General features: G+C 37.5%; 2 protein-coding genes and 1 long non-coding RNA gene across 3 annotated transcripts; all 3 read right to left on the bottom strand.

The window, feature by feature from the left end:
• Positions 1 to 26,546: 26,546 nt before the first annotated feature.
• Positions 26,547 to 42,283, bottom strand: LOC131534596 (asialoglycoprotein receptor 1-like). Its single transcript, XM_058767573.1, has 6 exons — positions 42,270 to 42,283; positions 40,316 to 40,482; positions 35,689 to 36,105; positions 27,728 to 27,855; positions 27,506 to 27,612; positions 26,547 to 27,394 (listed from the first exon to the last, which is right to left on the bottom strand). Exons 1-6 carry the CDS (start codon positions 42,281 to 42,283, stop codon positions 27,223 to 27,225), a joined length of 1,005 nt encoding a protein of 334 aa, XP_058623556.1. The 3' UTR covers positions 26,547 to 27,222.
• Positions 42,284 to 44,339: 2,056 nt separating this feature from the next.
• LOC131537270 (uncharacterized) lies at positions 44,340 to 46,019 on the bottom strand. Its single transcript, XR_009270231.1, has 4 exons — positions 45,723 to 46,019; positions 45,374 to 45,634; positions 44,558 to 44,811; positions 44,340 to 44,364 (listed from the first exon to the last, which is right to left on the bottom strand). It is a non-coding gene; the product is annotated as an uncharacterized LOC131537270 (long non-coding RNA).
• A 6,260-nt stretch (positions 46,020 to 52,279) lies between these two features.
• LOC131537229 (CD209 antigen-like protein D) lies at positions 52,280 to 55,621 on the bottom strand. Its single transcript, XM_058770541.1, has 5 exons — positions 54,955 to 55,621; positions 54,562 to 54,855; positions 54,303 to 54,430; positions 54,004 to 54,116; positions 52,280 to 53,550 (listed from the first exon to the last, which is right to left on the bottom strand). The coding sequence occupies exons 1-5, from the start codon at positions 55,076 to 55,078 to the stop codon at positions 53,415 to 53,417; spliced, it is 795 nt and encodes a 264-aa protein (XP_058626524.1). The 5' UTR covers positions 55,079 to 55,621; the 3' UTR covers positions 52,280 to 53,414.
• Between the last annotated feature and the right edge of the window lie 2,399 nt (positions 55,622 to 58,020).

Genomic DNA, 58,020 nt, shown 5'->3' with positions numbered 1-58,020 from the left:
TTACATTCATGAACAAGAAACGTTAACTGCTACTAACTTTTAACTGCTGTAAAAAAGCACTTTATTTGTTTAAAGTTTTGACAAACCAAATGTTATTGCACTTTTGTTCATACAGCAGTACTTTGAAAGAATAAAATTATGCAATACACTACTTTTGATTTCATTATTGAATTTTGCGCATGCTGCGCTTAATTGCGATTAATCGCAGAAAATCATGCGATTAATCGCGATTAAAATATTTAATCGTTGCCCAGCACTAATATATATATAGCTAAAACGTCACCCGGATCCGCAGCTTCAAATAAATTATCCACCCGCCAACCGCCTGCACCTATATTTTTGTCTGATTTAGATAACCGCACCCAATCCGCACCCGATCGTCACATTCAGGGTTCATACGATCATGAAAAATTTTAAAACAGCAATTTCCAGGCCTGTAAAGTTTTGGAAAAATAAATAAACCCAGAAAGTTTTGGAAAAGTCATGTTTCACAATTCTATGTACAGTAGAATTATGCTTAATCAGGTCCTGTGCATGCAGGATTGTGCATATATTCCTGCAGCCTTCGACTTTATAATGAGGAAAATTCCTGCAAAACATTTATTCAATATAGAGTGTAGGTTAGATGAGCAAATAAATTCACACAACCAGTCATTTGAAAACAGCGTGAGTGATTCAGCTGTACCGCGTCTTCTCTCTTTGACCTTCTCTTCACATCGGAGCTGAACGCTGCGATACAAGACTTTAGCTCACGTTTCGGTACAGTTGACACAATTGTCAATTGCCTAATCGGTCATTGTTGCATCGTCACAGAAATGTATTGCACATCTTTTTAAGTCTTTTCGGTACTCGTGCGCTCCAGAGGCGCTTTTCTGTGCGCTGCAGTCACATCCAAAGCACGCGCTGCAAACAAACAAACAAAGCTTGTTGCGCTTAAGTGGCCAAATACACACAAAACAACGGCAAAATGGTTGTCCTGGCGAGTATCCTTATAAGCATTGTCGGTTTATGTTGCGAAAGAAAACGCATATGTATAAGTATTGGATCCATGAGACAGGTCTTGTGACAGCAGCCTAATAAAGCTGTGCCGTCTGTCATTAATGTTAATCAAACAACAAAAGACAGAAGAAATCCCTCACTGCTCTTGACTAAATAATGTTTTGTTGAATAACTTTAATATGTTGATTTACAGTTTATTCAATTTCTGTATCCTATTTAAAACAGGTTCATATTACAACTTCCTCGGCGCGTCGCAACAAGTGGCCTCACAAAATGGCGATTTTTTTTCCCATCAGCCCGCTAGAGCAGTGACGTCACGCCCCCATCCCCTATAGCCTCTGCCAACAACCAAAAAAACAGTACTTTTACTTCGCTACTGTGGGCGACACTCCTCTCGTTACTTTTTCTTAATGCACTAATACAAGTTAAAAATGCTTCAATTTATTCCAAACGCGCCGTCTACTTTTCTCTGGGCAATGAGCGATGCCCATTCGTGAATGATTCATTCTTTTGAGTCAATTCTGTTCAAAGGCTTGATCAAACCAGTTGGCAAACCAGTGAATTGGTTCATGAATCAGTTTGAATGCACGCACTGAGTCGTCTGAAGCGGTTCTCACTCAGAGTTGTAACAGAAAGTTTAAGAACATCAAGGAGCGTTGAAGACGTGGCTTTGTATCTACAGTCAATTGAAAGCAAATCTTCAAAGGCTATTGTTTGCTAGCTATGAAGATCTTTATTAGATGAACACCGCGTGTGCTGTCGGTTCCACAGGTATAGATTTGATTACAGTACACGATACCACTATGACATTACCAGTTTGTTGTACATGTACCTTATACATTAAATACAACGTATAATTTATACATTAAATAAGCTGTCAGAGTATGAAACACCCACCAAACCCGCGTTAGCTCTGCACATGCAGTGGCGCGTGACCTGTTCCAGGAGGAATGCCTTTGTCTAGACACAATTAATATTGATATTTTCATAATATTTACGCTTGCAGAAATATATAGGCTACATTTGTTTACATTTTGCAGAACAGACGGAAGAAGATCCATCAATGTGCACTTTTATTTTCATTATGTTCACAAGTTTGGTTGCGGTCATGTGAGGAGTTTTCACTCTTCTTCGTGTCAGAGGTTATAAAAAATTACATAATTAATACACTTTAAAATATAATTTAATTCAGTGTGTTACGGGAAGCAGACTCAAACAGAGGATTAGTTCAATAACAGATGTTTGTTTACAATACAGTGGAGCAAAGCTGACTGGATACGGTGAGTAGATACTTTGAAGGACCAGTTTGGAGTGCGATGAGGGAGTGATTCGATATGCTTGTCTTGACCGGTATACTTGGAACTATGAGCAGGACACCCACCTCACACAGGCGGATTCCGGAGCAGAACACTGGAGCAGACAGACTGGGGAACACTGGAGAACACACGCTGGAGAGAACACGGGAGGTACGTACACAAGGAGGTAAGTAGCAGGAAATTCGCTGAGATATAGTAAGCAGTCCACTTCGTATCAACGCTTCAAATAAACATAAACAAACGAGATCGGACAAAGAAATATGAATTAATTAATAAATTCTGCTGTTCACTGTAAGAAAAAAAAACTGTTAAGTTTACAGAAGTTTTCTTTAACACTAAAAGCCTTCCTGTAGCTCAAACAGTAGAGCAAAGTCATGGGTTTGATTCCCAGGGAAAGCAAGAAATCAAAAAGTGGCCTTCAATGCATTGTGAGTAGCTGTGGGATGGATGGATGGATGGATATAAAATCATCAAACCATTCACTCAAACAATTTATTCAATAACACATTGGCTGTTTTTGAAATCGCCACTGCACTCTCATTCACCATTCCCTACTTTACTTCACTAATATACCACTTGAAATAATGAATGGAAGTGATGAGTGTATAAATTCGGACACTAGTGTGGCAGAAGGACTGCGAATTTCATCTTCTAGCAAGAAGTGGGAATTCATTTGGTGCGACTCTCATGGGTTTCTCTAGCTGTTGAGTGTACATTGATTATACAGTTGCTATTGCTGTGCATTATGGGATTGAATGAGCAAACTTGATAATGTCCAGTAATGTTTTGGACACCACTACACTGAATCATTTAGTCAATCAATTCGTTTAAAAACTCTCATTTGCTCAGGAATGAAACACTCTGAGAAGCGGAACTGTTTATTCTGCTTTGGCTTCGTTTGGAACTATTTTCATTGGTGGAGCAGAAATAGATAAAATAATTCAGTTATTTTACAATATACAGTTCCTCAAAATTAACTTCTTGTTTATTGAACTGTTGTGTCTGCATCTGATGTTGTCCTTGAACATTAGCAATATAGCACAAGTAGGATCTTTTGATAATAGTGTAATTTCTACCTAAATTGCAATTACATGAGAATGTGTCTGGCAGTTCTGTATCTCGTGGTCTCGTGGTTTACGGCCAGTAATAATAGTGAGAGGCACACTGAACAGCATGTCTGATGTGTTCAGGAAGTGACTTCAGGAAGCTGCAGAGCAGCTACAGTGTGTTTGCAGCTACTGTATGTTCTTTTAAACATTTAGCAAATCAGAAGAACTTGGTTATTCATGTTGGTGGTGACCTGTAGATGAATGCTTATGAATATCCTGCAAATTCTGTTTCTATTGATTCTATATACGCATTTTGATATTATAATACATTACATTTACACCCACAAGCACACCCACCCAATCCACCCACACAAACACAATATAGGTTTTCATTATAATTATACACTTTAAAGTTCAAATATCTGTATTGTTTTATAGTCTTAATAATATAATAATTTATAATCATTTTTATAAAAGTTTTTAGATTTACTTTTCAGATGGTTCTAAACTTAGTCACAATGATGACAATATTATTATTATTTTTTTTAAATGAGTATTGCTGCATTTATTATAAATGATTTATCATTTAAATTTAAATCACATCCAGCCATCCAATCAATTTCTGATGAACAAAATCAAGTCCCATCATACTTTTTTTTTTTCTTGTTTGAGAAGAACTTCTTTGAGAAAAAGGAACTTTAAGGAACTGATATCACAGGATATCACATCTACACAGGAACAAAGAACTAAATCGTTTAATGTTTGACGATTAATGAGCAGAAATGTGTGATATTTATGATGATGTGATCATGACTGAGTCTGAGAGAATAAAGACAAACAGAGCAGAGATGACGGTGGTTAACTATAATAATGCAGACTGTGTGAGAGATCAAGATTTCAGGACAGAGACAAACAAACAACAACCACTTCAGCGTACAGGTAATCACATACATTTCTTTGATTAAATGTCACAGTTTGCACATGTTCAGTCATTTAACATCATGTCTGTGGTGTTCAGGAAGTGACTGTGTGAAGATCAGAAGCCCCAGTGTGTTTGGTGCTGCTATCTTCTTCTGATGCTATTATAGGATCTTAAGTTAAAATTAAGATCGCCGAATAAAAGTTTGGATTTGGATTTGGGTCTGTTCCTTGCATTTGTATGGATTGAGAAGATTTGGATTACAGCGCACAAATTCAACGGTTTCATTTCGTAATAATGTTTTGTTTTTGGTGTATTTTATAGTTCTATTGTCAGTCACAGCATTTTGTAGAAAACGCCATTTGTGGCCCATGGTAGACAATGTAAACATTACATGACAAATAAAGGTTAAACGATTGCAGAAATGTGATTTATTTTAAGGGTTTAAAGTGAAGTCTTGTTTAACATTATGTAGGCTATTCTTGGAAACAAGCTCGCAGCAGAAATCACACAGAACAAGACGAAATGTTATCATTTCATATTAAGTAAAAAAAAACTAAAACTAAAAACAACAATAATAATAAAATTAATGCAGCGATTTCAATATTCATAAGAATTCGTTTTTAGGTGTCATCAATACGTCAGTTTTGTACGTTTAAATGCTGAAAATATGTCAGTATTGTACGTTTTAGTGCCTGTAAAAACGTAAGTAAATGTACATTTTATAGAACTACATTTTACGTAAAATACATACAAATTATCATGAGATCACGTTTGGTTTTCTCTGATCGTATAGCTGTCCGATCGTGTTTTCTCATGTTTCTATCCATCCATTATTAATTTCTCAAACATTAATAATATTCATAGAAAAATGAGAAGATATTAAAACAATTATGCAACCTCTTGTGTGTAATATTTCTCAATTTGTTCTTATATAATAAACAGAGAACAAGTGATTCACCATAACAACTCATTCATATACACTCACCAAGGCATTTTATTAGGTAACTTGTTAGTACCGGCCTGGGTTGCTGCATATCCATGATACAAATCTCCTGTTCCAGCACATTCCAAAGGTGCTCTGTTGGATTGAGATCTGGTGTTTGTGAAGGCCATTTGAGTAGTTAACTCGTTGTATATAACAATACTTAGGTAGACTGTGGCATTTAAACAATGCTCAAAGGGGCCCAAAATGTGCCAAGAAAATATCCCCCACGCCATTACACCACCAGCAGCAGCCTGAACCTTTGATACAAGGAGGGAAGGTAAGCCTGTGTGAACTGTAGCATCAGTTTCCTGTACTTATCTGACTCAGCTGACAAGTGGAGTGTTACCAACGGTGAAACGGCTGTTGGACTCTAATATCAACACTTTTATCAGTCAATCATATTCAAGGGCCAGAAAAAACTGTTGTATATATTACACACGTTGATTTGGGTAAGAAGTGACTTGGGTCGGGTACAGATGTATATATATAGGGTACTAAAACGGGGCTAAAGGCCCACCTTAAAAAATTTTTTGCTATTCACTGCACCTAAAATGTATAATTGCAGAAAAAATATAGACGTTGTATTGAACATTAATGGAGCAAAAGGTTTTGTGTCAAAATAAATCATTCAAGTTGTTTATTTTGTTTCAAAATCTTATAAATGTATGAGGTGGCCTTTTACCCCATGTGGGATTACAAATTTATTTAAATGTTTAATTTAGATCTGCTCAGCAAAGTTGCAATTCCTGTTCACTCCATTGTAAGTTAAATGAGTCAGATCACTGAGACTCGAATCTTTTGTTCTGCAAATGGATTTCGGAGCCCCTGGCCCAGACGTTGAATCGTTTATCAATGCAATCGAGTGTTATGCTGATTGGGTCTGTTTTTCTCTTTTGAGCAAGCCAGATAACCTGCCAAACCGGTTTTCGCTTGATAGAATCAAATCCTCCCTCATTTGCATGCTTTGTTTGAATTTGTCTTAACCTCCAAAAGTCCCTCCTCCAAAAATGCCTTTAAGATACCATGTAAAATTACTTGAGATTGAGATTTTCGATGACTACAGCTACCAACAGCTTGTGTTCTCAATAAAAGAATCCTGCTGAAGATACAACCCGAAGTCTCCATGGTCTTCACTTCTGAGTTGCCTAAACTTTAGAAGATAAAAGTTCACAACACCCACATACGGTATTGATACAAATACTTCAGCTAAAATAATGTTTTTTTGAATAATGTCTAAGTTAATACTTGTTCAAAACAATCACTTTAGCAAAGCTTGTACTATTTTCTGCTTATTTTGAAAAATAAAATACTTTTGTTCAATAAATATACTGTCATTGAAATATGTTAATATATATATATATATATATATATATATTTATTTTAAAATACAGAAACAAAATAACCAGTTCGAAGGAGCATCATTTACTTTTTGGGTTAAAAGAATTTCTTAATATGAAATTCAAATGGCATGACAATTAGATTAGACTGTACAGTAATTGAAATCTACAAGCTAATACACACTATACCCATAGTCACGCAATGCTGATGTTGTTAACATTAATAATTTGAGAATAAAGTATAACAATACAATAATAATAATTTGCACGGTTTGATGTGATATGAGCTAACCGATCATTAGATTTATTCACCATTGGTAGCACGATTTATTGTAATGCTTTTTTCCTTAGTTGGACAGAACAAATGTGGCAGATGTTATTTACTTGTTCAGATGACAATATACGGTGAAAATTCTTATTTGGGTCATATTTTCCAATACGTAGGCTTGAAACTGTGATTCTGAAGTACACTGAATATCCTCACCGGTGCGGTGACTGACTGCCACACATTCACCTCAAAACATTAGATTAATTCGCGCTAGAGCCGTACCGAAGCACATCCCGCGCAAGCAAGATAATTCCGCACAGAGCTGCAATTCCAGGTTTTCAAACAGAGATGGCGACAAAGAGCCAAAACTTAGACTGCAGCTTTAATCATATAATGGCCACGACACATAAACATAATTATACACGTTAATTGGTATGAAACCAATAGGATGTCATATGCTCTTGTACTTTGACATACTTTGGCCCACATTGGCCTTCCCTACTGAGATCTCAGAAAGCAGAGAGCCAAAGTAGAAACACACAAAGACAGCTTCCACCATTTACATAGCTGAGCGAACAAAAACATCTCAACCTGTGTATGGCAATACAGACACTGATGGAACACTGGATAAGGACAGACAAGAGAAAACAAACTCAACACACAGGTACAAATACAACTACACTTTCAATATTGTATGTAGAAATTAAAAAACTTTTCTTCATGTCTGTCATCATCAGGAAGTGATTCAGAGAGGATCAGAAGCTCCAGATCAGCTGTAGTGTGTTTTGTTCTGCTGTGTGTTCTTCTGCTGACTGCAGCAGAATCGTACACCGATTTTAATCGGAATATACAGGCATGTAAACACCTTAATCGCAGTATTGCCGCTCTGAACAAAGTGCGCATGCGCTTGTGACATATATGAATAACGTGACACGCACCTGTAATAATACGGAGATTAGAAACGATGGAGGGGAAGAAAGTATCGCATTCTGAGGAAAACACAAGCTGCCAGCAGTCTCTGTTCCTTACCCTCATCCAGAAACGGCGAGTAGAACGCGACGGCAGCGTAGGCAAACAAATTCCATCACATTTCTATGGCGCCGAAAAAGCGTGGAATACAGCCATACAAAATCATTATGCATTAGACGTAAATAAACTTAAAACAGCGACCAGTAACACTGCTCTTTCTGAGTCCATCATTTGTGCTGTCCAGTGGGGTATGTGAATAATGGCAGTAAAAAAAATTAACCACAATTCTTAGCGAATAATAAGAATAATGGAAATTGCATGTAAACGGGAGTAAGAGCTTTGCTCTTGACATGTAAACATCAAAATGCGATTAAGTCCTTACTCTGATTATTGGAAATAATCGCAATATTCGTGCGCATGTAAACGCAGTCATTGTGTGATGAGGGTACAGCGAACCAGTGTTGCCAGGGTCACGGTTTTCCCGCACAATTGGGCTATTTTGAAGTCACGATAAAAATTAAAGAGCCGTGGGTTGCGGTTTTTTGGGCTACTTTTATAATGTACCGCGGCCGCCCAAAGTGTATATAGACAAATAAAAATTTAAATAGATCCTTTTACTAATGTGTATTATACTTGGAATGTATACCTGGCAACCTAAGAACGGAGAGGCGGTTGTAACATCACAAACAACGTGAGTTTCAGTCAGAGCATACATGTTAAGGCTTTTACACAGCAGAAATAAACATGACAACAGCCACTATAGATTATATAAGATAATAAACACATAGGATATAGTTTGTATCTGATTTTCTTGAGAATATTTTCAAAAGAATAATAAAGATTATGTCTCATACCTGGCGGAAGTGTGAAAGATTCTGTTTACTTAAACTAGTTTGTCATGCATTTCTTTATTTCAACACATTTACAGGTAAATTCTAGTATTTTAAATTTGCAATTAATAGTGATTAACACGATTACATTTTTTAATCGATTGACAGCACTAATATATATATGAAGAGTTCCAATGCAAAATAACGATACTGAGTGAATGCTCTCCACACATAGTACATGTTCATAAGGTACTTTCACTTCAAATGCGCTAAATCACAGCCTCAACACATTCAGAAGTACCAGTACTTACATAGAAATTTATATAGTAGCCAGAAAGAAATGCTAATTTCAAAGAAAAATGTCAGATGTACTTAGAGGCTTTTGCATCTGAACTCTTCATACATATATATGAAGAGCTCTTTTCCAAAACGCGATGAACACCAAATTTAAAAAAAAAATGAGTTTGTCATGCCATTTTGCTGTGTACTGAACCTATTCACTGCTCCATCAATGTTTCATGCCAAATCACTATATTTCCTTGTTTAAAATGTACTGCAAGATACAGTTCCTTTCCAAACCGCTATAAGCGTCGAACCTGTTTTTAGCCTAAATGCGATATGTCCTCTCGACCAATCAGAATTAGTTTGATGCAATCCAACATGGCGACGCTTTGAAGCGTTTGTTTGTGCTCAGTCTTCAAAATGAGTGCTTTAAACTCTAATAACACTTTTGATGGCCTGGATGAGCCAGTGAGACTACACCTGGGGGTAGAAAACGCCGACTGGACAAAGAAAATCACAAAAAACAACAAAAAAAGAAGGTTCGTCACTCAGGTGGCGCGTTAATACCGTTAATACCCACTGTGGGATGTCAACACAAGGCTGGTGCGCCCGGTTTCTGTCAGGCCGAGAAGCTGTCATCGGACGACCTTTTTTAAAAAGACATAAACCAACATTTTTATGAAAAAAAGGATGGATTTGTAGCATTTTGAAAAAAAAAAAACAACTTTAAATTTATAATCGACAATATTGTTGTTTCATTTAACAATCATTGTTTAACATGTTCAGACTGAGCCAACAGACCATTTTAACAGGATAAATTGAATATTAACAAAATGTATGGGTCTAGGTAAAAAAATGTCATTTTCATGAAAACTATTAAAATGGATTTATAGCGTTTTGGAAAAGAGCTCTTCATAAATATGTGTGTGTGCGTATGTGTGTGAGTCTGTATGAGTACAGTATATAGTGTGTGTAAGCATGTGGAAAGACACTGCCACCTATAATGGCTATTCCTGACAACAAACCTAATTTTAAATCGACCCCTGCCTTGAAATAACTGACAACAACAGATACTTGGGATGATGTGTAAAGGTCATTGCACACTGAGTCCGAAATTTTTGCACGTTAAAAAATAAATATGACCTCACGTTGTGTCAATCATGTTTACACACTGCCTCCGAAACTTTTGTCCATCAAAAAAAAATTCGGATCAAGTTCGCCTACCCCTTGCCACTGGTGCCAGCAGCCTTGGAAGAGCTTCGTGGGGCCCGAATCTTTACTAAGCTGGATCTCCGCAGCGCCTATAACTTGATTAGAATACGCAAAGGAGACGAGTGGAAGACAGCCTTCATTACACCTACCGGGCACTACGAATATCAGGTTATGCCGTATGGCCTTTCCAACTCACCATCTGTATTCCAAAACTTTATGAACGAGATCTTCCGGGACATGCTCAACCGATTTACACTCATTTATATCGATGATATCCTGATCTACTCAGCCACCCTTGAAGAACACCACGCTCATGTCCGTCAAGTCCTACAACGCCTTCGCCAGCACCAACTATACCTTAAACTTGAAAAATGCGAGTTTCATCAGACCCAGGTTCACTTCCTAGGGTACATTATCGACGCGAATGGGGTGCAAATGGACCCGGCCAAGGTGGAAGCCGTAAGGAACTGGCCTCAACCGTCCACTATCAAGGAGCTCCAACGGTTCCTTGGCTTCGCCAACTTTTATCGGCGTTTCATTGCCCAGTTCAGCCATTTATCAGCCCCCTTAACCTCTCTCCTTCAAGGGAAACCGAAATCCCTCACCTGGATGTCTCAAGCGGAACTCGCCTTCGAAAAGTTAAAATCCTCCTTCTGTACCGCTCCAATACTCACCCATCCGGATCCCGATCACAGCTTCGTGGTAGAGGTGGATGCTTCAACAATGGGGGTGGGGGCAGTGTTGTCCCAAAGGAAAGGCGAACCCCCAGTACTTCACCCTTGCGCCTACTTCTCTAAGAAGATGTCACCGGCCGAGCAAAACTACGACATCGGGAACCGCGAACTACTGGCCATCAAGCTGGCGCTGCAGGAGTGGCGGCACTGGCTGGAGGGCGCCCAACATCCATTCGAGGTGATTACGGATCATAAAAACCTCCAATACCTTCGGGAAGCCAAACGCCTAAATCCCCGACAAGCCCGCTGGGCCCTTTTCTTCACGAGATTCAAATTTACCATCACTTATCGTCCAGGCCATAAGAACCTCAAAGCCGACACTTTGTCTCGTCTGCACCAACCAGACCCCTCACCTGAAAACCCAGAGCCAATCCTGCCACCTAACATCTTTGCTTGTCCCATCATCTGGAAGATGGATGACCAGATCCGTGCCGCCACTCAAGAGGAACCTGCTCCTCCGGAAACTCCCGAGGGAAAGCTGTATGTCCCGACCACTCTTCGAATCCCCATTCTAGATTCAACCCACACGTCTCCAGGTTCAGGTCACCCAGGCCGCACACGCACTCTCATGCTCCTCCGGAACAAGTACTGGTGGCCCAACATGAAGCAGGATGTGGCCCGTTATGTTCGAGGCTGTTCTGTCTGTGCCATCACTTCAACCCCCCGTCACTTACCTGAGGGCAAACTGCTACCACTACCCATTCCTCGCCGACCCTGGTCCCATATCGGGGTTGATTTTGCCACAGACTTACCCCCCTCAAATGGATCAACTACTATTCTGGTTGTCGTCGATCGATTCTCAAAGGCTTGTAAATTAATCCCATTACGAGGCTTACCCACGGCCCTCGAAACGGCGGAAGCCCTCTTCCAGCACGTCTTTAGGAACTTTGGCTTACCCGAAGATATTGTCTCCGACCGAGGGCCCCAATTTACCTCCAGGGTTTGGCGCAGTTTCTTCCGTCTGTTGGGAGTCTCAGTAAACCTGTCCTCCGGTTATCACCCGCAAACCAATGGCCAAACAGAACGGAAGATCCAGGAGATTGGACGTTACCTCCGCACCTATTGCCATCGACACCAAGACCGATGGAGCCAATACCTTCCCTGGGCCGAATACGCCCAAAATTCAATGCGGCAGGAAACCACCGGTCTAACCCCATTTCAATGCTTCCTCGGATTTCAACCACCTCTCTTCCCCTGGACCGGAGAACCCTCCGAAGTTCCCTCTGTGGACTTCTGGTTTCGAGAGAGCGAAAGGGTATGGAACTCTGCCCATGTCCACCTCCAACAAGCAATACGGAGACACAAATTGCATGCGGATTCTCGGCGCGCCGCTACCCCGCTATACCAACCTGGCGACCAAGTTTGGCTCTCCACGCGGGATATACGCCTCCGTCTACCCTGCAAAAAACTAAGCCCTCGCTACGTCGGCCCTTTCCCCATACGAAGACAAATCAACGAAGTCAACTACAAGCTCCAACTCCCCCCAACTTACCGTATATCACCTACCTTTCATGTGTCATTATTGAAACCATTCACTAACCCCGTTCTCCCTCCTTCCACAGAGCCCGAAGTGCCTCCTCCTCCCGAAGCCGAACCCAGTGAAACCATCTACCGAGTTAAAGAGATCCTAAACTCCCGGCGGCGGGGCGGCCGACTCCAATATCTAGTGGATTCGGCCCTGAGGAGAGATCATGGGTGAACCGAGAGGATGTACTGGACCCCTTGCTCCTTTCCGACTTTCACCAGTTACACCCCAACTGCCCAGCCCCAAGAGGACGCGGTCGCCCTCGCCGCCGGTCCCGGGCGCCGGGAGACGCCCATGGGGGAGGGGGTACTGTCACGGATCCGCCCACAACCACACCTACACCAACCATCGACACCCGTTCACAATCACCCGAGTACTGATTACCACCTGACTCCAATCACCAAACACCCTACATAAAGTCACTCACCACAATCCTTCGTTGGTTGGTCTCAAGGTCGTAAGCTCATCATCTTCCCTCACTTACCTCTTGGATTCCTGGACTCCTCCGTGCCTCCAACCCTGACAGTGCCGTTGTCAGGGGAGTCAAAAGATAATTACGTCATCATTGCCAATTAACTTCAGAAATGCAAAATAAGGGAAAATTGTGATTGTTTTACTTCTTTAAGAAAATAGTGTTTACCCTAGTGAAAAAAAAGTATACTAAGTATACTTGCAGCCAGACTAATTGTCAGTATACTTCAAGTGTGTTGATTATTAGTTAACTTGAAGTGTGCTATTTTGGAACAACTATTTTTGAACTAAGTGTATTTTAGTTGTTATTAAATTATAGTAAAGTATAACTTTAAATGTATTTGTAGTTTTTGATGCTAAATTGGAACAACTTCAAGTACACTTTAAGTACATGCCTATTTACAAGCTTGATTAGTGATATTAAAATTTACTTTTTTGTTTTACGAGTACATTACAAATTAATTATGAGTGTCTTTGAAACACACAAGCAATATACTATAAATTTATTATTTTTGAGTGAAAATATACAAATTTTTCCCCAATGCTGAATCCACTTTTCAAGGTCATTACAATAAATACATAACTTCAATGACACACCGAGACACATTATTAACAATTCAAACAGTGTTTATTTAAATCTCAAACGGTTTTAGCATTGCAAAACATAAAATGCACCAACCATGTTTTTAAATAAAAAGAACGCTGAAAGAAACAAACATAAAAATAAAAACATTTTGTAACAGCAGCAACACACAAACTTCACTTTTTTGCTAACTTTATTTCAAACATGTAAAATAAATACAATAAAACAAAACAAAACAATTGTAGCATCAGAACGAGTCAGACAAAACTAAGATTCGATCAGGACATCGAAACATGAGGAGCCGAAATTCCAGGAGAACATGACAACGTCGTAAAGATGCCTATCTCCGACCTCTGGAGCAAGCCTAACCAACAAGCCTCTTCCAGAACAGTTTGCAACATTAAGACAAAAGAACACTTATTGATAAGTGTTCAACGCAGGAAGGAGATCGTCAAATTTGGGGTAAATAATCAAGATTAATGGTCAAAGAGATGGCCATCACATGTGTTCCACAAGAGAAATCACAAGCTTCTTTAGATTGACTCTTCCCCACACATAGAAGACAAAGAACCAGTCGAAATCCTTCTGTCCAAAGAACATGTCTTTTGGTCTCCACAGATCTACACAGAGACTTTCTTTTCATATGCATATAAAATCATCCTAAAAGGAACTTTTCTAGGCATAACACTATATTATGTATGTAACCACACATTAGACTATCATGTTTTAAGCACATATTATGTATGTCTTTCTAATAACTATTGAATGACTTTAAGGTTAGTCGTGTTTGGTATGTATGAGCTTGACATTTCTAGCTTGAAACGTTTCTTCCAACTGATTCTTTGTCAAATGTATCATATTCTGGTTATAGAAATCACATCCAAAATTATACTTTGCAAGAGTGTGTAAAATTCAGACCATGTGACTGATAACATGCTGATTTATGATGGAAGGAACAACCCTAGCTAAGATAATAGCCTATCTAATTGGTCAAGACACCAGATGGGATGTGTCCAAAAAGCCGAGTTTAAAACCTCAGGACACCATCAAATCTGCCCTTCTTCCCTTCTCCCCTTCTTCCCTTCTCCTCTTCTTCTTCTCGCCACCGCGTTTTGACGCTGTTTTAGCGCTCTTTGAGCGTGCTCTGGCCTACATGCCAGTTGCTACTTAACACCATGATGAGAAGAAAAACCACCTAGTCTCGTTACTCATTTTATTCTTTTACTTTAGTTTCTTTTCTTTCCGTTGAGTCTCGTGTTCAAAAGTTAAGTTTGCCGCAAAGTCCAACTCCGACTGCACCCGCTTCAAACTTCAACCAGCAACTGACTTCAAAACCATCCTCAGCCAACGCCCAACCATTGGCTTCCCAAGACATCCCTTCAAAGACTACTGAACTTCCAGCCAATCACCAATTCGGGAAAACCCCTTTCCTGCAATGACGACGACAGAAGGAAATTCCTGTAACCAAAGGCAACGCAAGTAAAACAACTCCAGATTCTAACTGAACTGGTGCATTTAATATAAAATTTAGCCTCATTGCGAAACTCAATGCGATGGTTAATTAAGTGATTGATGGTTGTTCAGGTCTATGCAATAGCACATATTGCTATAAACTTGGGATTTCACATTTTCATTCTCTAAACTCATCCTTTCTCTCTTTTTGCAACGTGTGAATGTGTGAATGCGTGTGTTCATGTTAGATTAGTTTATGTCTTAGGTTTATATAAATAAAGTTGTATTTATATTTAAAAGAGAAGTATCTTGTGTTTTGTGCTTACAAGTTAATGTCTTAATCTGCCGATCTTGTTACTGTGCTTATTAATAGTGTGTTCACTATATTTTGGATTTTAATATCCAGTGCAGAGTTGATGTTATACGGCTCGTTCAGTGAATCGCTGCCGACTCAGTGATCAGCCGCAGAACAGTGATTCTGTTCAAATTACCTATAAAATCATAAATGATTCCCTTTGAGCTAAATTAAAATTATATTTATGTATCAAACCCTACACAATTTTAAATTATACATGTCCAAAAAATATTGCGATTCTATAAAGAATTGCTCTTTGTTATATTTGCGCATGATGGCCACTCACATCAGATGCACTTGTGTGTGGAAACTCCGCAAGAACAGCATTTGTTAAAGTAAAAGAGGTAAGGTCAGAGGGCATGTTCATACAGCTTTTTCTTTTTACTACATCAGACTGTAAATATCCGGTATTAAACCCATACTACTTAATAGAATGAACATCATGATTGGCAGTGAGGAATCACATCAGTATATCATGTCAATATTGCTTCCAGTTTATTAGTCAAACATAAAGTATACAACATAAGTAAGTACACCCATGTAGCATCACTATAAATCACGATACAACACTATTCAAGTTGAAAAGTATAGTATTTATAGTACAGATCAGGCTAAATTGTAATGTAGACACGTGCATTTTCTGAAAAGCTGCTTTGAGAAGTCAGTCTTCTCTAAATAAGGGCGTAAAGTGCAAAAACAGCAGCAGCGCACTGACCCTACACTTGGTTGACATCACCACTTCGTCTTCAAAGACAATCAAAACATCAGTGGGTTCCCTCGTGACATTTCCTCTTCCTCCTCAACAGCAATGATAGGGACTGCTGCCTTCTGCACCTGGTCAGGCTACTTTTTCTACTTATCCTAAGTGTTAGTATGTGTCACAAATCATAAAATTAACCCTTGTGTGGAAAGACACATTTAAATTTTCATAACTGAAAATAAAGGAGTAGTGTTTATTCAGTAGGGCGTGTGCACATTTACAACCCTGTAGTATTTTTCAAAAACGTGTAGTAATTTTCACAACATGTCTTCCAGAGCTGTTGGTCAACTGGATTTAATTTGGAAAAACTTTCAGGTGTGTATCAGCTGAATGTTCTTGAGTTTGAATTGAACTGGGTTTTTCATTAATAAAACATCCAAATAAATATAAACAAATCAAGTGGAAATATAACACAAAAGACCTTTTTTTATAATCCATATTAAGAAAGCCTACTATAACTAGAACTTTCAAGACCCAACTCGTATTCTTTTGAAGCATAATGACTCCAAATCAAAGTCAAACTGAAATTTAATATGTTATTCATTCTGCTAATACAGTCTGAATCAAAAATGGTGGCACACTACATTACATCTAACATCTTTGGATATCATAATGTCCTTCATGTGGTGTGATAGAACCAGTATTTGTCTGGGCTGTGTATGCATGAGTTGATAAATGATTTAAATTTCAGTCTGAAATATTGAACTGCTTCAGAAGACCCATTTGTGCTGCTACATTTGCAAAAATAGCAATCCAAAAATGAAGAAAAATAAACCTTTCATAAAGTGATGATTTTCATCTCGCATAACAGTGAAACCCATCAATTAAATCAATGTAAATTGTACTTACTTCATTTTAGGCCCGTAGTATTGCAGCCATCTTGTTGACTTTGACATCCCAGCTCTCCACGCTGCCTTTACTCTGAAAACATTGATTTCAAAAACATATGCAAGTATGAGTTTCAAATTAAAAACCGTGAGGAGCAAATATCAGTCTAAATGGTAAATAACGTTAGCCATCATAAATGCTCCTCGAGCCGCTTTGTTTACTGGGGCTTTGGCTGCATTATTAAACTTAATTAGCATCACATGCTAGATGAAGCTGACGATGCGGATCATAAATAACAATTAACACAAAGTTAAAAGTTATTGTAATATAGTGAATGGGTGGGTTTGTCTTACCTGTTGCTTAGTTTCTGTGGCTCAAGTGTCGGTTAGATCTGTCAGCCATCTTCTTCCTGGTTTAAAAGACAAAAATCACCGGACTTGTTTGTCTGTGTCCATCTGAGAAAGAAAATCACAAGTAAATATATAAATATTAAATAGCCTATATTTACTATAGTTTATGTATTTATTTGATTAGCTTTTAATTAATTATAATAACCTACAGCCCTAAACTCTATTAACATATTTTCTCCATAAACATTATTTAAAAGGAAAAGAAAAAGTAAGCAACAGAAAAAGGTTGTTTCAAGTCAGTTCAATGCAGTCATGTTTGAATGGGAAACCTGATATATGGTGTTAAATCAAAATGAATTGTTTAAATAAAGTGAACAGCATCAAAAATCTTTTTTTTTTTTTTTTTGTCCAGTGAGCAGTGTTCTTTATCATTCCTGTAATAACATGACTCTTAAAAAGAGAAACAAATCTGTTGTACAGTTAAGTGACGGAACATTCTGTGAAATTATGACCCTGGTGGCTTTCAAGTGTGAGGATGGGGCATCTTCTGCATCCACCACAAACAGATTCTGTGTTTTAGCTAAAGAGCGTGCATGGAGGAATTTTTTTCTTAGAGATGTTAAACTAAATATATCCTGAATATTTACATAGTGTCATAATGTATTTTCTGTCCATCCACAATCACTCAAATGTAAATTGTGTAATTATTAGGTCTATTATCTATTATAAGGACAAACTGTATGTCATTCCACTTCCAAACAATATTGAAAGAGACTAAAAACTAATTCTTGGGGAACTACTTCTGCAGCTTTATACAGATAACAATGCCAATTATTGTTTTTCAGCTTTATTTCTCCATAAAATTTATAAAAAAAATATGTTATAATAATGCAATGATATAATATTAATGCAGAGTGAGTGAACTTCGGTTTTTGGCCTTGCAATATAGACAGTGTTTACTGTACACTTTATAATGCATTCGCTTTATTTATTTACTTTATTGTTTATTTTATTACTTTCTGAAAGCAATGTATGTCCAAGTAATGAAGTGAATTCCAAGCATGAAGAAGTAAACTTAAAAATTACTCAAAAAAAACTTCTGGTTATTTAATAATGTACTTTGAAAGTATACTTTCAATGCATTGTTACAATGATCATTTTCAGCACACAGTTAAAAAATATTCATGAAATATATTTAAGTAAAGTGCAAATAGATATACTTATAAAAAATAAACAGAACTTTCAATTCAAGTATATTTTTGTAAAATATATATATTTTTTTAGTTTCTCTATTTTTGCAATATTCAAGTGTCCATGTCCCTGAATAATATCTGCATGAACCTAAGTCTGAAGAGTACACATAATATCTAGTAGACAGCAATCCTTGTGAGTGAGAAGTCTGGTGTGGAGGCTGGATCTGGAAACGACTTCTGTCCAGGTTATCCGTCTTCACGAACTGCCCTGAAATACAATTCAAACAAGCAATGTAGTGTGAGGCTCTTACATTCACAATGCTCATTTTGGCCTCGGTTGTGAAGTGTGCAGAAAATTCTGCTGGACTGAAATTTAGACTTTGGTGAACAGTCTTCAAGAGTGCAAATAATATTTTAAGTTTTAAGTACATTTCAGGCTTGCGTGAGGTTTCCACAAGCAACAAAGTCTACTTGAACAAAAACTTCACTACATTTTAAAGTTTAGAAAATAATATACATACAGACCGTTACAGTTTGAAGTGAGGTGCGTTCGCAGTACTCTGGTTCTGTCTTACCGTTATTCATTTTAATTTCAAATAACTTTTTTATTATCATCTGTGTCTTTTTTCGAATTATGATGGACCCCTCTGTAGGTTGTTGTGTATGAAGTGTCCTCAGAGCAGAGTTAAACAAGATGGCCTTGTAGGACATACAGGAAATATTTGATATTTATTTATTTTTTAATATTTGATAAACTTTTGAATGTTTGAAGTTTTACTTACTAGTCAGATTGTTCATGGCGCTTTGGAAATGTTCTTCAACAGGAGATCCGCTCCGCTCCAGCTCTGCAGCACAGCCATCAGCATGGAAGAATAGGAACAATATGTCACATTGCCAACAATATGTAGGGTAACACTTTACAATAACAGTACATGAATTATCATGTACTAATACCTTAATTAATAATTACTTGACTATGAACTAATGAAGAGTTAAGACATGTATTAATCAAGAACTAATGAAGAACTAACTTAACTACGACATGAGTCATATGAATTACCGCATGAATAACACCACCTTAATTACATGTTAGTTCCTGCATGTTAGTTAATGTATTAATTAACACTTTGGGGTAAACTAAATCAAACATGCTCTAGAAGAAAGATTCATGAAAATGGCACACTGCAAAATTGTTTATGAATTTTCCACCTGCAGCTATGTCACAAACATCAGTGAATGACAGTGGATTTCTTGCAATATTTACGTTTAACCTAACTCATCCAACGCACAATGATGCATTCATAATTAAAAACAACTTCATCTCATCCTGTTTTGAGTGATTCCACTGCTGCCCTCCTACAATAACGTATTGATTAAGCAGATGCGATTTTCCAAATTAAAATCAGTGTTAGCATAGAGATGATGGTTATGTTATGGATTGGTTTACTGTCTTTATATCATAATAATGCACTGAAATCAGACGTTTGTCTTGAGTTCTTGCTCTTCTTTTGGGCCACTATTGCCCCTTCAAAATGATAACCTTCCTCCTAACGTTCAGTTCCTTCTCCATCCAAATGCAGCCACATGACCTCTGCTCTTCCACTTTTTTACAAACCACCAAAAAACTCAAAATATCTGATTTAGATGAGCTGAATATGTATAAAACATGTGTAATTGATAACTTTTTAAAGATGTGCCCTCCAAGACAAGTCATGACATGATACATGGACAACTCATGAATTCATGTTAAGTTATAAGTAATTAATGATGAGTTAATAATATTGTGCCCCCCCAAGTAAAGTCATGACATTATGATACATTAACAAGGCATGAATTAATGTTAAGTTAATGATGAGTTAGTAATATTGAAATGATAACATTTCGTTTTATTGTGTGATTTCTGCTGCCGGCTCGTTTCCAATAGGACTACAAGTTAAACAAGACTTAACTTTAAACCTTAAAATAAATAACATTTTAAATGGTTTAACCTTTACTTGTCATGAAATGTTTACTTTGTTTGTCATGGGCCACAAAAGGTGTAATCTCCGACATGCTGTGACTGACAATAGAACTATAAAAAACAAAACAAAACAAAAAAACACCAAAACCGCAACATAATTACGAAATGAAACTATTTTATTCGTGCGCTGTAATCCAGATCTTCAGAATCCATACGACTGCGAGGAACAGACCCAAATCCAAGCCTTTATTCGACGATCTTCATCTCCATCGCGAGAAGCGAGTCCAGCAACCGTAAACAGCAAAGCCCTCGCTGACTGACGGGTTCGTTACAAATTCAAATGTTGCCGCTTCAAACGACAGGTTTTACGGCAGGATAATCGAACGCTCATTGGCTCTCGCCTGCATTCGTCACAGATCGCGACATGCCGTGTTTCTGGTGAGGTGTGTATTTGAATGATGCTAGCACGGGCACGCTTTCACGAGTTCACTGAGAGGGAGAGGATCAGGAAAATAATCTGGATAATATTTTCAGCGATTAACAACATAAATTCTGCTCAAATGAAGATATCAATCTTTCATTTGAAAGCCATGTTTCTAGCATCTGTAAAACTGCGTTTTTCCATCTCAAAACTAAATTGCGACCTATGCTGTCAACGTCAAATGCAGAAATGCTAATTCATGCGTTTATGACCTCAAGGTTAGACTATTGTAAATAAATGTTTGTAATTGCATTTATCTGTCTGTCATGTTTTTCTTCTACTGTACAGAAATAGCTATGTTTAGGTGTAGATGTAGGAGTGGAATTAGCGATTATAAAAACTTTTAATGCTATATTGTTACTAAAATGGTTATTTTCTTGCATGTTTATAAAATGTTTAGGTTTGGAGGTAGGTTAAGAGGTCTAAAAGTCTAAATCACTTATTGATAAAATGATAAAAATGCATTGGGGGGCACAATATTATTAACTCATCATTAATTACTTATAACTTAACATGAATTCATGAGTTGTCAATGTATCATGACTTGTCTTGGAGGGCACATCTTTAAAAAGTTATCAATTACACATGTTTTATACATATTCAGCTCATCTAAATCAGATATTTGGTGTTTTTTGATGGTTTGTAGAAAAGTGGACGAGCAGAGGTCCTGTGGCTGCATTTGGATGGAGAAGGAACTGAACGGTAGGAGGAAGGTTATCATTTTGAAGGAGCAATAGTGGCCCAAAAGAAGAGCAAGAACTCAAGACAAACGTCTGATTTCAGTGCGTTATTATGATATAAAGACAGTAAACCAATCCATAACATAACTATCATCTCTATGCTAACACTGATTTTAATTTGGAAAATCGCATCTGCTTAATGAATACATTATTGTAGGAGGGCAGCAGTGGAATCACTCAAAACAGGATGAGATGAAGTTGTTTTTAATTATGAATGCATCATTGTGCGTTGGATGAGTTGGTTAAACGTAAATGTTGCAAGAAATCCACTGTCATTCACTGATGTTTGTGACATAGCTGCAGGTGGAAAATTCATAAACAATTTTGCAGTGTGCCATTTTCATGAATCTTTCTTCTAGAGCATGTTTGATTTAGTTTACCCCAAAGTGTTAATTAATACATTAACTAACATGCAGGAACTAACGTGTAATTAAGGTGGTGTTATTCATGCGGTAATTCATATGACTCATGTCGTAGTTAAGTTAGTTCTTCATTAGTTCTTGATTAATACATGTCTTAACTCTTCATTAGTTCATAGTCAAGTAATTATTAATTAAGGTATTAGTACATGATAATTCATGTACTGTTATTGTAAAGTGTTACCATATGTAGTATATATCAAACTGTAAATTGAATGAGAATATGAAAGCAGTGAATGCAAAACATTGTTTGAAGTCAGTTATGTAAATAAAACAACAGGATATACTATTCTATAATACAAGATATAATATCATATATCATATAATATAATATGAGGCATGAATATAATTTCACATGTAAACACATAATTATACACACAATATGAGCTTTTGTCTTAGTTTAGAGTATAATGCTGCCTTTTTTAAAGCTTTATTTGAAACGCCGACTTTTTTAAAAAGAAAAAAAAAACCTGTTTAACACGAAATACGTTTTTTTATCCACAGTTTGCACGATGCTTGTGTGCTATCCATTGGCTCGCCTTCCTGGTTTAAAACAAATATTTACAATATTGCGACGTATCCAGCACCCCACCGACCCTTGAGTTCGCAGTGGGGGGCCACGGTTAGGTGCCCGCTCACTTTTTCCCAGGCCCGCCCGAAACTAAATTTCTGGGAAATTCGGAAATAATTTTGATACCATAGTTTTCGAGTTGGGGCGGGTCATAAACTTTAAATATGGTGGAGAAGACAACTACTGCTGCTGTCAATGCTGTTCTCACAACAACTACATCCCTTTGTCTTGTCGCTGACGCGAGTAATAGCAATCACTTGTTGATGTCTCCTTTGTGATGATGTGCGTCATTGACGATCGTAAGTTGCATTCATGACTTCATGTTAAGCAGTTTATCGTTTCATATATCAGCTTTTTTGCACATTATTATGTGATGTTAGCCTATGCTAAATGCGACAATCATTAATACCTGTAGAACTGTGACTTAAAGTTTTTTATTAGCAATGAGTGCACATTTCTAAAGATTGTGAATCTATTATCCTGATTGGATTTATCTATTTATTTTCTCGTAGAACCCCACACACACACACACACACACACATTAGCCTATCACCAAACTTCCGTACACCTGAACATTCATCGGGCATGTGTATGGTTCACATCGCCACTTGAGAAGACTTCTGCAAGCCGAAGACACGGGAGCAACACCAAGCTACCTTAACAGATAAGAAATTCGGACATTTCTGGCACTGCTACTATTTGTGGACTGTATTTTATTGATTGCTATCTTCAGTCCGATACTACTTAGGCCTACAGTCTATTTGACAGTGATTGCGTAGGCCTACGCTCTTTATTTGTATTTGTATTTATTGTGGTAAATAAGACATAAGAGGTGATTGGCATCGTAATAGAGAAGTGCATTTCAGTCCCTTCCAAACATTTATGGTCCTTCGAGCCAGATTCTATAACCAGGGCTGCACATAAGTGGTCCGCAGGTCCGCAGTTATTACATTACAAATGTAATGTGTTTTACAGCTGCCAATAACATTTTTACGCGGTTGCGGATCATTTTGTTGACTGTCGCTATAGAAACGGATAATCCCCAGTCCGAGGACGTGAACAGTACTGAGTTGAACATCACATGTTGTCATCTCAGAATTACGGTAATTACGACATGGTGTGAACGCAGCATTATTGTCACTGTGGTGTGTCACGTGACAATCATGACGCGTCGCCATGGAAACAGTAAGGGGAAACGTTCTAAAATAACAGTCGCCTTAAAAAAATTTAAACTGAAAGGGTTAAAGGAGAGAAAAAAATTTAAATGAAAAGCAAAATAAACAAATAATAGGCAAATGTATAAATGAATACAACATGAATCAATCAGTTTGTATAAAACATCAACAACAAATACTCTAGTTTTGTAGTCATGTTTTATCTTTTGTTGTTTTTGATTAGCCTATTGACTAGACGTGACTATGTCTGTTTTTGAAGCAATTGATAGCAAAATGTAGGAAGAAATGGTACAGCACCTTAAATCGTCAACCTGCTATCTTGACACACTTCCCACATCTTTTTTCAAAAGTGTGCTTAACTGTTTAGAAGCAGATCTCTTAGAAGTGGTGAACACTTCACTTCTTACTGGGACTTTTCCAAACTCCCTGAAAACTACAGTTGTTAAGCCCCTTCTGAAAAAGCACAATCTTGATAACAATGTTGAGCAACTATAGACCAATATCAAATGTTCCTTTCATAGGTAAGATTATTGAAAAGGTTGATTTTAATCAGCTGAACAACTACTTAAACTCAAATGGATACCTGGACAATTTTCAATCTGGTTTCCAAGTGCATCACAGTACAGAGACAGCGCTTATTAAGATAATAAATGATATTCGCTTCAGTTCTGATTCTGGCAAAATATCAGTGCTGGTACTACTAGATCTTAGTGCTGCCTTTGACACTGTTGATCATAACATACTAGACAGACTGGAAAACTGGGTTGGGCTTTCTGGATGGTACTCAAATGGTTCAGGTCATACTTAGAAGGGAGACGTTATTATGTGAGTATAGGAGAGCATAAGTCTAAGTGGACGTCCATGACATGCGGAGTCCCACAAGGCTCAATTCTTGCACCACTCTTGTTTAGCCTGTATATGCTCCCACTAAGTCAAATAATGAGAAAGAACCAAATTGCCTATCACAGCTATGCTGTGCTCATTTAGGATTGATTTTAAAGTACTTTTACTTGTTTATAAATCACTCAATGGCCTAGGACCTAAATACATTGCAGATATGCTCACTGAAAACTTAAAAACTTATCTGTTTAGCTGTGCATTTGTCAAATGAGCACTGTGCTACGTCCGAACTGATTGCACTATGTATAATCATTTTCTATTCTTAACTGTTTTAAATTGTCTTTAAATCAATTTTTATATCTTGTTTTTATTATTTTTTTTTAATTCCTTGTTTTTATTGTTGTGACTTTTTTTTTCTTTCCTTTTTCTTTTAAATACTTTTTCACTTCCGTTTATGTAAAGCACTTTGAATTACCACTGTGTATGATATGTGTTATATAAATAAACTTGCCTTGCCTTGCCTATTGTCATCATTTGTAAGTCGCTTGTCGCTTTGGTTAAAAGACTTCAGAGTTTAATTAGCCTAATATTCAGTGACAGACGGACAAACCACTAGGCTGTACAAATAATGAATTACCCTTTTCTATTCTAAGTGCACACACAGATCTCCCATTCCTCTAACCAAGTTTCAACCTATATCAGACGTTATGTTTTCGATCAGATGCGTCAGCTGTATCTGTTGATGAGTCAATGTGATTTCGACGTTGAATCGATGTTTTATTTTCGGCGTAATAATGTTCTGATGAACCGACCAAATAATGAACTTTGATTCAACATCAAAATTTGATTGACAACTGATACTGACCATTGCAACCAAAAATCGGCGTTGATTCTATGTCAGTTTGCTATCTGGGGAGTTACTCTCATGGGACACTGCACTTATTCGCAATCATACACCTAAAGCGCGTGCACTAAAAAGCCTGTTAAACAGCGCCTGATTACTGAACTAAGTTATCTTTTGCGCTAATACTGTCAAAACACACAAGGTTTACATATAGACTCAGTTGGTTATGTCTAAAATGAAAGTAAACAGTTGAGAGAAAAACGGATGCGTGCCTGTATATTAGATACGTGCATGTCTTAAAGGGACAGAAATAAACATGCTGCCGACTGTAATTAAAGAGATAGTCAAATAAAATTAGATTTCTGTCATTATTTACTCACTCACATGTTGTCCCAAACCTGTATTAATTTCTTTCTTGTGCTGAATACAAAAGAGGATATTTTGAAGAATGTGCATAACCAAACAGTTGCTGGTCCACATTGAATTTGATAGAAGGAAAGTAAAAAAATATTATGGAAGTCACTGTGGACCAGCAACTGTTTGGTTTTCCACGTTCTTCAAAATAGCATTTATTTTCAGCAGAAGAAAGAAACTCATTCAGGTTTAAAACTAATTTTGAGTGAGTAAATGATGGTATAAAAATAAAAAATTGTGCCAGAATTGACAGACAGATGACAGAATTCTTATTATTTAATGTTAAAATAACAAAATACAAAGAGAAATAATAATAATAATACAATTGCTTTAATAGGAATCAATCTATACAGTGTTTTATTTTTATATTTGTTCATTCAATTTCTTGAATACTCCTGCTAAATACACCTATTGTACCTGAACAATAAAGCACTGTTTGTTTCATTTGTATATGATGTATATTTGTAATGTGTATCTTTGTTCTTATTTTTAATAACAAAGATAAAATAATGACAAAGATTTTTATCTTCGCCTACTTTGGCCTAAATATCCACCATTCTTTGTCTTTATAATAGGGAAATTATTTAGGCTGCACTTGCTCAGACAAAATAGTAAAACCAACATGAGAAAGAATCGTGATAAAATCGTGAAATCATGAAATTTCTAGAAAAAAATCGTGATATGATATTTTTGCCATATCGCCCACCCCTAAGTGCAATGAATACTTTCAAAAGGCAAATATCCCAGGATATTTCTTAAAGTTCAGGTCTGCCTTAAAATGATCCCGTCCAATCCAGTTTTAGTGACGCCATGCCATTTTCTGAGACAAGCTTTTGCTTATTTCCTAGAAAGTGGCTAACGATAAACAAGATACACATTAGCGCACTGCAGATGCATATTTAATAGATAATGTACAGTCATACAACTTCTTCAACAGCTTTTCACACAATTAATAATGAGTTGAAATTGTTTTAAAATCTTATCTGTTTATTGTCTCATAAATCCATTCCAGTTTACAAAACAATCATCCTGGCAACAAGATGAACACTACAACAATTTTACAGCGGCCATTTTCAACACAGTCGATAAGTTAGATGCAAGATGGCAATAAATATTTTTCTTCAAACAGGAGTGTTCAGTCCTGCTCCTGCAGAATCACCATCCTAAAGACTTCAGCTCCAACACGCCTGCCTGGAATCTAGTAATAAATATTTCATATCATAAATCAAATATCAAAGACACAATGTGACGATTCAGAAGCAAAAATGGACACCCCAGCTTTAAATGATAATCATTAGTTATGAAAGTTTCGCAGTTAAACCTGGGTCGTCCCAAAAAAAAAAGAAAAAAAAGAAATCCTAGGACTGTATGAGAGGTAAAATACTCTTCTCACAGATCCATTGATAAGCATCATTACATTTAACATCATGCCACCCTAAAACAGCAGGGTTCTTTTTTAAATAAGTCACAGCACAGTTCTCTAAACGTCCTCCATTTGGCTCTTTTATTTCTCCACTGGATGCCCAGAACCTGCAACAACAGATCAGCATTAGATGTTCAGTGCTGCTTTCTGTGTGATATGATACCTACTGTAAGAATCATTCATTACATAATAATCAGTTCAGTTCAGTGATTTCTCACCCAGAGGTCATGTTGGTGTCATCAACCCATTTCCATCTGCCCTCTTCATAAGCATCAGTCACACCAATCCAGAATTCTCTTTTATCAGTAATTTTCATAACAAAATCCTAAACAGTTAAACCAATGACATGTTTATATCATAAATCGACTATATACACATTTCATCTGAACATCTCTGACAGCAAATAAACACCACAAACACAGAGACTATCTTTCACTCACTTGTTCCTCTCTGTTGTTTATGATGATCAGATCTGCTCTTCTCTCTGTACAGTATCTTCTGCTCTCAGTCCAGCTCTTTGTCTCATTGGACATGTAGTAAAAACTGAATTGATAGTAAATCCATTGATCTGTAAACAACAAGGTCAAGTATTTATTGCCATTTACTCTTACCCACCTGTATCTTCTAGTAGATAGTTTACTCAATGACTGTACTGTATAGTGTACATCAGGCCTGGATTGGCTAATCGGGAGCACCGAGAGAATTCCCGGTGGGCCGGTCTGTTTTTTTGGCCGCGAGGGCCTGTGTTGTCATGCCACTGGGTTGAGCTATGCTGTTCCTAGGCTGCAGCCCCACTCTTTTTATTTATTATTTTCTCGCAGCCCATATTATTATTTTCACCAGACCATATCAGTAACAAATTCTCAATTGATAACTAATCATTCTTTTTGCACAAATCATTGTTTATTTGTGAACTTAGGCATTTGAGGAAGGCTTTAAGACCAAGCGGAATCCTCTGCCAGCTGCTCCCGCTTCACAGCGAGCAGGACTCGCGCTAACTGCACCCTTAAAGGGATAGTTCACCCAAAAATAAAAATTCTGTCATCATTTACTCACCCTCAAGATGACAGAATTTTCATTTTTGGGTGAACTATCCCTTTAAGGTCATTGCACACTCAGTCTAATATTTTCGTGTGCGTTTTTCTGGGTTTTTGTATTCGTCATACTTTCCTATCAAAATGCATGCTACGGATGCGAAAACACAGAAAATCTGATCTGATCTGAATTTTTTTTATGACGGATTAAAGTTTCAAAGGCAGTGTGTAAACGTGATTGACAGAATGTGAAGTCGTATTTAGTCAGTCAGTCAGTCATATTTATTTATAAAGCACATTTAAAAACAACAGCTGTTGGCCAAAGTGCTGTACAAAATTAAAACATATTTACATTTACATTTAGTCATTTTGCAGACGCTTTTATCCAAAGCGGCTTACAATTTGGGGAACACATGAAGCGATTCATCTTGAAGAGGCAATCCGACAAAGGAAGTGCTTGTAACACCAAGTCTCAGGCATTGTTTAAATAAGTACAAGCTAGCAAGGGAAGGAATAACTAAGGAGAAAGATTTTTTTTTTTTTTTTTTTATGTGTAGGTTGAAGTCAAGTAGTGTCGAAAGAGATGAGTTTTCAGCTGTTGCTTGAAGATTGACAGGGATCCAGTACTCCGAATATGGGTGGAAAGATCATTCCACCAGCCAGGAATGGTGAACGAGAATGTTCTGGAGAGTGATTTTGAGCCTCTTTGTGATGGTACCACGAGGCGTCGCTCACTAGCAGATCTCAGACTTCTGGAGGATGTAGATTCTTAATAGTGAGTGCATGTAGGCGGGTGCTGAGCCTGTGGTTGTTCTATGAGCAAGCATCAGTGTCTTGAACTTGATGCGAGCTGCGATTGGTAGCCAATGCAATGAGATAAAGAGAGGTGTAACATGGGCTCTTTTGGGTTCCTTGAAGACCAGTCGTGCCGCCGCATTCTGAATCATTTGTAGAGGTTTGACTGTGTTTGATGGAAGTCCAGACAGAAGAGCATTGCAGTAGTCCAGCCTAGAAATGACAAGGGCCTGGACAAGAAGTTGTGCAGCATGCTCCGTCAGAAAGGGCCTGATCTTTCTGATGTTGTGTAGTGCAAACCTGCATGATCGAGCAGTCTTTGCAATGTGGTCTTTGAAGGTCAGCTGGTCATCAAAGATTACACCAAGATTTCTGACCGAAGTTGATGGGGTAATTGTTGATGAACCTAACTGGATCGTGATGTCATGCTGTAGAGTTGGAGCGGCAGGAAAGACAAGAAGCTCAGTCTTTGTCAGGTTGAGCTGGAGGTGATGTTCTTTCATCCATGCCGAGATGTCTGCCAGGCAACCTGAGATCCTTGCAGCTACCGTTGGATCATCTGGTTGAAAAGAGAGATAGAGCTGTGTGTCATCAGCATAGCAGTGGTAGGAGAATCCATGTGCCTGTATGATGGGACCCAGTGATGTAGTGTTTGTGGAGAAGAGGAGGGGTCCAAGAACCGATCCCTGAGGAACCCCAGTGACCAGTGTATGTGCTTTGGATACCTCCCCTCCCCAGGCCACCCTGAAAGACCTACCAGTGAGATAGGATTCAAACCAGCGAAGTGGAATTCCAGTGATGCCCAGTGATGAGAGAGTGGAGAGGAGTATCTGATGATTGACAGTGTCAAACGCGGCAGATAGATCCAGCAGAATGAGGACTGATGATTTGGAATGGGCTTTTGCACCGCAGGGCTTCAGTGACCGAGAGAAGTGCAGTCTCAGTTGAATGGCCACTCCTAAAACCTGACTGTTTAGCGTCCAGTTTGTTGTTCTGTGAAAGAAACAATGAGACCTGGTTGAAGACAACACGTTCAAGTGTTTTCGCTATGAATGGAAGGAGAGAGACAGGTCTATAGTTTTCTATAAGAGAAGTGTTTAATGTAGGTTTTTTGAGCAGTGGGGTTACCCGAGCCTGCTTGAACGCAGTGGGGAAGATGCCTGTGAGGAGGGATGTGTTGATGATGTGTGTGAGTGTCGGTAAGAGCGTGGGAGAGATTGCTTGCAGAAGGTGCGAGGGGATTGGGTCAAGAGGACATGTTGTAGGATGGTTGGAGAGGAGAAGTTTGGATACTTCAGCCTCCGTCAGGGGACAGAATGTTATCTGCAGTACAATTGCGTGTGTAAATTAAATCAAGTTGGTTGCCTGATTTGTGCGTGCTAGTAGTGGTAAGGCGATTGAGATCAAATGAAGCTAGGAGCGAGTGGAAGTCTGTAGCATAAGGCTTGTCTAGGTGAATGTTGAAATCACCAAAGACTAAGAGTGGAATGCCATCCTCCACAAAAGAGGACAACAACCCGTCCAGCTCCTCTAGGAAGGTGGCTAGAATTTGTCCAGGGGGACGGTAGATTACCACAATCTGGAGTTTTATCGGAGCTGATACAGTAATGGCATGACATTCAAATGAGTTGTAATTGCAAAGGGTAGAGTGGGTTGAGTATTTCCAATTGTGTGAAACGAGCAGGCCAGTACCCCCACCCCGACCAACTTGACGCGAAGTATGAGAGAAAGAGAAATTAGTAGAGAGCAGCTGGGGTTGCTGAGTCTTCTGGACGAATCCAGGTCTCAGTCAAGCCCAAGATGCTGAGAGTGGATTTTAAAGAAAAGGCAGAAATGAAGTCAGCTTTGTTGACGGCTGACTGACAATTCCAGAGACCCACAGAGAAAGCCAGAGGTGTAGTGGAAGATGTAGAGATAGGGCGTAGGTTAGCAGTATTACGTTGCCTTCTGCGAGTGATGTTAGAGCGTGGCTGAGAGAGAACCGGAATGTTTTGGAGACACATGATAGAGGTAGAAGGAAAGAGGATAGGAGAGCAGAGTGAGGAAGGAAAAAAGATACTTAAGTGTGTAGCTCGGTGTCGTTGCTCGGTTCAAGTCGCAGGTCTTTACACTCCTCGGTCTTCACACGAGGAGGCTGAACACGACGGCTGAACGCTTCCGCGTCAGCGCACACAACTCAAACAAATACACAGTCTAGAGTGAAAAATAGCTGTGGTCGCTTTTAATTAGCACAACCACCAGCCAATCGCAGGGCAATGGCTCAAATCGAAACTAACACTTCGCACTTAAGTGCAGGAAAGGAGTTTAAGCTAAAGGGCAGTTATTATAATGATCAGTAAGTGCAATCAAAAATATAAACCACAACGAAAAAGCAGAATAGAAATAGGTAGGAAACGAACTATTCTTTCCTAGCAGCAAGGAATTAATTTAAACAACAGAGCTAAGAATGAGTATTAAAACACTTACGCACTGCCGTCTGTCTCTTCTGGTGACTAATCGCCTTCTCCCAAACATATACCAAAATACAAGAGTAAACAAAACACAGCAACAGATAATACACTACAGTTACACCACTGAGCTTACTTGAGACCATATGCAACAGTAAATAAGTATGTTTTAAGAAGAGACTTAAAATCAGCGTATGTTGGAGCAGATTTTATATAAAATGGCAAATTGTTCCAAAGCTGTGGGGCAGCCACTGAAAAGGCACGGTCACCTTTCAATTTCAGGCGTGTCCTTGGAACAGTCAACTGAAGAGTACTGGTTGATCGAAGTTCCCTGGAAGCATTACAGCAAAACAGGAGATCGGAGATATATGACGGAGCCAGTCCATGCAAACCTTTGTATACAAACAGCAATGTTTTAAAATTGATACGATATTTAACTGGGAGCCAGTGAAGAGAGATCAGCACTGGTGAAATATGTTCCCTCTTTCTTGTTCCAGTTAACAATCTAGCGGCAGCATTTTGAACAAGTTGAAGACGTGACAGTAGGAACTGTGAAACACCCAAGTACAATCCATTACAATAATCTAATCTGGATGAGATAAAAGCATGTATTACAGACTCCATGTCTCTTAATGTTAAGAATGACTTCATCTTTGCGATATTCTTTAGCTGATAAAAACAACTTCTAACCACAGCATTGATCTGTTTATCAAAAGTCAAAGCAGAGTCAAAAGTAACGCCTAAGTTTCTGACATGTGAATGAAGATTACCAGATAGAGGCCCCATTTTACTGGCCACAACCTCTGTAGAAGCAAGGGAGCCAAAAAGTAGGACCTCAGTCTTAGACTCATTTAACTGGAGGAAGTTGGCAGACATCCACTGTTTAACATCTCTCAGACAATCAAATAAACACTGTAGACTGGAGACATCCTTTGGGTGCAAGGGAACATAACACTGAGTATCATCTGCGTAACAATGGTATGAGACATTGTGCTTCCTAAATATAGCATACAAAGGGAGCATGTACAAAGAAAATAGAACAGGACCCAAAATTGAGCCCTGTGGAACCCCATACAAAACCGGTGCACAAGATGAAGAATATTTTCCAGTCTCCACCGAGAAGGTTCGATCCTTTAAATAGGATACAAACCAACTTAAAACACAACCCTGAATCCCGATTTGCTGTAAGCGATTTAAAAGAATGCCATGATCGAGAGTGTCGAATGCCGCGCTAAGATCCAGCAAAATGAAAACCGCACAATTGCCAGAATCGACGATCAACAACAAGTCATTTAATACTTTTAGCAATGCAGATTCTGTACTGTGTTGAGGTCTAAAACCAGACTGATATTTATCAAAACTACCATTTTCCTGTAGGAAAGAGGAGAGCTGATTAAACACAACCTTCTCCAAAACTTTTGATAAAAACGGTAATTTAGAGATGGGACGGTAATTCTTAAAAACTGTTGGATCAAGATTTGTTTTTTTGAGTAGCGGCTGCACAATGCCATGCTTAAAATAAGATGGGACTTTTCCACTGATTAAACTATTATTAATTATTGACAGTAAACTAGGAGTAATAGCGTCAAGTGTCTCTAATAAGAGACAAGGAGGGACAACATCCAAAGAACAAAAGGTGGGCTTCATTTTATGAATAATTTGGACCAAGTAACTATGAGACACTTCAGTAAATTCAGATAAATATGTAGAAATTGATGTGGACTGAGGAAGGTCCAGAGATGAGGGAACAATACATGATCTTATATCATCGATCTTTTCTGTAAAAAACTTAAGAAAGTTTTCACAGGCCATAGGAGACGGATCTGGATATAAATTAGACATCGGATTTAACACACTATTAATGGTATTAAATAATATTTTTGGACTATGAGCATTTTTTAGCAATGAGATCAGAGAAATTATTTGCCTTTGCAATCTTCACAGTTTTTTGATAGTGAATCATACACTCTTTGACACAATCATATGATATTTGTAACTTATCCCTCTTCCACTTCCTTTCTGCTTTTCTCCATTTCTGTCTAATCGCCCTAGTTTCATCATTAAACCAGGGATGAACACGACTTCCAGTTTTTTTCAATTTAAAAGGGGCAACAACATCAAGTATATTTGAACATAGTCCATTAAACTTATTTACCAGCTCGTCAGGATTACCTCCAAGACAGTTAGACTCTAATTCATAAGTTATAGGGGAAGTAATATAAGCATCTAAAAATTTTTTAGATGTGGATGAGTTAAAAAAGCGAGTACACCGGTATGCCGAGGCACGGTGTAGTACAGGACTAGGGACAGCTGTGTTAAAAGTAATAGACTTATGATCAGACAAAAAGGATTCTTCAATACCTACATCACTAACTAAAAGGCCATAAGATAAAATTAAATCAAGTGTGTGCCCTTGGTAATGAGTAGGACCAACAACAGATTGTATGAGATTGAAGGTGTCATTAATTTGTAGAAACTCTTTAACCACAGGCTTCAAGGGGCAGCAAACATGTATGTTAAAATCGCCCAATATCAAGAGCCTATCTGCATTAGGCACCACAGAGAATAAGAAATCTGAGAACTCACTTATAAAATCCTTATTGTACTTGGGGGGTCTGTAAACAAGTATACATAATAGTGGATTACAGCCGTCCATCTTAAATAACTGAACTTCAAAGCTACAAAACGATTCTGAGGGAAGTAGACGGCATTTTAAATTATTTCTAAAGATAGTAGCTAAGCCCCCACCACGACCGACTGACCTTGTCGTGTTAAAAAAGTTATAATCTTTGAAAAAATTATAATCTGAAAATTTCTGAATCAGTGTATAATGGACTTTAATCGTCCACTTTTTTATTTTACAAAATAAGTGTGAGCGAATGCGAACAACTTATTGATCATGAGCCCAACACCCAGCATGGCAGGAAAACATTTAATCTACCTGAGGGAAGATGTATTTAATTGTAATTTAATGCTGTTACATAGAGAGGGAAAAAATGCATTACAAAAAAAAGTAATAATAATAATTCTAGTGTAGGCTATTCTCAAACTTGGACCTCATTATTGAAGTACAAATCCAAGCACCAGAAGCGGCCCACACTCTACAAGTTTTCTTTAATTGAAAAATATGCATTTTCATTCATTCAAAGGCTGTAGTTGCAATAGTATTTCAGTTCAAAACTTTCAGTGCCATTATTTTTAAAAATGCTTGATTGACTGACGTTTCAAAGACCTTCAGTTGTTACACTTTCAAATTTCATGCAATTTGTAATTTCACAGTATTTTCACCTCCTAAATTACACGTCTGAAGTCACAATTCTATAATGGTACAATTTACTCAGGCCAATGACATTTTTTGTATGACATAAAACAAGAATAATTGTACATAAATAGGTTAAGCAAAACAATTGTGATTATTTCTGAGAACATTTTAACTGCAGGCAGACTTAGGCCTACATTATGGTACAGTACAAATATTTGTAACGTCCCTTATTCTGTCCCTTATTTTCTTAAAGAATAAACACTTATTGGCCCGTTTTCACAGACAGGGTTTAGCTTAAGCCAGGATTAAGTCATAGTTCAATTCGGATTTTAAACTAATTTTTATAGACATGCCTTAGAAAAAACATTACTGGTGTGCATCTTAAGACAAAACAAGGGCACTGACATATTTCAAGATCAATCAGTGCAAGTTTCTTTCAGTTAAAACAGCTCAGACTTACATTTTAGTGAGGGACTAGGCTTAAGCCTTGTCTGAAACCGGGGGACTTTCTACAAGAATAAACACTATTTTCGTAAAGAATAAGAAATAGAATCACAATTTTCCCTTATTTTCCATTTCTGAAGTTAATTGGTAATGATGACGTAATTATCTGTTGACTCCCCTGACAACAGAGCCTTGCTGAAAAGTCATTGTTGGAGATATGCGAGCAAAAATATTAGATAAAAATGTATAATAGAAAGTGCAAAGGAGGCACTGAAAAGGCCAGTACAAAAAAACAAAAAACAAAGTGGGCAGATCTAAGGCATGAACCTCCAGGGCTGAAAATGAGTCCCACTCCAGCCCTGGTGTACACTAAAAGTTACTGAGACCACAACCCAAGTATATAGAATGAATAAACTTACCGTCTTTACCAAGAATTGGAAGCTGATTTATTAGCTGGTCTCTCTTGTTCAACAGATTTGCATGTTTATCTCTTTCTTCTGTGAGGTTGGTGATGTTGGTTAGTAGATTGTCTCTTTCTTCTGTGAGGTTGGTGATGTTGGTTCGTAGATTGTCTCTTTCTTCTGTGAGGTTGGTGATGTTGGTTCGTAGATTGTCTCTTTCTTCTGTGAGGTTGGTGATGTTGGTTCGTAGATTGTCTCTTTCTTCTGTGAGGTTGGTGATGTTGGTTAGTAGCTGGTGTGTCTCTTGTGTGTAGTTTGTGTTGTTTGTGTGGATGTGGACACACAGCACTATGACTGCAGTCAGCAGAAGAACACACAGCAGAACAAAACACACTACAGCTGCTCTGTATCTTCTGATCCTCTCTGAATCACTTCCTGATGATGACAGACATGAAGAAAGTTTTTTAATTTCTACATACAATATTGAAAGTGTAGTTGTATTTGTACCTGTGTGTTGAGTTTGTTTTCTCTTGTCTGTCCTTATCCCGTGTTCCATCAGTGTCTGTATTGCAATACACAGGTTTTTTTGCTATGTGATTCCCAAAGGATAACATCAAAGATCTTAATACAAGTTCTCTTACAATTTTACCCTGTATCATATTGTTTTTAACAATTTTGTTTTACAGAAATCCAGAGTGGGGTCTAAGAGATGTGTCATTACTGAAAACACTAGGCCAGGAAAATGGACTGCGAATGGAAGAAATTGTAAGTGTTTTATTACCAAAATGAATACCGTATTGACCCGAATATAAGACAATGTTTTTTCCATGGAAATACATCTGAAAAAACGCGTTCGTCTTATATTCGGGGTCTAGACTTTGACATGTCAATAATACACCCACAACAATAGTTGGCGCCAAAAACGCATAAAACGAGTGTGCCATGAAATATGTAATGTATGTGTTGTAAAGATCGCGAATGAAAACAAATGAAAAAGAAAAGCTTACAGCAGCATGATCGTGACTGTCATGTTAGCCTGATGGGACCAAACTTCCTCTGTAAGTGATTTTAAAACATAAGATAGTACCCAGATTTGAAGACTACGATAAGATTTCACTTCTACTGATAATAACATTTTGGTAGGCTACTATGAGATTGATAGCCTAATTGTTATATAATTCAGATGGGCTACCTGTTATTTCAATGGTATATCAAAATTTTTCAATGTCATTGTTGATACATTTTACCAGTATTTACCATACTTTCAAAACAAAAATTAGAATTGGAAAAATATGCAATATGAAATTTAAGAATAAATGTGTTTTACAGAGAGAGAGAGAGAAACAGGTACATCTGGAAAAAGGGGGGTCGTCTTATAATCAGGGTCGTCTTATATTCGGGACAATATGGTAGTTTAATTCAAAATCTGGTGTGGTGCAGTGCATGCTAAATGAAAATATACTTTAAGATGCTATCGTCCATGTCAAGCTTCCTCATTAAAATTCTTGCTGTGAAGGTTTTTCTTAGAGGCTGAAATTAAATCCATTACTTGGCCATGATCCATTGCAAATTAATCTGACTTCATGCCTTATACACCTCGTTCTTGCTTTTGATTGGCTTATTACATTTTACATTTACATTTAGTGATTTTGCAAACGCTTTTATTCAAAGCGACTTACAATTGGGGAATACATAAAGCGATTCATCTTGAAGAGGCAATCAGACAGACGAAGTGCTTGCAACACCAAGTCTCAGGCATTGTTCAAATAAATACAAACTACCAAAGGAAGGAATAAGTAAAGATAATTTTTTAAGTTTAGGATGAAGTCCAGTGCTGTCGAAAGAGATGAGTTTTCAGTTGTTGCTTGAAGATTGACAGGGATCCAGCATTCCGGATAGGGGTGGGAAGATCATTCCACCAGCCAGGAACGGTGAACGAGAATGTTCTGGAGAGTGATTTTGAGCCTCTCTGTGATGGTACCACGAGGCGTCGCTCACTAGCAGATCTCAGATTTCTGGAGGGGATGTAGTTTGTTAATAGAGTGCAAGTAAACGGGTGCTGAGCCAGTGGTTGTTCTATATGCAATCATCAGTGTCTTGAACTTGATGCGAGCCGCGACTGGTAGCCAGTGCAGGGAGATAAAGAGAGGTGTGACATGGGCTCTTTTGGGCTCGTTGAAGACCAGTCGTGCCGCTGCATTCTGAATCATTTGTAGAGGTTTGACTGTGTTTGACGGAAGTCCAGCCAGAAGAGCATTGCAATAGTCCAGCCTAGAAATGACAAGGGCCTGGACAAGAAGTTGTGCAGCATGCTCTGTCAGAAAGGGCCTGATCTTTCTGATGTTGTATAGTGCAAACCTGCAAGATCGAGCAGTCTTTGCAATGTGGTCTTTGAAGGTCAGCTGATCATCAAAGATTACACCAAGATTTCTGACCGAAGTTGATGGGGTTATTGTTGATGAACCTAACTGGATCGTGAAGTCATGCTGTAGAGTCGGAGTGGCAGGGAGGACAAGAAGCTCAGTCTTTGCCAGGTTGAGCTGCAGGTGATGTTCTTTCATCCATGCCGAGATGTCCGCCAGGCAACCTGAGATCCTTGCAGCTACCGTTGGATCATCTGGTTGAAAAGAGAGATAGAGCTGTGTGTCATCAGCGTAGCAATGGTATGAGAATCCATGTGCCTATATGATGGGACCCAGTGATGTAGTGTATGTGGAGAAGAGGAGGGGTCCAAGAACTGATCCCTGAGGAACCCCAGTGACCAGTTGATGTGCTTTGGATACCTCCCCTCCCCAGGCCACCCTGAAAGACCTACCAGTGAGATAGGATTCAAACCAGCGAAGTGGAATGCCAGTGATGCCCAGTGATGAGAGAGTGGACAGGAGTATCTGATGATTGACAGTGTCAAAAGCGGCAGATAGATCCAGCAGAATGAGGACTGATGATTTGGAATGGGCTTTTTCAATTCGCAGGGCTTCAGTGACCGAGAGAAGCGCAGTCTCAGTTGAATGGCCCCTCCTGAAACCTAACTGTTTAGCATCCAGTTTGTCGTTCTGTGAAAGAAACAGTGAGACTTGGTTGAAGACAACTCGTTCAAGTGTTTTCGCTATGAACGGAAGGAGAGAGACAGGTCTATAGTGTTCTATAAGAGAAGTGTTTAATGTAGGTTTTTTGAGCAGTGGGGTTACCCGAGCCTGCTTGAACGCAGTGGGGAAGTTGCCTGTGAGGAGGGATGTTGATGATGTGTGTGAGTGCCGGTAAGAGTGTGGGTGAGATTGCTTGGAGAAGGTGTGAGGGGATTGGGTCAAGAGGACATGTTGTAGGATGGTTGGAGAGAAGAAGCTTGGATACTTCAGCTTCAGTGAGGGGACAGAAAGAGAAGATGGGAGTTTTAGCAGTGGATGTGGTAGGTTGAGGGTCCTGTGTGCGTGGAGGTGAAAACTGACCACTGATCGATCTAGTTTTGTCTGTAAAGAAAGTATTATATGATGATTCACCACCTCGAGTCATCAAAGGCTTGTAAATGCATCTGTTTCTGTTTTTGATTTTGACAAGAGCATATGACATACTATTGGTTTCATACCAATTAACGTGCATAATTATGTTCACGTGTCATGGCCATAATATGATTAAATGTAGCAGCCAGGTTCAAATTAACACTTGAGAGAAAAGTCACCTGACTTATTCCAATGAATTTAATAATGTAACTTAATAGGTGCTCAACATCTGTGTTGTTTATTTGAATGTTTGTTTATAATGGCTGCTTCTTTCAAATGCTATTTCCAGAGTCGCTGAGAATAGTAGAACGAAACTGTTCTGAGGTCAGTGCTGTCTGGTCTGCATCTGTGGCTCAATTTGTCGATAAATAGCAAACAATGGACTGTAGGGTTTTAATCTTTGTATCTTCAGAAACTGAATCTGATCTCTGTGAATTTTCAGAAGCCAGATCAATGCAACTTCTCACACTCTGTGGCATTAGTTCATTGACTAACTTCCTGATTATGACAGTGAGGGTAGTAAATGAGCTTTCATTCTGTTGTTCTTTCTCATACAGTTCTCACGCAGTTATGAGGAAAATATATATCGTGATATAGCACCTAATACCATGACTTCCATGATTTTAACACGACATTCAAAATTTTAATATTTGTTTTCAGTAAACACTATTTTCATAGATGAAATGTATAACTATGCAAAATATAAACTGAAATAAGTTATATGTGTTCAGAATATGTGTTCAGCTTCATATAAACCCATGCATTAACTCTACAAAGAGAAATAAACTGATTTGGTATATAAAGTTACTACAAGTGAAAATGTAGTACAGTTTTGTCTTGATTGCTATATAGTTTTTATATGTACAGGTATCACATGGTCCATGTATATATTGCAGTATATTTAAAAATATTTGCACTAGTTTCCAGTAATATGGAAATGTTTTATTTAATACATCACATTATATGTTCCGGTATATTCCCATATATTTTACTGTAAAGTCCTATAATAACATCGGAAGAACACACAGCAGCACCAAACACATTGGAGCTGCTCTGGAGCTTCTGATCTTCCTGAACACCACAGACATGATGTTAAATGACTGAACGTGTAAACTGGAACATTTAATCAAAGAAATGAATGTGATTACCTGTACGCTGAAGTGGTTGATGTATCTTTGTCTCTGTCCTGAAGTCATGATCTCTCACATGATCTGCACTCTCATAGATATCCACCGTCATCTCCATTCTCTCTCTCTTCATTCCTTCAGTCTCTGTCCCGAAGGCATCGTCATAAATATCATCAGACATTTTTGCTCTTTAACCATCTAACATTAAACTTATGTGGTTCCTTGTTCCTGAATAGATGTGTTTAATAGTCAGTGCTTGTGTTCTTTTAACACCAGCGAGAAACAAAGTTGTGGTCAATGTGTGAAAAAAAAACTAAAAGGTGTCATAAAGGCGCACTAAAGGCGCACAGTAATTAACATGATAATTAATAAATGGCTGACTTTTCCATTTGTTGACATGACATGGTGAGATTCAGATGGTAAATATCATATTATGTTCGGTGTCTATATTAGAGATAATCATCATGTTTAGAATGAAACCATCGTATTTAAAAACATGATATTAATCATATCATATAATAAAATAACATTTGTTGTTGCTACTGTAAATATATATTCAATTATTATTGGATCTCCTTCAATACTTTCAGAATCTTTACTTATTAAAATTATTTCTGTCAGGGCCACTATCATCAAAATGATAGATACTTAGCATAAAGTTTGGTTTGGCGGAATGGTTCTGTTCTGTGCAAAAACTCCCTGCCCATCCATGCAGCCTGCAGCAATAATACCCCCGCAATAATTTTTTTTTTTTTTTCTTAATTTGAATTAGTTAATTAGTTTGGCATTTGTTTGTTTGATTAACTGACAAACTGAACATTCTGCTAATGCTGAATATTGTTCCTGTTTTGGTCTGTCTAGACTGATGGCTCTGCTTTTTTATTCTGTTTTTAACACTAGTTAGAACTAAACGGAAGGAGACGTGCGAACAACATACAGTGCATGTGTGACAAAGAACACATCCATTTATTAGCAATAAAGTAATATTTATATGGTAACACTTTACAATAAGGTTCATTAGTTCACCTTAGTTAACTACATTAGTTAAAATGAACTAAGAATGAACAATACTTCTACAGCATTTATTAATCTTAGTTAATGTTAATTTCAGAATTTACTAATGCATTATTAAAATCAAGAGTTGTGCTTGTTAACATTAGTTAATGCACGGTGAACTAACATGAACAGACAATGAACAACTCTATTTTCATTAACTAACATGAACAAAGAATAATAAATAGTGTAATACATGTATTGTTCATTGTTTGTTCATATTAGTTAATACATTAACTAATGTTAACAAATGACACCTTATTGTAAAGTGTTACCATTTATTTTTATACCGTGTAATCACAAAGAAAACCTTTCATTTTATATTACTGCTGTATATAGTGTATGTTAGTTTATGTTTGAGGGCCTGGGGGCGTATTACAGAAAGTTTCTTATCTTAGGTCTTAAATTAAGATATGATACTTTAAATTAGCATTTTTCACAAATTCGTAATACAGAAGCAAATCTTAACTTGATTTGAGATTCTTGTCCTATCTTACAAAATTTTTAATCATATCATCAAGATCATCAAGAACTGATAAGTTCAGTGGAAAAGGCAAAGCCGGTAATATTTGGTCAATTTTCACCTTCGCTCACTCACGAAGACAGAGAGGGAGTGGGCAAGAGTTTCCGAAATTTACTTATTAGTGTTTTGTCATCAAAATGTAACACATCTTCAGGGTCCTCCAAGAGTCTTCCTGCCATTAAACTTCTCTGTTTTTCATTTTCAAGTATTAATAACTGTAATGCCATGTTGGACAGTGCAGTTGTAAGCGTTTTCTTTTTCCGTTAGCTTTCAAATAATTTTGAAGTTAGGACAGCTGTGGGGTTGTCCTAAAGTTAAGACAGTTTTTAGGATGTTTTGTTAAGTTAGGAGGTTTCTGTAATATTCCCCCTGGTCTGCAAACACACTTGTTTCTCAGACCTAAGTGGACCCATGAAGACTTCTACTCTCAACCACCTGTAACTTCTAGCAGATAGTTTACTCAAAGAAACGACAAGTTACTGAGACCACAACCAAACTACATCCTTTTTACAAAGAATTGAAAGTTGATTTATTGTCTGGTCTCTCTCGTTCAACAGATTTCTGTTCTTTATCTTTTTGGTCGTGTTAGTAGCTGGTCTCTGTTCTCTCTGAGGTTGTTAATCAGGGTTAGTAGCTCATCTGTCTTCTGTGACACACACACACACACACACACACACACACACATCCTTGTCCTAATGCCCCCACAAAGATAGTAAAAACAGAAATTTGTGGAGTCCTTTAATTTTTGACAGCAAAAGACCACAGCAGGTGTCAGCTAAGTACAGGAAACTGATGCTACAGTTCACACAGGCTTACCAAAACTGGACAATAGAAGATTGGAAAAAGGTTGCCTGGTCTGATGAGTCTCGATTCCTTCTGAGACATTCTGATGATAGCATCAGAATTTGGCATAGAAAACAATAAATCCTTCCTTCCTTGTATCAAAGGTTCTTGGCACATTTTGGGCCCCTTTGAGCATTGTTTAAATGCCACAGTCTACCTAAGTATTGTTATATATAATGAGTTAACTACTCAAATGGCCTTCACAAACACCAGATCTCAATCCAACAGAGCACCTTTGGGATGTGCTGGAACAGGAGATTTGTATCATGGATATGCAGCTGACAAATCTGCATGATGCTGTCATGTCAATATGAACCAAAATCTCTGGGGAATGTTTCTAGCACCTTATTGAATCTGTGTCAGGATGAATTAAGGCAGTTCTGAAGGCAGAAGGGTGTGCAACCCGGGCCGGCACTGACAAGGTACCTAATAAAGTGTATATGAATGAGTTGTTATGGTGAATCACTTGTTCTCTGTTTATTAAATAAGGACAAATTGAGAAATATTACACACAAGTGGTTGCATAATTGCTTTAATATCTTCTCATTTTTCTATGAATATTATTAAAATGAGCATCAAACATTCATTAAAAATAATAAACCTAACCCTAACTCTTCTTTCTGATTTGCACATTACAGAACATTAATTTGGTTACTGCTTTACTTTGGATGGACAGATTTAATGTAACAGCTTTGGTAAACCTCTTAAAGGGGTCTTCGAATGCTAAATTCACTTTTCAAGTTGTTTGAACATTAATGTGTGTTGGAAGTGTGTGTACACATCCATCCTACAATGATAAAAATCCATCCAATGTTTTTTTTTTTTTAAATCCCTATGTTAAAATCCTCTTTCTCAAATCAGGCTGTTCTCAGATTCCTGTAAGAATGACGTAGTTCTGTACAGGACCCCCACCCCAACAATAGTTGATTGACACGACCGTCTTAACTTAGACCCGCCCTCAGTGAGCTGGGAGCTGTCCGCCTCCAGTGCAGGGAAAGACAAGATGTCTCAGATCAAGCGATTGAGGCGTTTTATTGTTGTTGTTGCATGTAATAATGAATATAGCAGTCGGCATTTACTCCCAACATCTGAGCCGCTGAAGACACAGAGGATTAACGTTACTTTCGCTTTGAAGTGAATGCGCCGATCCCCTATCTGCCTAAATGCGTTATGTTCGCACAAATCATTCGTGATCCAGCTTCATCTACAGAAGAAATTAGTATAATGTTTTTTTATGAATCTCTGCAAATCGCCTTTCCTAATAATGTGCTAGTTAGCCAGATTCATGGCTAAAGTAAACAGTACTGCTCATCACCCCACAGAAGAGAGGGGCGGGGTCAGCAGAGTCTTGAGTATTTAAAGGGACATGGACTAAAAAACGGCTTGATGAAAACAGCTGATTTTGACAGGGTAAAGGTGCTTTTTACACTGAGAAATTTTAACCAAAGTATGCTATAGACTTTTCATTAAGACCCTAAAGAATCATATCAACTTGTGGAAAATGGGCATCCGATGACCCCTTTAATTCCTCTCACAAATCCATACAAATGTATAATTACATGGATAATCAGCCCAGACATTGTGAGATACAACACAGTCCTCATCTCCAGCTCTGCTATTGGGCTCATTGGACCCCCAGTAACTCCAGATCCTACAAAAACAGATCATCATTAAAACAGCTCAAGTTTATTTGTCATATAATATATGTGGCTCAAGTGACTAAATAGGTTTAGAAGTTAATGCATGAATGCATTGATATTGCTTGCAAAGAGGCTATGGTTTAAATTATCTATACTTTTTTCGTACACAACAGTGTGATTGAGAATCGAGGTCAAGCTGCTCACCCAGTGGTCAGTGCGCTGCCGTCAACCCACTTCCAGACCCCCTCATTATCACTGTCAGTCAGACCAATCCACACAATGTTTCCACTAGTAACGTTTGTAATAAATTCCTAGAATGAAATATTATACATTTAGACCATAAGCAGTATTCAGCACTGACTCAAACACAATCTTTCACTCACTTGTTCCTCTTTGTTGTTTATGATGATCAGATCTGCTCCTCTCTGCAAACAGTCTCGTCTGCTGTCAACCCAGTTCTTTCACCCAGAGGAAACATAGTAAGAATTGTGCTTGTACGTTATCCATTTAGGGTTGCCTAAATGGATAACTTATTTTGAATGAGTTCGTTAGTTTTGCAATATGCTGCATTTGGATGGTTTTCTATAATCAATATCAGCAAGTACTGTAATTTCAAGGAGATAAATCGCAAATAAGATGTACAGTATGTTCCACCTCAAATGACAAGGACATTTTTATTCATTTTAATAATGATATCCCTGCATTAATTCTCTTGAATGGCTTAGGTTTGTTCGTTTGTTTATTGATTCTGTTTTTAACATTAATAAGAACCAAACAGAGGGAGATGAAATGTCAGTCTCAACCCGCATCCGAGGCACTCATCAAAGTTTTAGACTTGAACCACTCGATTCGGACCTTGGGTTTTCCAATCTAAGTGAACCCATGAAGACCTCTACACTTAACCACCAGTAACTTATAGCAGATTGTTTACTCAAAGAATATATAGCATACACTACATTATAATATGTAGTGTACAGTTACTGAGACCACAATCCAGATACATAGCATGAAGAAACTTACCGTCTTTACCAAGAATTGAAAGTTGATTTATTAGCTGGTTTCTCTCATTTGATAGATTTCCATTCTTTATTATTAGCTCATCTCTTTCTTCTGTGAGGTTGGTGATGTTGGTTAGTAGCTGGTGTGTCTCTTGTGTGTAGTTTGTGTTGTTTGTATGGATGTAGACACACAGCACTATGACTGCAGTCAGCAGAAGAACACACAGCAGAACCAAACACACTACAGCTGCTCTGGAGCTTCTGATCTTCACACAATCACTTCCTGAAGATTATTAAACACTCAAATAACTCAAATGTGTTATTTGTGTCAAATGTGTGTGTTTTTGTTATAATGAAATGAGTCGCAGTACCTGTGTGTTGAGGTGTTTGGTGTTTCCTGGTGTTCTCTGTTTCTGTCCTGACATCATGAATGTTTACAGAATGTACATTAGCATAGATGTTCATCTCCTCTTTATCTTCATCTTTCTCCATGAATGCCATTAATAAGATGGAGGTAAATGTGAGATTATTAGAAGTTGATGCTTCTAGTTGGCTGTATTGCTTTAAACTTCTGCTTTTGAGCTTTTACTTTTAAAAGGCACCACTGTGGTCATGTGATATCCTAGTAAGGCGTATGGGTTTTTTTTGTTGTCGTTTTTTTGGGGGGGTTGTTGGGAGCTTTATCTTTTGTACTCATGTACTGCAGATCATAATGAAATTGCACTGTAGTCAAGGGCGTAGTTTTGGTTTGAATTTTGTGGGGGTTGAAGTGTCATGTTCCCGCGTCATGTTCCCTCACAAAGTTTATTTATAAATTTATTTTTGTAAAAAGGTCTTTTGTGCTATTATCTACACATGCAAAGTTGGTTAATAACATAAGTTCAATAATAGCCTAGTTAACTGGTTTACATATAGCCTATATAAAGTTATTTACATTACTAAAGCACTTATAGGCTATTGACAGAATGTTCTAATTCATCATGCCATGGGAAGTCAATTTAAACATCAATATAAGAAAATGTTATTTCTTACCCCAACTGATCAGGCTCTTAATGATTTAATCTATGCCATCTCTTGGAATATGTGAAGGCCAGGTTACACATGGCTCTCGATTCTGACTTACATGCTCTTATGAAAAATGTACCATAGTTCTTAATTGTAGCAAATTCTACAAGTTAGACAAAATATACCACAATAAACAAGCCTACAATAAAATGATATGAATTCTAGTAAAGGCTGTCATCAGTAGTTCAAAAATATTTGAATATAGGCCTGTGTTGGTGCAAGATAGTTGTGTTCTCTTTTCATCAGTCTTTTTAGTTTATTTGCCTTTTTTAGATACAGTTCGACTTCCTCCATAGCATTTTAAAGTGGCAATTTCTCAACAGACTTCAAATAGATCGCACATTTTACTTCCAGCTTCGTGATAGGAATGGCTCGCACAAATCTTTTCTCACTTTTCGAGCATGCTGGTGAACTCGCGCAGAGTATAATAAGAGTATAAGCTGATTCACGCGGTCATGCACAATTAAAACAACTGCGCTTCAATCATATTGTGCTGATAACTGGTTCATACGTCAAGCTAGCACTCATAAAAGTGCCGAATGAGCGATTTAAATAGTTAATTAATAGCCTGATTCTAGGTTTCCATTAACCATGGTATAAATATTAGTGGGGGTTATATTTGCTAGTTTTGGTTATTGGGGGGGTTACCTCCCCCTATCCCCCCCACAAACTATGCCCCTGACTGTAGTTACTCTTCACATTAGTTGCTCCTTAACTGCAGTTGCAATCTTTGTTTAACAGCTACACTGGTTGAGAACTAGTTGCTTTTGGTAGCGTGAGCAAGCACTTCTCGGAAGCCAATGCTGCAAATGACACCAATGCCACTCAAAGTGTCACTGTAGAAACACCCATCGGAAGAACAGTGCTGTTCCAATGCACAACTATATTCATATATCTAAATCTTTTATTTTTGATTTTTTTTAATTACAAAAGATATTATCAACTGAGTGAGGAAATGTTGGATTGAAATGTTGGACTTCTTAAAAGTACTATTCATTTATTTAGGGGAACAACATTCGAATGTGGAAGAAATTACAAATGGTGCATCTAAAAACACTAGAGGAAGTGAAACTAATAAGTGGCTTCTGTCACTGAGAGACATTTCCTTACAGGAGACGTCTCTGTAATATCACAGCATGATCATATCACGAGGCCCTTAAACACTAATGTGACTAAAACATGTTAGTAGTTATAATAGAATTAGTACATGTGTGTCGAGCTGTTTAGTGTTTGAGTTCTGTTTCTGTCCTGACATCATGACTGTTTATAGGATCTCCATTAGCATAGATTTCCATCTCTTTTTTATATTTTCTTGAGCTTCATCTTTTTTGTTTTGATGTCTGGAGTCACATCATCTCAGTGTTTTTTAAAAAAGTGAGAATTTTAAAAAAGGGGAAAGGACATGACGTGTGGCCAAGTGTGGTGTCCCATACTTGGAATTTGTGCTCTGCATTTAACCCATCCAAGTGCACACACACACAGCAGTGAGAAGTGAACAAACAAACACACACACACACACACACGTTGGTATTTGTGGTTTACGGGGACTCTCCATAGGCGTAATGGTTTTTATACTGTACAAACTGTATGTGCTATTGCCCTACACTAACCCTACACCTAACCCTACCCCTTACAGGAAACTTTCTGCATTTTTAGATTTTCAAAAAAACACCATTTAGTATGTTTTTTAAGCCTTTTGAATTATGGGGACATAGTCAGAGCCAACAACCAAAAAAACAGTACTTTTACTTCGTTACTGTGGGCGACGCTCCTCTCATTACTTTTTCTTAATGCAATAAAAGTTAAAAATGCTTCAATTTATTCCAAATGCGCCGTCTACTTTTCTCTGGGCAATGAGCGATGAATCTGTTCAATTCTGTTCAAAGGCTTGATCAAACCAGTGAATTGGTTCGCAAATCAGTTTGAATGATTGGTTCAGTTCCCTGCCGCACGCGCTGAGTCGTCTGAAGCGGTTCTCACTCAGAGTTGTAACAGAAAGTTTAAGAACATCAAGGAGCGTTGAAGATGTGACTTTGTATCTACAGTCAACTGAAAGCAAATCTTCAAAGGCTATTGTTTGCTAGCTATGAAGATCTTTATTAGATGAACACCGCGTGTGCTGTCGGTTCCACAGGTATAGATTTGATTACAGTACACCATACCACTATGACATTACCAGTTTGTTGTACATGTACCTTATACATTAAATACAACGTATAATTTATACATTAAATAAGCTGTCAGAGTATGAAATGAACACCCGCCAAACCCGCGTTAGCTCTGCATATGCAGTGGCGCGTGACCTGTTCCAAGAGGAATGCCTTTGTCTAGACACAATTAATATTGATATTTTCATAATATTTACGCTTGCAGAAATATATAGGCTACATTTGTTTACATTTTGCAGAACAGACGAAAGAAGATCCGTCAATGTTCACTTGTTTGTTTCATTATGTTTAGATGTTTTGTAGCGGTCATGCTAAAAATTCAATAATTAAACAACACTGCGTCGTTAGCGTTGGTATTGTATCAGACACTTGCACATAACATTATATGAAAATCAAGCTCAAATGGAGTTAACAATGTTTTGACCAGAGAATGACGGAGATGGAATGTTTTGTCTGTCATTAGAACAGCTGTAACTGTTATCTGAAGCAGCAAGTGCATTGCATTATATGCTTTCATCAACTTTTACAGGTTATATAACTTTGACTGTAGCTATATGGGCGCTTAGTTTTTTCTTGTTGTTTAATACACTTGGCCAAAATCTCAAATTAAGCGCTTATGCACAGGATATTTAAAACGTAGCTACACAAGTATATAGACGGCAATAATTCTTCTCCACTCTTCAAACACAAAAACATTATCCTTTACAGACACAGTGTTTGTGTAAAGAAAACGCTGTACTATTCAAACATCAATTATTTATTTACCCTTGCATTACGAAAAAGCGGCGATCTGTCTCCAGGCTGTGCGCGGTGAGTCAGTCTGAATGGAGGCGGGGTGAAGTTACGAGGTCTCGCTGAGAGCTCGATGATCCAATGGCGTTACGAAGTTTTACTGACAAGTTATTTTAGTGCTTATCATTGGTTTACTATTTTTAAAACTCTCTGATTTAAAATAATAAAAACGAATTATAATCGACTCAAGTTTGGATAATTTTTCACAGCACCTGACTGGGCTAGGGTATGGCAACTGCCATACTCTGCCATACGCAAACGCCGCCCCTGGCGTAAAGGCTGATGAAAATTCAGTTTTGTATCACTGAAATAAATTACATAAAAAATAAAAAAAACATTAAAAATCTTTTGAATGGCAGTGTGTGTGTGTTTTTTTAAATATATATGACACAAATTTTATCTATATATCTAAACAAAAATAGACTATACAGTATATGATCCAAATTAACTAGTAATTAACTACTTGAGTAGTTTTTTTATCCAATACTTTTTTACTCTTACTCAAGTAACTATTCAGACTATTACTTTTACTTTTACTTGAGTACAGTTTTTGGGTACTCCACCCACCTCTGGGTGTAGTACAGATGGTACATTATTTTAAAACGTTAGGAGCATTATACTTACAGTGCCACTCAACCACTGATCTATATATAGATCAGTGCACTCAACGAATGAACATATGCCTACAAAACCAATGTCACATTATACATGGACACTTCATATCAAACTTGTCATAAAATGTACATGGCAGCACGTATATCGCGTCTTGCTAGAGTTCCTAGAGGTTTGTTTTCATCATGAGACCAGATTGGGATTTCCACAAATTGTTTTGTTTGAGAAAGTGCATGAATATATGCTGTCATGTGTTTTTTTTGTTGTTGTTTTTTTCTTTTCTTAATTTGAATTAGCTAATTAGTTTGGCATTGGTTTGTTTGATTGTTTTAGTAACTGACAAACTGAACATTCTGCTAATGCTGAATATTGTTCCTTTTTTGCTCCGTCTAGACTGATGGCTCTGCATTTTTTATTCTGGTTTTAACACTAGTTACAACTAAACAGAAGGAGACGTGTGAACATACAGTGCATGTGTGACAAAGAACATATCCGTTTATTAGCAATAAAGTAATATTTATTTTTATACTGTGTAATCACAAAGAAAACCATTCATTTTATATTACTGCTGTATATAGTGTATGTTAGTTTATGTTTGAGGGCCTGGTCTGCAAACACACTTGTTTCTCAGACCTAAGTGGACCCATGAAGACTTCTACTCTCAACCACCTGTAACTTCTAGCATAGTTTACTCAAAGAAACGACAAGTTACTGAGACCACAACCAAACTACATCCTTTTTACAAAGAATTGAAAGTTGATTTATTGTCTGGTCTCTCTCGTTCAACAGATTTCTGTTCTTTATTATTAGGTCATGTTTTTGGTCGTGTTAGTTAGTAGCTGGTCTCTGTCCTCTCTGAGGTTGTTAATCTGGGTTAGTAGCTCATCTGTATTCTGTGACACACACACACACTCAGATTGACGGGTTATCGGTCTATCCACGTCACAACCAGAGATGCTTCTGTGTCTGTAAATGCATCTCCCTCACTGACTACTTCGTCCCGATCAGATTCAAAATGGTCAAAACATGATCTACATTTTCTCTGATTCTTGTATTCGGACCTGGAAGTCTCGTAACTCAATCAGGACATGCGCTAGGGCTTTCCTTACTGTTTAATACACCTAGAACACGGATTGCTGTAAAGACTCGTCAATGGCGGGGAAGCGTTGTCTCTTAATTGACGAGATATCTTGTCAATGGCGGGGAAAGAGTTAAAGTATTAGTACACAACGGTGCAGTCCACATAACGGTGACTTACACAATTTGACTCTAAAAAAACAAAAATATGCAAGAGGAACAACACAGGTACTGAGACACATTTGATTATAACAATAACTAACACACACATTTTAGTCATGTGATTAATTAACATTCATCTTAATATTCATAATTTTCAGGAAGTGACCAGAAGATACATTAAAGCTACAGTGTATTTGGTGCTGCAGTGTGTTCTTCTGCTGGATTATTTTGCTGCTTATTGAACACAGAACTAAGACTCACCAGTATGAAAACAGCAGTAACCTTCAATAAAACGACCTATTTTTTCAGATTGAAAACTTGTTAAAAGTAAATTTTATTTACATAGCAGATTTAAACATAGCAAAGCTATATGAAGTGCTTAATGTAAAATAAATTTAAAAGAGAAAAGAAAATCAGAAAAGAAGCAAACAAGACAGCCAATAAAACAACAATAAAGTGAGATTAAAATGCTAAAGAAAAAAAGATATGTTTTCAATCTTGATTTAAAAATGGTAATGGAAGGTGCAAGGCAGCAGTCTAGAGGCAATTGGTTCCACAGACAGGGGGCATTGACTGAAAAGGCTCTGTCGCCCTTGGTTGGCTACATGTTGAAATTGTGACTACTACTTCACTGACACTTAATACTTGTCAGCATCACTTCCTACTTATTAAGGTGGGTGGGTGGGTGGGTGTGTGTGGGGGTTTGAAAATCTAAAAATGCAGAAAGTTTCCTGTAAGGTGTAGGGTTAGGTGTAGGGTTAGTGTAGGGCAATAGCACATACAGTTTGTACAGTATAAAAACCATTATTCCTACGGAGAGTCCCTGTAAACCACAAATACCAACGTGTGTGTGTGCGTGATCTCTCTCTCTCTCTCTCTATATATATATATATATATATATATAAATAATATATACATACATATACTGCACACATACACATATTATTTATGTATGTATGTAGCCTACGCGTGTGTGTGTATAAACATAGGCTATACATGCATGTGTGTTTGTTCTGTTTATTGAATGCAATTTCAATTATTCATATAATTATTTACAGGTGAAAGAATGTGACATTTGAATGCATTTTGCTTGAAAATGCAGTACTTTGATAAAAATGAATTTTTTCTCAGTTTTTTGTCCAAAATGTTGTATTTCTGATGAAACTTATGTGCATTTAAGTGGTGATAAAACATGAACACATGAAGATAGAATAACTTTTATTTATTTATTTATTTTTAAAGCAGCGGCTCGGTTCTTTATTTTGATATATAATATGTTCATATATTCATACCAGAAAATATTCTGAGGGCCGTCAAATTTAGATGAAAATCATTAAAAATGGTGGCAGTGGCTGGTAACTTTTTTTTTTTAAACACTGGCGGGGAAAGAGTTAAGAGGCTGAACGTTAACTACACCACTGTGACCACACTGAGCATATCCTGTTTGCTTATATAAAAACATTTTTGCAGATAAATGATAAAGATAAAGACCCACCCCCACACACATTTTTTGTAGACTGCTAGAAAAACTGGTCATATTGTTTAGCCTTTGGTTGAATTTGCTTTTTTTTTTTTTTTTTACTTTCATAAATGACTGAAATGCATTATTTTCTTTTTTTTTAAAAGGGAATAGTTGTCATTAATTACTCACCCTCATGTTGTTCCAAACACATAACACCTTTGTTCATCTTCAGAACACCAATTAGGATATTTTTTGATGAAATCTGAGAGTTTTCTGACCCTGCAACGCAACTACCATGTTCACATGTTCAAAATTAAGGTTAAGCTACTGATGCCACATGGACTATTTTAACGATGTCCTTACTACATTTCTGGGCTGTGAACGTGTCAATTGCATTGCTATCTATGCAGGGTCATAAAGCTCTCGGATTTCAACAAAAATATCTTCATTTGTGTTACAAAGATAAACAAACATCTTAGTTTCTGCGTCACAATCCGTTACCAGGCAGAATTGAAGGAAAAACTAAATAGCCACACCCCAAACTTATCCGTTGAGTTAATTGAAACATTTTTTAGCTTTTAACAAAGTGTGACTTTGCTAGATGTTGTATCAGTAACAAAATATAATAGGATCATACGAAATTACTCAGAGTTTCAGTGATAAAGATGGTTTATTACATGAGACCAAACATGTTGTAAAAACCCTTTATGAACCGTTTAGTGTAATTAGTTCTTCGAATTGTTCTTCTCACAGATCCATTTAAAAGTTTTATCACATGAATAATCAGCAAACCCTGATGACAGATTTACAGCACAATCCTCGTTACCAGAGCTATCACTAGGTTCTCCAGACGCCCAGAACCTGCAACAACAGACTGGTATTAGATGTCTGACTGTGAGGTAAAGACAGGACTAACTTTGATTTTGTTTAAAAGTTTAAAAACATTTGAAAGGTTTGACTGTTTTAATGGCCAGTTGCTTAAAGTTGTTGTAGAGCATTTCTAGGCTGTTGCAATGGTGTTTTGGGTACCAAGGCATGCTATGTGGTGACTCAGAAATTTCTATGATGATTGTTGTTGGTTGCGATCATGGTCTTTGTTGTATAGACGAAACGGGCCAGTGCGTAGCTAGGTCGGTGGGTAGTTGAATGGATGGGTAGATAGGTCAAAACAGGCTGTAGGTCTGTGCTGAGTTTAGTGGATGTAACTTAAAAGCTTTTGAAGGTCTTTCATTTGATCAGTTTAGTTCTAGAAGTATAATAACAGTCTGGAATATTTTAAGTTGAATTAAATATTTTAATTTAGTGATTTCTCACCCAGGGGTCAGTGTGCTGCCATCAACCCATTTCCATGTATCCTCCACCTCAGTTAGACCGATCCAGATTTCAGAACCACCAGACATTTCTTTGTTCTTCTTTTTCACAAAGTCCTAATAATGCAATAGAAATATGCTTGAATAAACAAAAACAGTTTTGAATATAATAACAAGAACCTCACCCCACCGCTAAATGTTTTAGTATTTGTGAATCGATTTTCTGCATGAAGATGTCTCGGAAAGACCGCAAAGGAATAAAATATAGTTTAGTACTTCACAAACACACAATTTTTCACTCACTTGTTCTTGTCTGTTGTTTATGATGATCAGATCTGCTCCTCTCTCTGTACAGTCTCTTCTGCTCTCAGTCCAGCTCTTCTTCTCAGAGGTAACATAGTAGAGACTGGATTGATAGCAATCCCATCCATCTGTAAACACAAGCAGTACACAAATTAACTCTGTATTGCCATCCACACTTATTGACACAGCCTATTTATAACAGGTTATACCCAAAACATATTGACTGTGTCCTTTTAATATTTGTGTAGTTCTTTATTACCCATTTTGCTTATCTGATTCCACAATTCATCGATCTTCTTCTGTAAATCAGGTTTTTGTTCAATTAGGTGTTTATTCGTAGCTGATAATTCTGTAATATTTTTGTCCAAGCTGTGTTTTCTGTTTTTTAACTCTTCTATCTCGTCTGTGAGGTTTTTGTTCTTGATGTAAAACTCCTCAATCATATTGTGGAGATTGACACCCAGCACTATGACTGCAGTCAGCAGAAGAACACACAGCAGCATCAAACACACTGGGGCTGCTCTGGAGCTTCTGACCTTCAAACAAACACTTCCTGTAGATCACAAATATGATGATAAATATTTCTTAAACGCATATATGACTCTAATGTACATGTTAGTTCATGTGACTATAATGAAATGAGTCTCAGTACCTGTGTGTCGAGGTGTTTGGTGTCTCTTGGTGTCTGGGTTCTCCGTTTCTGTCCTGACATTATGACGGTTTCTAGCATCTCTGTTGACATCAGTGATCGCCTCCACTACATCTTTTCTTTCCATCTCTCGTATCCCAATGCTGAGTCGTCTAGAGTCAAAGTTGCTAGTGTGTGGACTGCACCGCTGTGTACTAATGCTTTAAGAGACTAAACATTAACTACACCGCTATGACCACACTGAGCAGTCATTTCCTGTCTGCTTACTGTGTATATATTAAAAAATAATGTAAAAAAAACACTGAGAAATGATACAAATTGCCATTTCACCCAATGTAAACTGTTTGCTTGTAGACTACTAGAAAGTCAACGTGTAGCTTTTTCTTCTAATAATGTTGCTTATTCTTAACATTTTTACCTGATTTGATTTTTCATTACAATTGGCATTTATCTATTTGTATGTTTGTTTAAAGATGATCTTAGTACTGTACTTAAAATGTGTCTGATCTGCCATGCAGGGCTTCCTGCATAATTCTCTGTTCTAATCTCTCATAAAACCCTCCAACTGGTTATGAAAATATGTAGTTCTGCACATTCCCAGTACTGTGCAATTATTTGAGAATTTAACAAATATTTTTCATCTCAAGTGTCTAAAGGCTAAAGATCACAATGAAGGAGATTATGGATTTGAACCTTTGCCACTTTAGACTTGTAAACCAAAGCAAAAACCAAGACAAATTTGAGTTTTATGAAAAGTAAACACTTTAAGGTAACGCTTTAGATTACAGCCCGCAATGTACCGCATAATTAAACAGTATTTACAGCGTATGTATTTGTAACTATAGATTACCTCCACAGTACCTACTCGTAGGTATAAGGGAATAATTTGCAACGTTTGGGGAATAAGGGGGTAATAACCTGCAAAATTATAAACTATTTATACTGAAATTACGTTTATGTAGAGTCCACGATTTTCTGCGTCAGCGTAACATAAAGCTGAACGTATATGTAGGTAAACGGAAACAATTGGGGAATAAGGGGGTAATGACTTGGACAATTAAAAGTATTTACACTGTTAGTATTTCATAAGTAAAGTGTAACTGTTCTAAGATTATGTGGTATTTATAACCTACTGTGTTAGGGAACAATATTATGATTTGCAAGTTGCCTTATTGTAATAAAATATATGATGCAGTATATTTTACACTACATACTGGATACTTATTGTATTATTACTACATATATATTGCATGACATTGATACAAATAGTAAACTGTATTATACTACAGTATAATTTAGTAATTATAATGAAGTTAAAAGCCACTATAGCCTTTATAAAATTTTACCACAGCTTACTAAAGAATAAAAGCTATATTATTTACTAGTGTTATTTATGTGAGGTCATGGAGATTACTGAACAACTCAGCTGAAAGTATGGGGTAATTATGTGATGTGCTTCTGATATGATTTGGTTTAGAAATTCCCATATGAAAATTTACCTGATGAAAGAGTATTGCTTACTGTCATCTCAGCAGCGAGTCAGGTCACCAGCATTGTACTGTCGAGGTGCAATACAGTGGAAAAGTAGATTACCTGTTTCCAGTAGTGATGGGTCGTTCTCGAACGATTCGTTCTTTTTGAACGAATCTTTAATGTGACTCGGGAAGAACGAGTTGCGCATGCGCAACATCCTATAGGTTCTGCACTGAATTAGTTCACCTGTTTCGAGTCTTCGGGTTTGAGTCGTTCGTTCATCACGTGAGAGCCCCATACGCGTAACCTATGCAGTCAGAGCCGAAAAGAGAATTGATTAGTTCATATCCCGAGTCTTCGGGTTTGAGTCATTCGTTCATCACGTGACAGCCCCATAAGCTAAACCTATGCAGTCTGAGGGAAAAAGACTTAATAATAATAATAATAATAACCAACTCTTTAGTTTATTATCTTTGTTACCACATTCAGTTTTATGGAAAAGAATCATGACAGAAATTCACATTTATAAACTGTAATTAAAAAGCTACAATTTGAGATCAGAAACGCATCACGTAACTGTAAGAGTAAATAATAATAATAACTATGCACCCATTTGTAAGGAAGCTTGTAAATTAACTAATTTATCTGTCCAATGCTGTCACGTCACACGACAAAAGAACAAACGACTCGAAAGACTCGAGACGAACTAATCAATTCTCTTTCCGGCTCAGACTGCATAGGTTTAGCTTATGAGGCTGTCACGTGATGAACGAACGTCTCAAAGACTTGTCAGATGTGAGGTGAGCTAATAATAGAAGACCCAGATAAACAATGAATGAAATCTTTTCTGTTTCTTATAGCATTAGTTTTGTATTGTTTGTAGTGTGATCAACGTTTTTTGATCGATATTTTGCTAAAATGAACTAAATGACTCGAAAAAAGATTCGTTCATTTTGCTGAACGAGACTCAAAGGTCCGAGTCAGTAAAATGATCCGAACTTCCCATCACTAGTTTCCAGCTCCTCCCAGGATATATAAGAGCTTATGCCATGGTCTGTCTGAATACTGGATTCTGATTGGCTGGCAGGTGTTGATTAAATTCGTTGAACTGCAGGTAGTTCCAGGTCAGTTTAATCACGTTCTATATTAATGCGCTTCCTATAAACATTGGTAACCATAGTAACATACAGTTACAGTTGAATGGTAATACAGACGAAAATAACCGTAATTTTTATCATTCCGGTCAAATATTGCAGCGCAAATATTATTAACATCTTTAACATGTGAATGCTGGCAAATGACCATGGCATAAACGGGATAATCAACGGCTAGCTGTGCATTAAACGATTTGAATGCACTTCGCGGAGGCAACCACCCATTAAAAGTGTATTAAACAAAAACCTCAGATTCTCTGAACTTTATTGTAAACATTAACTTTTTTCAAAACAGATATACACTTCATTTAAATTAAACAGTATCAAAGTTGCATTTTCTTTCCTTATTTTTCATGCTTCTTGCTTCGCTTTTTCACTTTCTTTTTCTTTTTTTTCCACTGAAGAATCAGATGTAGATGAAGGGCTGGAATTCCATGATTCT

Source organism: Onychostoma macrolepis, chromosome 03 (assembly GCF_012432095.1).
Source record: "Onychostoma macrolepis isolate SWU-2019 chromosome 03, ASM1243209v1, whole genome shotgun sequence".
In the NCBI taxonomy this organism is placed as follows: Eukaryota; Metazoa; Chordata; class Actinopteri; order Cypriniformes; family Cyprinidae; genus Onychostoma; species Onychostoma macrolepis.
This window is presented reverse-complemented; position numbering and strand designations above follow the sequence as displayed.

Coding starts and splice junctions, on each gene's coding strand:
- LOC131534596 (XM_058767573.1), bottom strand. Junction 36,106..40,315: donor TCAACCACTTCAGCGTACAG/GTAATCACATTC, acceptor TGTCATCATCAG/GAAGTGATTCAGAGAGGATC. Junction 27,395..27,505: donor GACACCAACATGACCTCTGG/GTGAGAAATCAC, acceptor CTGTTGTTGCAG/GTTCTGGGCATCCAGTGGAG.
- LOC131537229 (XM_058770541.1), bottom strand. CDS start 55,078: ATGGAAAGAAAAGATGTAGTGGAGGCGATCACTGATGTCAACAGAGAT. Junction 54,856..54,954: donor CCAAACACCTCGACACACAG/GTACTGAGACTC, acceptor TGTGATCTACAG/GAAGTGTTTGTTTGAAGGTC. Junction 53,551..54,003: donor GGCAGCACACTGACCCCTGG/GTGAGAAATCAC, acceptor CTGTTGTTGCAG/GTTCTGGGCGTCTGGAGAAC.